The sequence below is a fragment of the Colossoma macropomum genome, unplaced genomic scaffold, assembly GCF_904425465.1.
Source record: "Colossoma macropomum unplaced genomic scaffold, Colossoma_macropomum, whole genome shotgun sequence".
NCBI lineage: Eukaryota > Metazoa > Chordata > Actinopteri > Characiformes > Serrasalmidae > Colossoma > Colossoma macropomum.
In genome coordinates this window covers 48,946-119,391 of record NW_023496024.1, presented here as the reverse complement: position 1 = coordinate 119,391, position 70,446 = coordinate 48,946, and the positions used below count along the sequence as shown (strand labels likewise).

General features: G+C 42.9%; 5 protein-coding genes across 6 annotated transcripts in view; all 5 read left to right on the top strand.

The window, feature by feature from the left end:
- Positions 1–661, top strand: part of LOC118804039 (ly6/PLAUR domain-containing protein 1-like) — a 53,349-nt gene extending 52,688 nt beyond the window's left edge. Inside the window, exon 4 of the mRNA XM_036564647.1 lies at positions 413–661. Coding sequence (XP_036420540.1) covers positions 413–661 — 249 coding nt within the window. The remainder of the gene's footprint in view (positions 1–412) is intronic.
- LOC118804054 (oocyte zinc finger protein XlCOF6-like) lies at positions 493–13,006 on the top strand. The gene is made up of 3 exons (XM_036564661.1): positions 493–779; positions 8,094–8,741; positions 10,154–13,006. The coding sequence occupies exons 1-3, from the start codon at positions 743–745 to the stop codon at positions 11,638–11,640; spliced, it is 2,172 nt and encodes a 723-aa protein (XP_036420554.1). The 5' UTR covers positions 493–742; the 3' UTR covers positions 11,641–13,006.
- A 4,366-nt stretch (positions 13,007–17,372) lies between these two features.
- Positions 17,373–31,786, top strand: LOC118804038 (zinc finger protein 585A-like). Its single transcript, XM_036564646.1, has 5 exons — positions 17,373–17,549; positions 18,758–19,037; positions 21,174–22,495; positions 28,350–28,548; positions 30,245–31,786. Exons 1-5 carry the CDS (start codon positions 17,502–17,504, stop codon positions 31,549–31,551), a joined length of 3,156 nt encoding a protein of 1,051 aa, XP_036420539.1. The 5' UTR covers positions 17,373–17,501; the 3' UTR covers positions 31,552–31,786.
- Positions 31,787–35,716: 3,930 nt separating this feature from the next.
- On the top strand, positions 35,717–46,468 carry LOC118804053 (NACHT, LRR and PYD domains-containing protein 12-like). The gene is made up of 8 exons (XM_036564660.1): positions 35,717–35,837; positions 39,180–39,447; positions 40,224–40,289; positions 41,210–42,986; positions 43,637–43,810; positions 44,694–44,867; positions 45,070–45,116; positions 45,844–46,468. Exons 2-8 carry the CDS (start codon positions 39,180–39,182, stop codon positions 46,365–46,367), a joined length of 3,030 nt encoding a protein of 1,009 aa, XP_036420553.1. The 5' UTR covers positions 35,717–35,837; the 3' UTR covers positions 46,368–46,468.
- A 1,415-nt stretch (positions 46,469–47,883) lies between these two features.
- LOC118804055 (bifunctional apoptosis regulator-like) lies at positions 47,884–66,612 on the top strand. Of its 2 annotated transcripts, none has more exons than XM_036564663.1 (8): positions 47,884–48,023; positions 50,705–51,011; positions 51,544–51,745; positions 51,926–52,095; positions 53,997–54,141; positions 54,472–54,648; positions 65,061–65,257; positions 66,362–66,612. In XM_036564663.1, the coding sequence occupies exons 2-8, from the start codon at positions 50,725–50,727 to the stop codon at positions 66,552–66,554; spliced, it is 1,371 nt and encodes a 456-aa protein (XP_036420556.1). In that variant the 5' UTR covers positions 47,884–48,023; positions 50,705–50,724; the 3' UTR covers positions 66,555–66,612. The 2 variants fall into 2 exon arrangements, with proteins under 2 accessions (XP_036420556.1, XP_036420555.1); XM_036564662.1 differs by having other exon boundaries at positions 65,058–65,257.
- The last annotated feature ends 3,834 nt before the right edge of the window (positions 66,613–70,446 follow it).

Genomic DNA, 70,446 nt, shown 5'->3' with positions numbered 1-70,446 from the left:
ACTCAGCGCCTCATAACGAAGCCTCGAGCGCCTGTAAGCGGTCGTAACGCGTTACAGCGCGTTTAGGCGCTGCGGTTTTCCTCAGCTCCGCCTGTGGTACTCCCCCCCATGGAGAGACTCTTATTCTGTAATACAGGCTGCGACTGTGTTCACGGTCCTTTACTGAAACCGTACATTAAATAAAGCCCGGTGAAGAGCTGAGACCGCGGACTGGAGCGGTCAGTGGTGGGTGTAGGGGTGGTCTTCTGGCGGGAACAGGAGCGTCCTGTAAAAACAGGTCAGAGTTAAAAACGGAAGATTAATATTTACCCACAGAAATTAATGATTCTTTAATTGAATTATTGAATTTGCGATTCGTAAATAATTCTTTCAATAGATAAAATTAAAAGTCAGTGAAAATACACATCTTCAGCTCCACACGGTGTGTTTCCGGTTCCGCGAAATAAGCCCCGCCCCCTTTCCGGGGCGTGTATTTAAAGGCTGGACCGTAAACAGTCGCGGACGGAGCGGAGTTTCAATCACGTTTAAACCGCGTTCACCGCCTTCATCGCCGCGGAGCTGCGACTGTCGGAGTGTGGCGATCATTAACCCGCTGACCGGGCCGGTTGACCCGCTGACCGGGCCGGTTAACCCGTTTACAGCCGCCGGAGAAACGCGGTAAACCGCGCACACACACCGAGAACACTGCGCGCGCTGTCGGCAGTCGCAGCGCGCGCTCTCCGCGTGTCCTGCAGGCAGAAGGATGTCGCGCGCAGACGGTGACGGAGAGACGGTCAGAGGTAAGTATCACCTGTGGAGGGACACTCAGACACTCAGTCTGATCATCAGACACTCAGTCTGATAATCAGACTCATCTAACCAGAAACTTTTAAAGGGCGACTCCACCGCTTTTCTGAAATTCTCTGCATTATTAAACGGTTAAGGCGTAAACAGAGTCGTTCAGAGTGGTTCAATGTGGTTCTAGATAAACTTACCGAGTCAGAGTCGTTCACAGTGGCGGTGATAGGAACCAGACGTCCGCTGTTCAGAGGACCTCCTACGAGAACAACTGAGACTGAGATTTATCGCCTTTATATAACACGTTCGAAAGGACGGTTCCTCAAGGGTTCTTCAGTAAAGACATTGGTTCTGTGTAGAGCCATGAACACTCACAGAGCCATCTGCATGATTAAATGGTTCTCTGCATGGTGAAATGCTTCTAAGTAGCACCAAGAAGAGTTACTCTGTTCTTAAAGCTTGACATTGTCACAATAGAAGGACCCTTTCAAAAAGGTTCTATATAGAACCATCTACAGCACATTGGTTCTATTGCAAAAACAATAGCAAACCCTTTCTCCATCAGTCTGAAGAACGCTTTCACCATTCAGAGAACCATAATCATGTAAAGGGTTCTTTGAGTGTTCATGGTTGTATACAGAACCATTATCTTTACTAAAGAACCCTTGAAGAACCATCTTTTTAAGAGTGTAGTGCTCTTTCTCCTAATTCCCTGTATAAACATTAACCCCTGTAATTTCCAGGGTTCGCCAGTGGGCCCAAAGTGTTATTACACACATCTATAACCTAAGAATAGCTCAGCCAGTTTGCACTGAAGAGCCTGTAGTTACTGAGTAATAAGCCTCAGTGTGTAATAAGAGATTTGAAGGGGTTAAAAGAGCAGAGAGGTTCTGTTTTTAACACCAGAGATCTGGAACCCATTACTGATGAACCTCCGTCAGACTCCTGTCAGCGTTTTTAAATACAGAGAAAACAGATTTATATTTAGACCTTAGCTAGTTTTCATGGTTCCCCTGTTTTCACTGGAATATCACTTCACTTTGATGTCATTAGTTGTGTTTTCACTGGATTCTTATTTACACTTTCATCTTTTCATCTTAATGTTAATTATTACTAATATATCCTCTGTTCTGCTGTTGCTTTGATTTGTTGCATTTTTATTATTTGTTTATTTTATTTTATATTTTTCTCTGTTGTTCTTACTTTGCATTGCGAAGCACTTTGGGCTGCATTTATAACATATGAAAGGTGCTACGTAAGTAATTATCACTGTTATTATCGTATTATTACACATCAAACCACTGAATGACTCGGTTTACACCTCACAGTCTGAGTTATGGGGAATCCACTGTCTAAAGCCACCAGTGAACCTACATGCGTCCTCTGAGTGTCTGTATGTGGTGATGATGGTAAAGCAGTGGACAGTCTGGAATCAGCTGAGCTCTTGGAGTGAAAACAGGTGTGAAAAGCTCATGATGAACAGACCAATAGAAATGCTCCAAAACTGACTGAATAAAGCCTCTTCACACCGACTCCCACTGAAGGAGTGTTCACCCCTCTCCTGTAAAGCTGCCGTTTTGGAGAGGCTGGTCTTCCCTTGGTCAGTGACGAGACGTAACAGCTGTAAAGTCGTATAACCATGGTGTGGCTCAGTTTGATGCCCTGTGTTTAAAATCAAGGGGTCAGTTAAACGTAAATAAAGCATAGTTTGGCTTTTTAAGGTAAAAGGTTGAACAAAATAAAACAGAAAACAAAATAACTGATGATCATAAAAAGGGAGGAGGGGTTAATGTGTGGGTTTTCATTGGAGGAGCTCAGTCTCCATCTGATTGGTTCATATAGGCCACATGTCTCCAGTCCTGGTGGACCAGAGCTCCGCAGACGTCAGCACTCGGCCTCATTACACAGCCCTGAGTCAGCTCTTCAGCTAATTAGACCTTCCTGAGCTGAATTCAGAGCGTGAGAGGAGGGTGAACAGTGAGTGAGTTTACCTGGTCTTAATAATCTGATAACTGCAGAGAAATCAGACTGTCAGTAACTGGTTCAGTGTGTTTACAGTCAATAATCTGATAACTGCAGGAAATCAGATTGTGTCAGTAACTGGTTCAGTGCCTTTACAGTCAATAATCTGATAACTGCAGGAAATCAGATTGTGTCAGTAACTGGTTCAGTGCCTTAACAGTCAATAATCTGATAACTGCAGAAAATCAGATTGTGTCAGTAACTGGTTCAGTGCCTTTACAGTCAATAATCTGATAACTGCAGAAAATCAGATTGTGTCAGTAATCCGATCAACATGTTTACATTCACTTGAGTAATCAGATAATGGGGAAGCTACAGGTCTACATGACTCAGACAGTAATCAGATTTCTGCTTTACAACCAGCCAATAAGCTCACAGAAAAAGACCCGATGTAAACGTAATTTAAAACTCAAACGTCACGAGTTTTTTAAACATCGCTCCACTTAAGCAGAAATTATGAACAAGCATCATCTAGAAGATGAAGAATATTTAAATCCTTCATTTCGTCAAGCATGTATTTGGTCTCAGCGTCGCTCCAGAAGTGTTTTGCTGCGTCTCGCGGCGACGCTGCTCGCTTATTTCTGGTACTGCTGTCTGTTTTCGCAGACTGAGAAACCCGAAAGAAATCAGAGTGAGAGTTTACATGCACTGAGAAATCTGATTACTGAGCTAAAATCCAGCCTCTTTATCAGATTTCTTAATGGGTGTAATGGTGTGTACATGACCATTTGAATAATCGGATAACTGCAGAAATTATAATCGGATTATTGAGTGCATGTAAACACACTCACTGATCTCCACAGGCAAAGAAGGTCCCCAGTCTGACACGCCTGATATAGAGAGAACACACTGCTGCACAGTTACTGTTTATTTACTGAATTTAACACACTGTGGAGGGGATAAACCTGTTTAATGTTTCTTTAATTAATTAATTAATTAATTAATTAATGGTTTAGTACACTGACATGCCCAAAGTCATGGAGCAGGAACTAGTATGGTGTAGGACTCCCGTCCACAAGTGGATAGAGGACGTCTGGAGGGATGTTGAGCTGTGCCACCCTGATAGCCACCCACAGCACTGTGGTGTTTGTAGGTGCAGGATCTCTGGTGTGAATGGTCCTCTCCACCACATCCGTTAATGCCTGATTGGGGTGAACGTGCAGGCCACATTGTTCATCAGAACTCTCCAGAATGCTCCTCAAACCAATTCTAGACAACTTTGGCCTGATGGCACTAACTTAAATATACCATCATTGTGGTGGGGGTACCTGAAGTCCAAGATGGGCTGCAAATGGTCATGAAGCAGAGAAATGTAGCGGTCACCAGTCAATGATGTGTTAAGTCGGACCAGTGGACCCAGCCCATGCCATGAGAACACACCCCACACCAGTATGGAACCACCACCAGCCTGCACAGTGCCTTGTTGACGACTGGGGTCCATGGCTTCATGGGGTCTGTGCCACACATGAACCTCACCTTCAGCCTGAACCAACTGGTACCGTGACTCATTGGACTACACCACATGTTGCCAGTCCTCTAAGGTCCAGTTAACAACCTTATGAGCCCAGGTGAGGCGCTGTGTCCAGTGTCTGGTGGGTCTTCTGCTCCCGTATCCCATGGAAGCTAAAGAATGCTGCACTGATCTGCGGGGTAGGTGTGTGGGGCCTCCTGCACTGAATGAGGATGGATTTCTGCCAAAGTTGCTTGTCTGTTCACATGGACAGATCTAGCCAGGCGCTGCCGGTCACGACCATTAAGCTCCCATGGGTGACCATTGTGCTGTCCACTGCGGGTGGCCACTGTGCTGTCCACTGTGGGTGGTGATGCCTTCTGTGACATATTCTCGGTAGACATTCTTTATAGCACCAGAAAGGATCTGCTGTTGTTGCAAGATCAAATTTATATCAATAGAAGAACCTTTTTTGGTGCTATAAAGAACCCTTTTCAAAAAAGTTCTATACAACACATTGTCCATCAGTCTGAAGAACCATTTCACCGTGCAAAGAACCATTTAAGTATGCAGTTGTTAATGGTTCTATATAGCCTTAGTTGTCGTCACTAAAGAACTCTTTAGGAACCATCTTTAAGAGTGTAGTTGTTACCAGTTGTTCTTCAAGGGTTTTTCAAAGGTTCTTTAGTAAATTCAATGATTCTATTTAGAACCAGGAGTTTTATATAGAACCATTTACATGCTTAAATGGTTCTTTGCATGGTGAAGTCATTTTTCAGATTGATGGAAAATGTGTTGCACATGCTTCTATATAGAACCTTTTTGTAAAGGGTTTTATATAGCACCAGAAAGGGTTCTGCTATTGTTGTGAAGTCAAGCTTGTAATAATAGAAGAACCTTTTACCTAAGCGTGCGTCTGCAGGGTTCTGCTCCACCACGACTGAGTCTGACACGTGAGCTGAAACTCAGACGGCGTCTGGATCGTAAATGAACCGAAGCGGCTCTGTTGGCGGTTCTGCTCTGGTTCCTCTCGCTGATGTTTCTCCCCGAATGCAGGTCGGTCAGTGAAACTGGGTCAGTTCGGTGAGCGGTCAGATTAGGTTCATGAGTGTTTGTAAACCTACTGAGTTCAGTTCAGCCTGTTCCCCGTGGGCTCCTGGCAGTGCCGGTCTCCTCCTGGCCCTCCGTCCACTGTGAAGATCTAATGTAAAACCTGCTCTAATTAGTAGAACCATGTTGAGTCGAATGCTGGAGTAATTAATAAAGATGATGAGTCCAGTTGATCAGAACCCACTTGTGTGGTCTTAAAAGCTACCCAACACAACTGCGTGGAACCGCTTTACACAGCGTTTTCAAACCTTTCGTTTTGGATGATACATAAAAGTAATCAGTCCAGTTAATTAATTAATTAATTAATTAATCAATCAGACTCTGATCACTCCAGTGTGATGTACTCAAAGTACTGTTTACTCAGCCCAGCATGTCAGAAGCCGCTCAACTCAGCAAATCCAGCATTTCATTTTTCTGAGACGTTGTTTTACTGAGTGCATTAAAAAGACAGTTTGGTTCTCTAGATGGTGAAATGGTTCTTCAAATTGATGAGAATGTGTTGTACATGGTTCTTTACAGAACCTGTTTGTAAAGGGTTTTACATAGCACCAGAAAGGGTTCTGCTATTGTTATGATTCCAAGCTTGTATACATGGATCATGGTTCGTGGTTCTATTGCCATTTCCTAAATCACCCTTTAAGAACCAGTTTTTTTTAAAAGTGTAGTTGTTACTGGCTGTGCTTCAAGGGTTTTCAAGGCAATGGTAAAGGCAATGGTTCTATATAGAACCATGAGTTCTATGTAGGACCATTTGCATACTTAAAGGGTTCTTTGCATGGTGAAATCGTTCTTCAGATTGATGGCGAATGTGTTGTACGTGGTTCTCTATAGAGCCTTTTTGTAAAGGGTTATATATTGTTATGATGTCAAGCTTGTTTATGATAGAAGAACCCTTAACCTTTAAGCATGCAGATGGTTCTTTAAGTTTTCATGGTTCTATAAAGAAACATCGCCTTTACTAAGCACCGTCCTTTTTAAGACTAGTTGTTAGTGGTTGTTCTTCAAGGGTTCTTCAAGACAATGGTAAAGGCAATGGTTCTAAATAGAACGTTTTCATGCTTTGCATGCTTAAATGGTTCTACATAGAACGTTTTCTTCTACAACAGAAGAACCCTTAACCTTTAAGTATCCAGATGGTTCTTTAAGTGTTCATGGATCTATATAGAAGCATCAGCTTCACTAAAGAACCCTTTCAGAACTGGTTGTTGTTCAAGGGTTCTTCAAGGCAACAGTAAAGGCAATGGTTCTATTTAGAAACATGAGTTCTATATAGAACCATTTCGATGATTAAATGGTTCTCTGCATGGTAAAAAGTTTCTTCAGACTGATGCAGAATGTTTTGTTGGTGCTGTGGAGATCAGCGTGTTCCGTTGATGAAGGTCTAATTAGCTGAAGAGCTGAATCAGGTGTGTGTAATGAGGCAGAGTGCTGAGGTCTGCAGGGTTCTGCTCCACCAGGACTGGAGACAGACACATGTGTTCTGTAGATAATGTGAATTTAAGGTCCATTTGAGTGGGATTAGTTTAATCTGGGGACCTGCTGTAATCTGAGTGAGCACTGACAGAACCCTGGTTTTAATCTAGTATGAATCTGCACTGTAGTGTTTACAGTCTGATCAGTAATCATTCCAGAGTGAATTTCCTCCTACACTCTTAAAAAGATGGTTCTTTAAGGTTTCTTCATCAAAGATAATGGTTCTACATTGAACTATAAACACTTGAAGAACCACTTGCATGACTAAATGGTTCTCTGCATGGTGAAATCGCTCTTCAGATTGATGGAGAATGTGTTGTAAATGGTTCTCTAAGAAGGGTTCTTCTATTGTATACAAGCTTGACATCAAAACAACAGCAGAACCAAAAAAGGTTACAACACATTCTCCATCAATCTGAAGAACCATTTCATGCTCATGGTTTTATATAGAACTCATGGTTTTAAATAGAACCATTGCCTTGAAGTATGAAGAACAACCAGTAACAACTACACTCTTAAAGACGGTTCTCAGAGGGTGCTTTAGTAAAGGTGATGGTTCTGTGTAGTACCATGAACACTCTGCATGCTTAAATGGTTAAGGGTTCTTCTGTTGTATATAAGCTTAACATTGTAATAATGGTAGAACCCTTTTTGGTGCTATATAGAACCCTTTTCAGAAAGGTTCTATATGGAGTCATTTACAACACATTCTCAGTCAATCTGAGGACCCATTTCATGCAAATGGTTCTATATAGAATTCATGGTTCTAAATAGAACCATTTGCCTTTACCATTGCCTTGAGGAACAACCAGTACTGACTACATTTAAAAAAAAAAGATGGTTCTTAAAGGGTGCTTTAGTAAAGATGATGGTTCTGTGTAGTACCATGAACACTTCAAGAACAATCTGCATGCTTAAACGATAAAGGATTGGTCTATTATATACAAGCCTGATATCGTAATAAGAGTAGAACCCTTTTTGGTGCTAGATAGAACCCTTTTCCAAGTGGTTCATTGAGATGTTTCTATATAGAACCACTGTATAGCTTCTAAAACAGCTCTTCAGTTGTTATGATGTCAAGCTTGTATACAGTAGAAGAACCTTTTTGGTGCTATAAAGAACCAAACGATTGAAGATACAAGCCTAAAATTTGGTGTCTTGTCTATCGAACACATTCTCAATTTCCAGACAATATGAAGCGAGTCTGCTATGGTCAGTCAGTAGATTGTCATGTTTCTAATTCTTTTGGCGCTGCTTTCAGGAGAAGAACCGATCGAGGAGAACGGAGAAGATCTCCCGCAGAGCTCTCAGCAGTCCTACCAGTGCTGCGAATGTGGGAAAACCTTCAGGTTCGCCTCCTTCCTGAAAGTTCACCTGAGAACTCACACCGGAGAGAAGCCCTTCCCCTGCTCGCAGTGCGGGAAGAGGTTCTCCTCGACCACCGGCCTGAGGAACCACACGTACATTCACAGTGGAGAGAAACCTCACACGTGCTCAGTGTGCCAGATGACCTTCAGATCCGTGCCGAACTTAATCGCCCACCAGAGGACGCACAGTAAGGAGAAGCCTTTCAGCTGCCCGTACTGCGGCCGGGGGTTTTCCAGGCCGGACAACCTTAAACTCCACGTCAAGATTCATACCGGAGATCGGCCTTTCCCCTGCGCCCAGTGCGGCTTGCGTTTCACCTGCACCCGCGTTTTAAAGCAGCACATGTACGTGCACACTGGACCTCACCGGTGCCCTCACTGCGAGGAGATCTTCAACACCTTCTCCAGGTTAAAAGCCCACAGGAAGATTCACAGTGCGTCGTCCAGTCGCGTTAAGAAGTGGCTGGTTAAGGAGGAGCGTGAAGGCGTCCTGACGTGTGGACTGAAGATGGGGGATGTGAAGGTGGTGAAGGTGGAGGCAGGTATGTATGTTGGGTTCGAACGTTGGCCAGCTGACTGTAGAGGACCACCTCTGATAATTCTGACCAGTAACTGGTTCAGTGTGTCCTACAGACCACAAACTAATCCACCAGCATTCCCAGTCTGTCCCACATACCACAAACTGATCCACCAGCATTCCCAGTCTATCCAACATACCACAAACTGATCCACCAGCATTCCCAGTCTGTCCTAAATACCACAACCCAATCTCCAGCGTTTTGTTTTATTTGTGATAAATCATGTCATGATACAATGCTTCTCTGAACCAACGGTATGATTCATTACAAAGAGAGCAAAATTAGCTGGTGGATCAGTTTGTGAAATATAGGACGGACTGGGATTGCTGGTGGATTGGTTTGTGGTATGTTGGATGGACTGGGAATGCTGGTGGATTGGTTTGTGGTATGTTGGATGGACTGGGAATGCTGGTGGATTGGTTTGTGGTATGTTGGATGGACTGGGATTGCTGGTGGATTGGTTTGTGGTATGTTGGATGGACTGGGAATGCTGGTGGATTGGTTTGTGGTATGTTGGATGGACTGGGATTGCTGGTGGATTGGTTTGTGGTATGTTGGATGGACTGTGAATGCTGGTGGATTGGTTTGTGGTATGTTGGATAAACTGGGAATGCTGGTGGATCATATAAACAAATGTAGAGTAGTATCTGTAGTTTCTGTTGCTGATCTCCCGTTCTAGATCTTGTTGGCGGTGAAATATTGTTTATGATGATCTTATTAGCATGTACAGAAAAGTGTGCTTAGTCTCTGTTGCCACCAGCATTCCCAGTCTATCCTACACACCACAAACCAATCCACCAGGATTCCCAGTCTGTCCTACATACCACAAACTGATCCACCAGCATTCCCAGTCTATCCAACATACCACAAACCAATCCACCAGCAATCCATCCTGTATTTCACAAACCAATCCACCAGCTAATTTTGCTCTCTTTGTAATGAAACATACCATTGGTTTAGAGAAGCATTGTATCATGACATGATTTATCACAGTTAATGATATATATTTTCATATTATCCAGCTCTTTGCTCACATATTGAAACTTTATTTTTCTCCATTGGTTTTCAGCATGTAGCTGTGTCAGTTTACACCCCCCCCCCAATCGCCCCCCAAATATTTCCACCACAACAGCCATAAGTTCAGCACTCCTTCACATGTGTCCTACATCCCTGTAGCACCCTTGTAAAAAAAAAAATAAAATAAAAAATCTGTTCCTGTAAACTGTAATATTTTTAGTAGTTTGTAATGTGGTGGTAATGTATAGTGTATAATGTGGTCTATAATGTATAGATTCGCTCTGTTAATATTGTTATTAATTCAATTACACTTTTGAATATTTTTTTTAAATGATTGATTTTCATTTTTGTCTTAATAGAAGGAGAAGATGCTGAAGATGAGATCAAGGAGGATGTACAGCAGGTCCTGCTGTTAGGGGAAAATCTTGAAGATGAATGTGGAGAAGATGTGAAGCAGGTCCTGGTCCTGGAAGAAGATGCAGACGATGGTACTGGAGAGGACGTGAAGCAGGTCCTGGTATGTGGAGAGGATGCTGAAGTGAATGAAGAGGTTCTACAGGAACTGAGAGCACAGAAATCTCACCAGTGTCCTGAGTGTGGGAAAACCTTCAGATACGCTTCCATCCTGAAAGTCCACCTAAGAACTCACACCGGAGAAAAGCCTTTCGTCTGCTTGCAGTGCGGGAAAGGATTTACCTCCATCACGAGCCTGAAGAACCACGCGTTCATACACAGTGGAGAGAAACCTCACACGTGTCCAGTGTGCAAGAAGGGCTTCAGAACTGCCTCAATCCTGAAAGGGCACCAGTTGACCCACAGTACGGAGAAGCTTTTTACGTGCTCCGACTGCGGTCGAGGTTTTTCCAGGTTGGACAGCTTGAAACTTCACACAATGATTCACAAGGGCGAAAGGCCTTTCGTTTGCAGCCAGTGTGGTATGGCTTTCACTTCTGCTCGTATTTTAAAAAAGCACACTGTCATTCATGCAAGACCCCACCGGTGCCCTCAATGCGAGAAGCTCTTCGCTACTTTGGCGGAATTAGAAGCACACCAAAAAATTCATGCTGATGAAAATCCACCGACTTGTACTCACTGCGGGAAACGTTTTTGGAAAATGAGATACTTGAAAGCCCACATGAGAATTCACACCGGAGAAAAGCCGTCCTGCACTCAGTGTGGGAGAACTTTCACCACCGATGGTGCCCTGGTTCACCACATGAAGCTTCACGCAGGAGACAAACCCCATCAGTGCTCCCAGTGCGGGAAGACCTTCGTAAGTGTCAAGGAGTTAAGATTACATCACCGGATTCATACCGGAGAGAAGCCTTTCAGCTGCTCCCATTGCGACAAGAGTTTCATCAGTGCAAGCTATCTGAAGAGCCACATGGACACGCATACAGACAGCAAACCTCACCAGTGCTCCGAGTGCGGGAGGAGTTTCAAACGTCCCTCAGAGTTAAAAATGCACGAAAGGATTCATACTGGAGAGAAGCCGCACGCCTGCTCTGAGTGTGGCAAGAGTTTCCGGAAATTGTGCAACGTTAAAATTCACATGAGGACCCACACGGGAGAAAAGCCCTTCATCTGCAGTGAGTGTGGGAAAAGATCTACGACGTTAGGCCACCTAAAACTCCACATGAGGATGCATTCAGGCGAGAAGCCGTACGTCTGCTCCGTGTGCGGGAAATCTTTTACACGATCGGCGCATCTGAAAGCTCACCGGTACGTCCACACAGGGGAAAAACCGTACCAGTGCTCAGAGTGTGGAATGAGCTTCGCTAAGCCATGTAACTTAAAAACACACCAAAAAACCACACACAAAAGTCCGGAGGACATCAAGTCCTAGAATTATAAAGCTAAGCCTCAACAGGACAAATCAAATCAGACCCATGCTTGTCCATCTGAGACATAATGGGCTGCGAGTTATGGAAGTTAACATCTGACATAACAGGAGGTGATTGACTTTTGCCAGTTGAAAGGATCCACCATAGTCATTGTAGTGGAGACTACATTGCATCTGTTGCAATCTGGAGCTTGTGATGTTCAAAATAATAAAGAAGAAGATGCAAAAGTCAATAATGACTTGTAGTCAGTCATCTAGGCATAACTGAACTTTGCGAAACCTCACACAACGATGGAATTTGGGCCACAAACTTGACAGAATTTTGTTCACAAACTTGACAGAATTTTGTTCACAAACTTGACAGAATTTTGTGCACAGTCTTGACGAAATTTGATCCACCGTCTTGATGGAATTTGATGCACCATCTTGACGGAATTTGGTGCACAATCTGACTTGCTGACTTTAATGTGCATCATGAAGTCTAACTGAGAAGTCAAACTACAGGTGCGGCTGGTCATCAGGTCTTTCAGCTCACATGCTGTTAAGGCCTGGAACAGACTGTGGTTCCTCCCAACCACAGGAGAGCAAAACGTCGATCTTCAGATCATAGCTCGGTGCTAGTAAAGCTTGGTCTGCCCACATATGGGGTAAGACAACCCTTGACAAGAGAAACATGTAGCAATATAATAAAGCTAGCTTCTGTAGAATGCATGAACTTATCATGTGTACAGACTGGCAAAAAATCTTCTCAGAGACACAGTGAATATTCGCCACCAGTTAACTGTCATCAGCCAGGATGCTCATCACCAGAAAGATTGGAGAAGAAGTTTTGATTAGTGAAAAGTATAAAGGAACTGCATAGAAGAAGCAGCACCTTTTGCAACAGCTTGAAAAACACAACCCTTAGCAAGCCGAAGCCCAGCTAGATGTGTGCTCAGGCAGAGAAGGTCCTACATTAGTACATTAGAAACATTAGTCTCATTAGAAAACTAATCCCATCCTAACACCCTAATCCACAAACTCAGTTGTTAGCAGGAACCTGAAACACTACAAATCTTGACAAAGCCTTGGGCCCAGATCAAGTTATTAAGAAATGCATTGCTGAGCTTGCAAGCCCGTAGTCTCTTGGGGCCAGACATGATCACATAACGAGTTCATGAATTTTCCCAAACCAGTCTGCTGTGTGTTTTGACCTTACCTTTCAGGCACAACATTCAGAGAGTATTAAGTAACACTTACTTGATCCATGCACTTCTGCAGTTCTCATAGATCCTGTACCTAATGCATGAACGTTACTACACTCTGTAAAAAGATGTTTTTTCAAGGGTTCTTTAGTAAAGACAGTGGTTCTGTATAGAAACATGAACACTCAAACCATTTGCATGCTTAAAAGGTTCTTTGCCTGGTGAAATGAGTCTTCAGATTGATGGAGAATGTGTTGTAGAATCTATTCTCCATCAATCTGAAGACCCGTTTCATCATGCAAAGAACATATGCAAATGGTTCTTTGAGTGTTCCTGGTTCCAAATAGAACCATTATCTATACAGATACAGGATGGCACTTACTAAGGATGGCACTTTATTAGCTGTGACTGAGCTGGACGAGTGAATCACCTACTTGCATCACACGTCCAAAAGTAGACTCCAGAGTTTCTTCTGAAATGAAGGTGTTAATAGTGAGTCTGTGCTGCAGAAACAGCCTTTACTCTTTTGGGAAGGCTTTACACTAGATGTTGAACATTGCTGTGAAGATTTGATTGAGCATTAGTGAGGTCAGGTACTGATGTTGGATGGTCAGTTCTGGACACTCCAACTCATCCCAAAGGTACTGGATGGAGCTCCATCACTCCAGAGAACACAGTTCCACTGCTCCACAGCCCAATGCTGGGGGGGCTTTATACCCCTCTAGCCCACACTGGGCATTGGGCATGGAGACCTTAGGGTCATGTGCAGCTGCTCTAGAGCGTCCTATTCTGTTGGTCAGTGCTTTTCTGTGGAGGTTATACAAGCTGTTTAGGTGCAACTGGATGCTGTGTCAGTAGTGGGTGACTTTAAAGTTTACTCTGGGTGTCTGAATACTTTTGGACGTATGGTGTACCTCGCCCTGCTCAATAACAACCAGAAGGTGCCCTGACAGTAACTGAAGTGGACCAGGTCAGTGCCTACTCTGAATTCGCCATCACCAGCCTTAAGCTGCTGTCACGCTGGACTGACGCCTCACAATGTTCAACATTTGGTTTTGTTTTTTGGAGCTGTGGGCGACATGTGACTATATGTTGACCAAATAATGAGTCTTCCAGTTATTTATTTATTTATTTTTTATTTATCTATTTATTTTTTCTAAGAAAAAGATATTACAGTTTGCCCTCAGATGTTCTCAAATGTATGGCGTTTAAGTTCTCCACAGTGAACACAGCTCAAATGAACCCACTTCTGGGGGTGAGTTCTGTTTTCACCTTGTCCTTTTCCGCTGGCGAGGCAGGCTTCAAATTTTGGACAAGGTGTACACCCACTGCTGCCTCACAGACCTCAGGACGGTACTCCTGCCGCCGCAACACTAGCCTAGCTAGACCATTCACCTTCCCAGAGTCAATGCTCCTCGGACAGAAGTGTTTTCCACACCGCTGTCCACATGTGGAACGTCTTCCTGGAGGACTGCGCTGGACAGAGACCAGACACTGGCCTTTAAGGCCGAGCCTATAAACCTTTAAAGAGAACCCTGATTGTTAAGACGTGCAGGCCCCGATATGGTGTACATGACCATTCAAATGTATCACATAAACCAGGAAAATACTTTATTTACTATTAAAAAATAGACAAAATCCTTTTACTAGTAGGCTGCCATCAAATGGTTGCTCTCATTTGTCCACTGAGCGAGGAACAGTGAGCAAAATATCTTGTTTAATAAATCCTTCAGCGTCTACAGCTTTAGCTAGAACGTGACACTCGAGAGAAACTTTGATTGTCTTGTTTTCCCCTGGCAACCATGTGATGTCATCACAGTGCGACAGTGGTAGCCAGCTAGTAGAGCAGTGGTATAAATGGGAATTTTGAATGAAACATTCCCATTTGGTTTGTATGTCTGTGGCATGCGCCCGTCGCCTGGGCCCTGATGACAACTGCCGGGGACGAATGTGAGGCAAATTGAAGTGGCCTCGCAGTGGGATTGGAGGCGGTGCTCAGAAGGTGGGGCTTGGGCCTTGCTCCGTCCCCCTCTCCCTCATGGATTCCATCCTCTCCCCACTGTCTTCACGAGGTTTCGTCCGCCTTCCTGCCGGCTCTCGCGGTTGTCATCAGGGCCCAGGGGACGGGTGCCTGCCATACTGTCGTATTTTAATAGTATTGGATGTGTTCACTGTTTTAAGGCCTACAAGTCCTAACGGTCAGGGGGAGCAGCGTAACGGTGATAGTCTTTCCTCTAACGACGTAGTAAAACACATTATAGTTAAAGTTCTCGTTCAGTTACTGACTTAATAAGAATGGGGTTCTGTGCATTACTCAGTTCAGTAGCACAGATCTGCAATTAGTGCGTAATGATACAGTAATATTACGGTAACAAATTGTACTTGGCTAGAAACTGCATGTTCATTTTCAGGTTGTTACTAGATAATAAGTTCAGGTACATTAATAAAAACATGTATAAAGATGTGTGTGGTGTGGTGAGGTTTTTCCATAACTGATCTGTGTTTTATAACACAGTAATAGTCCTGTAATAACAGCTAACAGTAAAGGAATGTGTGACTCTGTATCTCCAGAACACTTTCACAATGCAAAGGACACTTTCATCATGCAAAGGGTTCTTTGAGTGTTCATGGTTCTATATAGAACCGTTTTCTTAACTAAAGAATCTTTGAAGAACCTTCATTTTTAAGTGTGTTCTTTAGTAAAAAAACGGTCCTATATAGAACCATGAACACTCAAAGAACCCTTTGCATGATGAAGTGTTCTTTGCATCAGATTGAGGTAGAATGTGCTGGTTAGAGTCCTATACAGCACCAAAAAGTGTTCTGTTGTTGTGACAATGTCAGGCTTGTAACAATAGAAGAACCCTTTTTGGTGCTATATGGAACCATTTTCTTAACACATGTCCATGTATTTTTCTCCATGTGGGTAATTTTATATTGGCGTGAATGTTTGACTCCCCATTTGGCGACGTTCACGTATGTTACTCGCAGAATTTATAGGGAACGAGTGGTGCTGTTGTTCTAGTCCTAGGGTGATGTTTCTCGGTGTCCTGTAACAGCGTTCTGTTCTCCCGTACTGCAGATTTTTAGGTACCGCTGTACATAAAACTGTAGGTAGGATGTTAGATGGCCTAAATGACCCTGTCCTGAAAATGCTACTGGGCACTTCTGTTGCTCTTCTGCTATGGCAATGCTTTCCCGGCCCTGTGGTTTCCATGGTAACCATATATACAAAAAGTAATAAGTTCCATAGCTCACTAAAGAAGCTTTCTCCACTCAATGTCCACTTTATCAGCTCCACTGACCGTATAGTTTCACTCTGTAGTTCTACAGTTACAGACTGTAGTCCATCTGTTTCTCTGTTACCCTGTTCTTCAGTGGTCAGGACCCCCATGGACCCTCACAGAGCAGGTACTATTTGGGTGGTGGATCATTCTTAGCACTGCAGTAACACTGACATGTTGGTGTTGTGTTAGTGTGTGTTGCGCTGGTCTGAGTGGATCAGACACAGCAGTGCTGCTGGAGTTTTTAAACACCTCAGTGTCGCTGCTGGACTGAGAATAGTCCAGCAACCAAAAACATCCAGCCAACAGCGTCCTGTGGGCAGCGTCCTGTGACCACTGATGAAGGACTAGAGGATGACCAACACAAACTGTGCAGCAGCAGATGAGCTATCGTCTCTGACTTTACATCCACAAGGTGGACTGACAAGGTAGGAGTGTCTAATAGAGTGGACAGTGAGTGGACACAGTGTTTAAAAACTCCAGCAGCACTGCTGTGTCTGATCCACTCAGACCAGCAGATGATGAAGGAGCATGTTTGTCATTAATGAAACAGTCGTTCTTGTTCAGGAAAACGTTTTAAAGGAAGTGCGATTCTGAAAGTGGATCCTCCAATAAATGAACATCATTAACATCAAACTATTTAAAGCGGAGTAAAAGTGCATTTACACCTTGTTCATATTTCAGCTCAGTCATTTGGTCATCAGGTAAACATACTTTAACCTCTTATTCTCCAGGGTATGTTTTGGTTTGTCCATCTGAATTTTCATGACCAAATCGTAATGAAAGCTTATGAAATATGAAAGTTATGAAGAATATGACGAAGTGCGTTTTGGAACCACCGGTGGTCTCAAGGAGCTGAAACGTTTCTGCAAAGCTGTATCAAAACAGATGGTTTAAGTAGTTATTTTAATTAATTAAAAATAAATAAATAAATAAGAGAAAATCTAAAATGGAGTTTGAAGTATGTGTAGTCACATAATTAAATACTTGATTTTTATGGCTGCAATATAATACAATGCAAAAATATTATTTGTCAGTATTTGTATTTGTGGGATGTTATTTGTCAGTAAATGTGACTTTTATGGCCTCATTTTTCTCTATGAGGTTTACTGATGTGTGTGTTTCAGTGTCTGTTCACAAGCGCTAACATGGGACTTTTATTATATAATGTAAACATAATATTAAGACAAGGCTTTAGTTTTTAACTGTAAAGTGTTCAAATTTTGTTTTTGTTTTCGTTACGACTCTAACTCTGAGCGGAGGTGACGCAGCTCCGTGCTGCGCTCTGATTGGCTGGCTGCAGTGCTGTGTGGTCGTGCTGCAGTGTTTCGGTCTGTTTTTAAATCGCCTTTTCCCGAATTAAACTCCGTCCGGCGGCTGGACTTCAGCCCCCAGCATGGCGGACCGAGCCGAGGACGGGGGGCAGATCCAGAGCCTTAAACAGGTCCGTAACCTCTAATTACCGATTAACGCGGAGATGAACGGACTGCCGCGTCTGTTTAACCGCGTCTGTTCTCGGACCGATACTGGTCAATAATCAGGGAGGTCTGGGGTTCATCCTCGTCGACTCAGCGGGCTTTAAACAGTCTTAATCATTCTCTTACTAACAAACACAGCACTGTACACCGATCAGCCAGGACACCATGACCACCTCTGTCCACCCACTGTCCACTCACTGTCCACTCTATTAGACACTCCTACCTTGTCAGTCCACCTTGTGGATGTAAAGTCAGAGACGATAGCTCATCTGCTGCTGCACAGTTTGTGTTGGTCATCCTCTAGTCCTTCATCAGTGGTCACAGGACGCTGCCCACAGGACGCTGTTGGCTGGATATTTTTGGTTGGTGGACGATTCTCAGTCCAGCAGCGACACTGAGGTGTTTAAAAACTCCAGCAGCACTGCTGTGTCTGATCCACTCAGACCAGCGCAACACACACTGACACACCACCACCACGTCAGTGTTGCTGCAGTGCTGAGAATGATCCACCACCCAAATAGTACCTGCTCTGTGAGGGTCCATGGGGGTCCTGACCACTGAAGAACAGGGTAAAAGGGGGCTAACAAAGTATCAGAGAAACAGATGGACTACAGTCTGTAACTGTAGAACTACAAAGTGCACCTATACAGTAAGTGGAGCTGATAAAATGGACAACCTTAAATGGTGCAGCAGTTACATTCTGGCCCCTCAGGCACCATTTAAGGTGGAACTGGAATATTCGAACAAGAAGTTGGCGAATAAGAAGCGACTTCAGCCTCATAAAAATCAAATGTTTAGAGACATTTTACAAGATCCTCTACTTTCGCAGAAAAGTTTCCTGCTGGAGATGCGAGAAAAGCAGATAGCTTAGCTAGAGCTGAGCTAAAGATTAAAGCAGAGCAAACTGAGTCTGTTTTCGTTTATTTTATGTTTTTTATCCCATTCTAGGACATCAGCACACACTGAGACATATTTACAGCCAAGACGGTAAACAGACATAAATGTTGTGGCTCCCAAAGTGGCTTGATTTTTGTTGAAAAGACAGAATGGCTCTTCTTAACATTTGGGTCGTGACCCCTGGTTTAGAGTAAGAGTGCAAAACTGGGGCATCCGTCACTTCATGCTGTTATGATGTCTGATCTCTAACGCCGTGTGTTGCTGTTCTCGACTGCAGGAGGTGGAAGATGGTCCGTCTGAGCAGCTCTCCTGTAAGACGGAGCTGAACCCTGTGGAGATCCTGGAGTTTGTGTTTAACGGTGAGGAGGAGCTCATGAAGCAGGAGGAGGAGGATGAACTGAACACCAAACCAGCACTGGAGCCTGACTGGAGCAGCGGAGACCAGCCCGCACTGGAACCACCAGTACAGCTGAATGGAGACGACGTCGTCGTTAAGGAGGAGGACGTTCTGGACGGCGGTGAAGACGGTCCAGAGAACCATGAAGATGTTCCTACAGGTAAACCATTGTTATGTTTTCAGTGATGATGATTCCGTGAATGACCGTGAGGTGGGCTACGATCCAGTCATGAGTTATTTCGTCAAATGGTATGAAGATGTATGATTTAAAAATAGACAAGCTAAAATGTATTATTATTTATTTATGTGTTTATTTATTATTATTATAGAAAATAATAGAATAAACTAAAAAGAGAAAGTTTGTGAACGAACTTGAAGTTGGCTTAAAAGCCAGCTAATTACTTCAGAATGTTAAACGGGTGGAAGACTGTGAAAGGTTGCCAAAGTGTTGCTTGGTGGTTATTATGGTATCCAAGGTGGGTGGTAAGGTGTTTCTAGGTGGTTGCTATGGTATCCAAGGTGGGTGGTAAGGTGTTTCTAGGTGGTTGCTGTGGTGTCCCAGGTTGTTGCTAAGGTGTTGCTAGGTGGTTGCTATGCTATTAAACACTAACAATGTTTTACTATCCGGTGTCGACCAGAGGAGGATGGGTTCCCCTTCTGAGTCTTGGTTCCTCTCAGTGTTTCTTCCTGTTTCTCTTAGGGAGTTTTTCCTTGCCACTGTTGCCACTGGCGACGCTCATGGGGGCTCGGACCCGGATTTTTCTGTAAAGCTGCTTTGTGACAACACCTGTTGTAAAAAGCGCTATATAAAAAAACTTTGCTTGCTGGCTTAAATATGCTGGTACCTTAAATCCACTGATACTTTAAATCTATTGCTAATTCAAATCCAATGGTATCTTAAATGCACTGCTACCTCAAATCTATCAAATTTCATGATGTTCCCTCTGCAAAATGGGCTTCAATTGAGTGAGTAATAGTGGGTCTTGATGGAATTTCGATATGGTCATATAGTGAGTGTCGCTGATAGTTTCACTCACTAATACATCACAGTACAGGAGAAGAATCAGTTATGATTTATAATTCCACAATAACTTTAAGGGTGTTTTCACACTAGAGCCTTTTTCAGCAGGACCACTTGCTCTGTGAGTTCAGTACAGTTGTTTGAGTGTAAAAGCTGTTTTTGAACCCAGGACCAGAACAGAGATCCGATCTCTGAATCTTCTACCAGAGGAAGAGCTGATGTCCAGGATGAGAGGGGTCAGCTGTAGTTTTGCTGGTGCTCTGCTGTTGTAGATGTCCTGAAGTGTTGGTAGAAACATCCCATGATCCTCTCCGGTGTCCTGATTATGCTCAGGAGTTCTCGTTCTTGTGAGGTGGAGGAACCAAACCAGATGGTTATGATGATGTGAGGTCGGACTCGCCGCGCGTGTAGAAGCTCTCTGCTCCCGGTTCTGCATGTGGGGCTGCGTGGTTGGTTCATTCTGTAATGTGATGCTTTGACTTATCGCATCACTTCCCTTTTCGAGGGTGGTGATGGGGAGAGATGGCTGTGGACAGAAAGAGCTGCTCTTCACCGCTTCAGTGTTTGTATCTAAGGAAAACGATGAAAAGCAGCAAATGGATGAAGCTGCTGACCGTCCTGGAAACCGGCACGCAGGTTCACGATTCAGATGGAGTTCTTTTGTGTGAAAGCAAACCAGTGATAATGAGCTCCTCCCCCAGACAAGCCCAGAATCAGTCCTGGGTGTGGACTCAAGTATCTGGGACAAGAGTGAAAACAGCCTAAAACAACTGTGTAGACGTATCTGTGGAGCAGTGTTTTAAACTGGGGATCTTCTGGGCTGAATGGAGATCAGCGTCACCCTCCTTTCACGCTCTGAATTCAGTTAATGAAGGTCTAATTAGCTGAAGAGCTGAATCAGGCGTGTGTAATGAGGCAGAGTGCTGAAGTCTGCAGTGTTCTGCTCCACCAGGAGTCTGACACGTGACCCACACAGTGCCTGAGACCTGCACTGATGGAATAAAACTAGACGTATTCCAAAATTCTAGAAAAGCTGATGATATACAGTAATGTAAAAAGGGCGTCACCACAGGACAGGGCTCATTTTAAACTTTTAATCTCTGACCACCTTCAGACAGACTGGAGCTGTTTTAGCTGAGTTTAACTTTTCTTTTCTCCTTTTATTTAATTTCATTATCTTTTATTTTATCTCACTGTTTTATTGCAACTTTATCTGACATTAAATCTATCATTTTTGTAACTGGTTCTTTTGTTATATTCTTGTTTTGGTCTTAGGAAGAGATGATGATGATGATGATGATGATGAGGACGAGAGCGGAGAGGAGCAGGAACAGAGCTCGCTGAAATCTCATCAGTGCCCTGAATGTGGGAAAACCTTCCGGTTTGCCTCGGTCCTGAAAGTTCACCTGAGAACTCATACCGGAGAGAAGCCCTTCCCCTGCTCGCAGTGCGGGAAGAGGTTCTCCTCCGTGAAGAGTCTGACGGAGCACCTGTACACTCACAGTGGAGAGAAACCTCACAGGTGCTCGGTCTGCGAGAGGGGCTTCAGAACGGCCACGAACTTAAGAGCTCACGAAATGACTCACTCTGTCCAAAAGCCGTTCAGCTGCTCCGACTGCGGCCGGGGATTTTCCAGGTTGAGCAACCTTAAACTCCACATAATGATCCACAAAGGTGAAAGACCTTTCCCTTGCACCCAGTGCGGGATGAGTTTCACTTCGGCTCACGTTCTAAAGAAGCACGCCTACATACACGCCGGACCTCACCAGTGCCCTGACTGCGGGAAGGTCTTCAGCGTTTTGCCGGAGTTCAAAGCGCACCAAAGAATTCACACAGGCGACAATCCGCTTACCTGCGCCGAGTGCGGGAGAGGCTTTTGGAGGAAGAGGGACTTCAAGGCCCACATGAGAATCCACACTGGAGAACAGCCTTCCTGCACCCAGTGCGGGAAGACCTTCACCAGCACTAGCACCCTAACCCACCACCTGAAGCTTCACGCAGGACTCAAACCCCATCAGTGCTCCCAGTGCGGGAAGAGCTTTGTGTGCCTCTCCGAGTTAAAATTACACCAAAGAATTCACACCGGAGAAAAGCCTTTCAGCTGCACTCAGTGCGACAAGAGTTTCACCAGTGCGGACTCTCTGAAGAGCCACATGGTCATTCACACGGAAGACAAACCTCACCAGTGCTCCGAGTGCGGGAAGAGTTTCAAACGTCCCTCAGAGTTGAAGGTGCACCGGAAGATTCATTCCGGAGAGAAGCCGCACACCTGCTCCCAGTGCGGCAAGAGCTTCCGCAGGTCCAGCGACCTTAAAATTCACGTGAGGTTCCATACGGGAGAAAAACCCTTCGTCTGCGGCGAGTGCGGGAAGAGATCTGCGACAGCGGGTCACCTTCAGATCCACATGAGGATGCATTCTGGAGAGAAGCCGTACGTCTGCTCGGAGTGCGGCAAAGGCTTTGTTACGTTGTCGCATCTCAAATCCCACCTGTACGTCCATACGGGGGAAAAGCCGTACCAGTGCTCCGAGTGCGGGAAGGGCTTTTCCCAGCTGAGCAACTTGAAAACACACCGCAAAACCCACCGACCAAAGTCCTGAGGTCGCATTGTTACCCCTTCAAAGCCAGTGGCTGCAAAGCATGCTGTAATTAGGATTATGGCTGAAACAGCGGCGATCCTGGGATATATGGCGATATGGCAAAAATATAATATCGCAATACATAGAGAAATTTTCACGATGCACGATATTTCACAATATTTTTTTTTTTTCTGACAATGACGATGACGATATATATTGTCATATTGCCTAGCCCTAGGGCCTTACTCCTTGTTTTGGGACCTTCAAGTTCAAAGAACTGAGTGATGATCTCTAATATCTAAATAAAGAGAACATGTTGGTGAGCATCAACCACTACTGCGTATTTCATTCAGTACGTTTTAAATTCAGTTGGTGAAACGTCTGATCAGGAAGATTATTGTTTCATACAAACGTTCATGAGCACCACAGCACAAGAAGTTGTCTGAAATGTAAAGAATAAACAAATGTAGATTTCAGTATTTGAGTACTGTAATCTCAGTGGTTAACAGAGTGGTAGAGCACCCATACACATCCCTAATGTCCACTTCCTGTCGCACTAGGAGTAGATTAGCATTGGACCAGCATCACTCTAGACAGGCATGTCAAACTGGAGACCTTCCAGGCCGAAGTGCTGCAGGAATCAGTGTTCACCCTCATCTAACTCTCTGAATTCAGTTGACAAAGGCCTAATTAGCTGAAGAGCTGAATCAGGTGTGTTTAATGAGGCCGAGTGCTGACGTCTGCAGTGTTTTGGTCCATGAGGACTGGAGCCTGACGTGCTCTGGGGGTTGTAAATGGACAGAAAGTGAAAGCCAGCTGGAGCCGCATCACAGTTTCTGCCTAGAGCTGGAGTTCTCAACCTTCTGCATCTCAAGGTCCACCTGTTTATAACAGGAAAACAGAGAGAAATCCCACAAGAATTCAAACCTTTCGAATAACGTTATTTCTCTTTTATTAAGTGCTGACGATAAAGATCTGAGAATGAGGTCCTGAAAAAGATCAGATGGTCCATTTTAATCACAGAAACTGTAATATGTAAGTCAACCGTTTTATTGTTGTCCACAGAGAAGGTAGCAAACAAAAAACTGGAACAAAAGAAAAGCAAACCGAGGAAGGTACTGAAGAAATGAAAAGAAAAAAGGGAAGAACAGAGGACAAAAATAACACTGTGTCCACTCAATGTCCACTCTATTAGACACTCCTACCTTGTCGGTCCACCTTGTAGATGTAAAGTCAGAGACGATAGCTCATCTGCTGCTGCACAGTTTGTGTTGGTCATCCTCTAGTCCTTCATCAGTGGTCACAGGACGCTGCCCACAGGACGCTGTTGGCTGGTTGTTTTGGTTGGTGGACTATTCTCAGTCCAGCAGCGACACTGAGGTGTTTAAAAACTCCAGCAGCACTGCTGTGTCTGATCCACTCAGACCAGCACAACACACACTAACACACCACCACCACGTCAGTGTTACTGCAGTGCTGAGAATGACCCACCACCCAAATAGTACCTGCTCTGTGAGGGTCCATGGGGGTCCTGGCCACTGAAGAACAGGCTAACAGAGAAACAGATGGACTACAGTCTGTAACTGTAGAACTACAAAGTGCACCTATATAGTAAGTGGAGCTGATAAAATGAACAATGAGCGTAGAAACAAGGAGGTGGTCAGAATGTTATGCTTGACCGGTGTACACAGGAATAACAAGTCGAACTAGGAATCAGTAAAACACTCTATAAACGACGCCAATTTATCAGTTCAAATGCACCTGTTGCTGGGCAGAAATACGCTGTTATTTTACTGCTCTGCTGTTATTAACAGCAGCTCTGCTGCAGGAACGATATGAGCGTCTATCAAGAGTCGGCCGTTAAAACGGGCAGATTCTAAGGACTGTCCAGCTCAGACGCACTGCTGCAAGACCAGAAAAGCGTACGCTGATGTTAAATTCCCTCGTTTGGAGCGGATCATCATAAAAATGCGTTCCCACTGACAGTGAGCTGAACCAGGGGTCTCCTGGAAGCAAACCGGGACCCTCGGTTTTCGCCTTAGAATAGTTCAGCGTGTGGCTGTGTTTACTGTGTAGCCTACAGTCCTACTGAACACAGTTCAGATGGAAAATGATGATCAGGGTTAGACCTGAGATTGTGACTAGAGTTACAGGGTAGAAGAGGTTCCTCGATAATCCAGTGTGTTTCCGTCAACACATTGAAAGTTAGGAGGAGAATTTCATAGTTCTAAACAGAACCACAGAACCCGGTTCCTTTTGCACCATAAACACTCTTAACACGCATTCAACTTGTGTTTACAGATCTCTGGGGACTTTTTCTATGGTAAGTATCTGAGTTTATACATTTAATGCTTTTCATTGATTTATAATGACACAAAAATTAACAATTAACCTTTAAATAATCAGTTAATAAACAGATCTGAGCAAATGTCGTTTCATCTGATTAATTTTGTGTTGGAATAACTTTATGAATGAAATCATGGCCAGAAATATTGGCAAAAACAGTTGAAATGGTGAAAAGAATCTTCCCACGGTTCTGTACTTCACTGATAATGTCACAGTACTGAAGGGGTTCAGTTGTGCTTAGTTGTGTTTTCAGTGGGTTCACTGTAGAATTTCAGTACTCAGCCTTAATGAGAGCATTTTAAATATTAGTATTAATTATATATATAAAAATGCAAATTATATTATTTAGGTTTTTCATTTTCACCCACAAACATCCCTCCTGTTAGTAATTAAGGAGGAACATTTTTACTACATATTCTTAATATAGTTTCATGTAGAACTGTACATAAAGCCACTAGCAACACCTTAGCAATCACCTGGGATACCACAGCAACCAGTTAGCAACACCTTAGCAATCACCTGGGATACCATAGCAACTACATGGGATACCCTAACAACCACCTAGTAACATCCTATCAACACCTTAGCAACCACCTGGGACACTAAAGCAACCATCTTGCAACACTAGCAACCATCAGGAATATCATAGCAACCACTTAGCAATCACCTAGCAACACCCTAGCAACCACTTAGCAACACCTTAGCAATCACCTGGGATACTATTAGCAACGCTTTAGCAATCACCTGGGATACTATTAGCAACGCCTTAGCGATCACCTGGGACACGCAATAGCAACCAATTAGCACCCTTGGCAACCACATGAGATACCCTAGCAACCACCTAGTAACATCCTATCAACACCCTAGCAACCACCTAGGATACCATAGCAACCATCTATAATATCATAGCAACCATTTAGCATCCACCTAGCAACACCCTAGCAATACCTAAGCAATCACCTGGGATACCATAGCAACCACACAGCAGCTCTGTAGACCATCTGGAGCTCAATCTGCTCAGTCACTGTTCCTTCATGTTTGTTCTGCTGTCTGTTCTGACCGCTCTGCACTCTGATCATCTGGACTGGTCACTCTGTTCTGACCGCTCTGCACTCTGATCATCTGGACTGGTCACTCTGTTCTGACCGCTCTGCACTCTGATCATCACTGGTCGCTTGTATCTCAGTGCTGCGCTGCTGGTGAACCATATCAAGCGTGGCTTATTCACATTTGAACTGGTTTAAATCATGAGAAAGGAGACTCCATGTGGCCTAATGTAGACTTCCAGCTCTGCTGCTTACACTCTACTAGTTTTAATCGTTCTATTAACCATCCAAAAGATCACACAATGGGGTGTGAAGACTTTTATTTTGAAAAAGGCTCCCGGAATTATTTCCCACAGTTTTGGCTGGATTCACTGCGCTGCTCTCGGTGTTTACACACGTGTGTTTTTCTCCCTCCGTAGATTTAACTGAAATGAATCTGATCTAAATCTGATACGAATGATTGGTTTCCTGATTTAATCTCTGCTGTGATCAATGTTTTAAACTGTCAGTGTCTCCAGCTCATCTCAGCAGATCAGGGCAAGAGCAGAAGATGGTCAAAGAGGTTTGTTATCATTATTATTATTATTATTATTATTATTCAGAGCTGAGATTATATATATATATATATATATACATATATATATATATATATATATATATATATATATATATATGCATGTATATCTCAGTTATTGCAGTGGAAAAGGAGGAAAAATGCTCCACAGTGAGCTGCAGGATATGAGCCATAATAAAATCAAACCCTCCATGAAACTGTTTGCACTCAGCTTCACCTCTGTACTGATAAACAGTGCAGGTGGATTTGCAGTTAACCCTGTTGTTCTCTTTGTGGTCAGTGTGACCCCTTTAATGTTGACCCCCTCACAATCTCAGTCTTATTACACACTAAGCCTTATTATTTAGTCTCTACAGTGCAAACTGGCTGAGCTGTTCTTAGCTTATAGAGGTGTGTAATAACACTTTGGGCCCACCGGCGGACCCTGGCCATGTAAGGGGTTAACTGGATGTAGTGCAGCTCAGTGTGTGAAATGTTGAATACAAATATTTGGACCCATAGTTTTAGATGTTATTTTTCAAATCTGGCATTATTTTTTCTGCTCCAACTCCTAAGATGCCGGAAAAAATAAATTTTGTGACAAACTGTGTATCGTAAAAAACTTCCTGAAGTATCGTGATATTACATTTTCCACATCGCCCACTTCTATTAACCCTTAAGTGTCCAGGACTGGGCCCAAAGTGTTATTACACACTTCTATAATCTAAGCATAGCTCAGCCAGTATGCATTGAAGTCCCTGTCGTTACTGAATAATAAGCCTTAGTGCGGCCTTAGACTGGGATTTTAAGGGGTTGAACATCTAATGGGGTCAAATGGAGCCCAATGACGGGTCACATGCAGATCCTCACATATTTAGTTTTTCAGTAAAGAGGTGAACTGGAGTGAAAACGGTGTAATAGAGGGTTTGTTTTAATTTTGGCTTGTATTCTGCGTCTCACTGTGGAGCAGTGACATCACTGCATTTCACATTTGTCCACTGTATTGACTGATTTTTAGTCTGGCAGGAATTCCTCTCCATAAAATTCAACTCAGATTTAGAGGGTTTTAAACAGGCAGTGCCGCTGTGTGGCCTGTAGATGGTGCTGTTGTGTTTAAAATGACCTGCAGTCTCGGTTATTTTAACAGTCCAGTTTTGTTTCCACATGTGATGTAACATACTGTACTGTACAGGCAAAAAATGTGATCAAACATCTGCTTATTTCTAAAATAAACTTACTGTAAAAACTTTTATAAAAGTATTACGTTCTCAGCATAACCCAGCAGACTACTTTGTTGCACTTCTGACATATTATATGATTAAACATTAATGTGGAATCCACAAATGTTCAAAATGTCCATATAATTAAGTGGTTAAGATGTAAACAGAGCGGTTCAGAGTGGTTCAGAGTGGTTTGGTGTGAAACGCTCCATTCTAGATAAACTTACCGAGTCAGAACTGTTCACAGTGGTGGTGATAGGAACCAGACGTCCACCTCTAAAAGCTCCCTCACAGAAAGTTCCTACATGAAATGGTTATGAATTCACTGCCTGATGACTGAGACACTGTTTTATGATAGTTTAGAGAACTTAAACTCCATTCATGGTGGAGGGATACATGCAGGGCACTGTGAGGCAAAATAGTCCCCAAAGAAAACGTATTATTTCAGATTTTCCACTATTTTCATCATCAACATTCCATATAAACTCAGAAAACCCGTGTAGGTTCACTGGTGGTTCTGGATAGTAAATAAAATGTCTATATTTGTGTTGTAGTCATGGCGACCCCTGGTTCCTATCACCACCACTGTAAAGACATCTGAACCATTTCACACCAAACCACTCTGAATCAGTCTGATTACATCTCACACATTCAGTTATGGGGGAATTTTGGAAAATCTGTTTGTGTGTTGCTGTTCTTGACTGCAGGAGGTGGAAGATGGTCCGTCTGAGCAGCTCTCCTGTAAGACGGAGCTGAACCCTGTGGAGATCCTGGAGTTTGTGTTTAAGGGTGAGGAGGAGCTCATGAAGCAGGAGACACCACAGCTGAATGAAGACTCTACAGTGAAGGAGGAAGACTATGATGAAGATGTTAAAGCTGAGCAGGATTCTGAACCTGTTCACACAGGTGAGCTCATATCACAGTAATGAGGGTCCTCACTTTTTAATAAGAGGGTCTGAGGCAGTATTTTAACATAGAACTTCAGAACAGTCCATATGCAGCCTACAGCAGTTTAGCTCCACCATTCAGTCTACAGCAGTTTAGCTCCACCATTCAGTCTACAGCAGTTTAGCTCCACCATTCAGCTACAGCAGTTTAGCTCCACCATTCAGCTACAGCAGTTTAGCTCCACCATTCAGCTACAGCAGTTTAGCTCCACCATTCAGCTACAGCAGTTTAGCTCCACCATTCAGTCTACAGCAGTTTAGCTCCACCATTCAGCTACAGCAGTTTAGCTCCACCATTCAGCTACAGCAGTTTAGCTCCACCATTCAGCTACAGCAGTTTAGCTCCACCCATTCAGTCTACAGCAGTTTAGCTCCCACCATTCAGTCTACAGCAGTTTAGCTCCACCATTCAGCTACAGCAGTTTAGCTCCACCATTCAGCTACAGCAGTTTAGCTCCACCATTCAGTCTACAGCAGTTTAGCTCCACCATTCAGCTACAGCAGTTTAGCTCCACCCATTCAGTCTACAGCAGTTTAGCTCCACCATTCAGCCTACAGCAGTTTAGCTCCACCATTCAGTCTACAGCAGTTTAGCTCCACCCATTCAGCTACAGCAGTTTAGCTCCACCATTCAGCTACAGCAGTTTAGCTCCACCCATTCAGTCTACAGCAGTTTAGCTCCACCATTCAGCTACAGCAGTTTAGCTCCACCATTCAGCTACAGCAGTTTAGCTCCACCCATTCAGCTACAGCAGTTTAGCTCCACCATTCAGCTACAGCAGTTTAGCCCCACCATTCAGTCTACAGCAGTTTAGCTCCACCATTCAGTCTACAGCAGTTTAGCCCCACCATTCAGCTACAGCAGTTTAGCCCCACCATTCAGTCTACAGCAGTTTAGCCCCGCCCATTCAGTCTACAGCAGTTTAGCTCCACCATTCAGCTACAACAGTTTAGCTCCACCATTCAGCCTACAGCAGTTTAGCCCCGCCTGTTTCAGCAGGAATACTTTTTGAACAAGGCACAATACAGGCCAGCCAATGAGAACAGAGCGTGTTTACATATATCAGTAAATCCTAAAAGTCATACATATCTTAAATGTCACAGTAATAGTTTTAAATCAAAATAAATATCAAAAATTAAATTTTTGCTTGTAAAAACTGAATTCTTGAAATTCAGTCTTTACTAGTAAAATTTAATTTTTGACATCAAGATGTGAATTTTTACTATTCCATTTTTCCCAAATTCCATTTTTACTAGTAGAAATTAAGTTTCTCATGTGTAAATTGAATTCGTACCATCAAGAAAAGTAATAAAAGTTAAAACGGTTTGCATGACGTTTGCCCATTTTGTGAGGAGCTCATTGACACTTGCAGATATTACACCTGCTTGTTTATGTCACAGCAAAAGGAGCCCAGCAATTTTTAAAATTTAAGCATGTAAATTTTTTTAATTGAAGAATAAATAATGTAGTTTGCACTGTATATAGTTTTGCTGCAAAAGAAATCGCATCGTTTATTCGCGTCACGTTCGGTGTGTAACAGCCTTTGGACTTCGAAGTGATAATGCTGAGGCAACCCTAATGTCGTAGTGAAACATCCATACAGTGTTTCCAAACGAATTCCTGAATGCTGTTGTACTTTGTGTTTTCTCCTCAGGCGCTGCTGAAGTGGTGAAAGATGAGATTAAAAAGGAAAACGAAGTTTCGGAAGATTCTCACCTGAAAAGTCCGACAGCTGAGGCGGTGATGGACGACGGTGGAGGAGAGCGGATTTCCTGTTCACAGTGTGCGAAGAGTTTTAGAACCGTTTTTTCTCTGAAGCTACACCTGAAAACTCACAACAGCAAACCCTTTACTTGCTCTCAGTGTGGGCGGGGTTTCAAGTTCAAAGGTCACCTGAAAAAGCACCTGCTCACACACACTGGAGGAGACGAGGAACCCCTGGCGTGTTCCCGGTGTGGGGAGAGTTTCGAAAGCGTTTCGGATCTCAAAAGTCATGAAGAAACTCATACCGATGAAAACACACACAGTTGCTCCGAATGCGGAAAGCGTTTCACCTCCAAAGGGTCCCTGGTTTACCACAGGAGGATACATACCGGGGAAAAGCCCTACCAGTGCGGCGAGTGCGGGAAGGCCTTCAGAAGTTCCTCGGTGCTCAAAGAACATAAGCGGATTCACACCGGAGAGAAGCCGTTCGAATGCCCGCAGTGCGGGAAGAGCTTTAATAAGAAAAGGCACCTGTCCAGTCACGCCGTAATTCATACCGGAGAAAAACCCTACCAGTGTTTTCAGTGCGGCAAGAGCTTCTCGCGGACCACTTCCCTCAAGATCCATCAGACGACGCACAGCGGAGAAAAGCTGTTCGTTTGCGCTCAGTGTGGGATGAGGTTCACCACCAGAGGGTCTCTAGCGTATCACGTGCGAATTCATACCGGAGATAAACCTTACCGCTGCCGCCAGTGCGGGAAAAGTTACTCCAAACCAGGACACCTGAGGATCCATATGATGAGCCACACTGGAGAAAAGCCCTTCGCCTGTCCGCAGTGCGGGAAGAGTTTCTCGCTTCCGTGCAACCTCAGGACTCACATGAGAGTTCATACCGGAGAAAAGCCCTTCACCTGCGCTCAGTGCGGGAAGCAGTCTTCAACGATACAGCTGCACAAATCCCACATGATCGTCCACGACACGGAAAAGCCGTACGCTTGCGCTGAGTGCGGGAAGACTTTTTCACACTCCAGTAGCTTTAAAGCCCACCTGAGGGTCCACAGTGGAGAGAAGCCTTTCGTGTGCGATCGCTGTGGGAAGAGTTTCAAGCACTCGAGCAGCCTTAGCGTCCACAGGAGGATTCATACCGGAGAGAAGCCGTTCGCCTGCCATCGGTGCGGGAAGTGCTTTACGCAGTCGGGCTCACTCAAGCTCCACCAGAGAGAACGGTGCGGGTCAAAACCAGCTTCTCTCAGCTGAGCTCCGAGGCTGATGTAGCTAGCACACATTGGAAATGTGTTAGCATGATGCTAACTGCATGTCTAAATCGTCACTCGCTTCCCTCTGACTGTATGATGGTGATCAGTGTCTCTAACAGTCTTGATACGTGGTTTCTGACACTGTAAGACTCACTGTTACCTATAAACATGAGCTAAAGTGTGTTAGCGTTGTTTACTATCCGGTGTGGTCCAGAGGAGGATGGGTTCCCCTTTTGAGTCTTGGTTCCTCTCAGTGTTTCTTCCTGTTTCTCTTAGGGAGTTTTTCCTTGCCACTGTCGTCATTGGCGACACTCATGGGGGCTCGGACCCGGATTTTTCTGTAAAGCTGCTTTGTGACAACACCTGTTGTAAAAAGCGCTACATACATAAACTTTGACTTGACTCGCTAAACACAGTAGAGTAACAGTGAGTCAAACAGTGTCAGAAACCACAGTCAAGACTATTAGAGATACTGAACACCTCCACACAGTCAGAGGTGAGTGAGTGATGAGTTAGACATACAGTTAGCGCCATGCTAACTGGTAGAATATGAGCTTCCATTACTTGTTAGCTACATTAGCCTCTTAGCTCCAGTGCTGAAACTAAATAAGCAGACTCAGGACTCTAAACATTAGCTGATGGACTATTTGTGCCACCTGTCTGTATTCACGTACAGTTTTTCTTTGATTGTGTACTTTTGACTGTAATTTTGTACCAACTTTTTGTTAATTAGCGATTGCGCATTGCACTTTTGTTATCCAATTTATATTCTTCTTCTTATTATTATTATTATTTTTCTGCCAGATTTTTGTTTGCTAACCCGATCCTTGTTTTCTCAAAATATCGACTCCATTTCAACTCCGGAATGTTCGGTCTGATCGGGAATGGTGTGCTTTTGATACAGCTTTTTGATTGGATGTTTTTTCCCATAAGAACGAATGAGGGGCAAATGTTTGTGCACCCAGCTTATATAACAACGGTACCAGTCCATTAGCAACACCCCAGTAATCATGTGAGGTATTAAAGCAACCCCCAGCCACCACCTGTGACACCATAGCAAACGCCTAGCAACCCCCTAGCAACCACATGGGATACCACAGCAACCAACCTGAGTTACCATAGCAACCTCATAGCAATCTCATAGCAACACCATAGCAACAACCTGGAATAACATAGCAACTACCTAGCAACCACCTGAGATACCATAGCAACCTTGTAGCAACACCATCATAGCAACCATTCTCAAATTGCTTAAGCTGTGCAATCTCTCTGCATTGTCTTCAGGAAATATACTTTTACAGTTACAGATTGAAGTGCATGATAAGATCAAAAATTCAAAAAGTTTACAAATCCCAAATATTTAAAATATTACAGTATGTATTGATATTGATTTTTCAGTTGTTTCTGGAAGATTTTAGGTTTGGAGAATCATGAAAAACTCCTGTAAACAGAACCAGCGAAAGGTTTTAGGTCACCTTTGTGTATAAACTGTACTACAATCACTTAATGTATCATTTTGTGTCGTATTATTAATTTTATGCCTTTTATTAATAATTCTTTGGAACAAGTTTGTTGCTCTGTTTTTTGAAGGAAATCCAAAAACTCCTAGAAGAGAACTTTTCTGTTTGTCCTTCCGAGGTGGAGCCCAACATTTCAATCAGTGTTTGTGCAACGTCAGATTTTTAAGGTGGTCAGTTTTGTGATGAAAGTCGAGTTGATGTCGACTAATCGCTGATGACATCATGTACAAAACCAGGAGAAGGGAACGATCTGAAAAAAGCCACTTTAAAAATCTGACTGTGAAAATCTGTGATGAAGCCAAACCCCACAGGTCAGGGCGTGATGCACCATTTCCAGCTGGGGACGAGCTCTGTGATGTTGATCCAGTATGAATCTGCCTTGTCTGTAGTTTTTACAGTCTGCTCAGTAATAATTCCAGAGTGAATGACCTCCTGTAATTCTCCAAACTCAGAGCTCCTCAGTATCAGCAGTCCTGCTTGAATCCACATCTCAGCAACGTAATAAAACCTGAAGGTAGAAAACTGACGAGTCGCATCCTATTCGTCAGACTCTTGTCCAAATTCTCCCATCCACCTTAAGTGGTGCAGCACTTACATTCTGGCGTCTCGGTTACTGCTGGTGGAACGCGAGAATTCGGACAAGAAGCTGGTGAATAAAAAGCCAACTATAACTTCGTAGAAAACAGTGCCTCCCTTTATTTGCGAGGCTAACAGCTAAAACAGAGCTCGATTTGACCAAATTCCTTAATTCTCATGGCAAGATAAGGTGGAGGAATTACAACTACATTCAGATGTTCACTCATACATACTCATCTCTGTTCCAGCGTCTCACTGGAAGTAACCGCTGTAAAGTCGTCTTTCTGAAGGGGAAAACTGGAAGGTGATGGCCGAGACTTCTTAGAAAAATTTTTCTTCACTAGCCTAATGCTAGTCTGTTTGACATTTAGCCTCACAGTGTGTTGTCATTGTTGGGAAGTGTGGCTCCTGTCGCATAATACTGAGCTAAACATCTGTGTGTCTTGACTTCATTATTTTTAGTACCCCAAACACAACGCAATGTAAAGTTCTGAAGGCTTGGCAGAACCTGTTTAGGCCTAGTTACTTCTTCTAAGCTGCGGTTGGACAGTCAGTGTTTAACTGTGTGAATCAGTTCTCTGCAGCGCCACCCAGAGGCAGATCAGTGCTACAGAAGCTTGCCATTTCAAAGGTAAGTAGGCTAAAGTACAACACCATAACAGTGACATTCTTCTTGATCTCTCAGCAGCTTTTGACATGGTCAGCCATACAATCTTTCTGGACGTCCTCACCAACCTCAGAACCACTGGCTCTGCCTGGAAGTGGTTCAAGTCCTTTCTGGAGGGTCGGTGTTAGCAGGTAACATGGAGAGGGTCCTCTCCATGCAGCCTCTCCACTGGTGTCCCACAAGGCTTGGTGCTACTCATCCCTGCAACTACAGGTCCTCATCATGATCTCACCATCTCATTCGAGAATTCTCTGATTGTTCCGTCTGAAGATTCTGGATGGCCAGTTATCTTTCTCAGCTCAAATCACAAACCTGACTCACTATGCAGGTTTCTCCTGTACAACATCCAGAGGATTTTGGAAGTGGCCAGGGAGTGGAAGCATAAGGTGGGTGTTTCCAATAAAGTGGCCAGTTAGTGGAAGCATAAGGTGGGTGTTTCTAATAAAGTGGCCAGGGAGTGGAAGCACAAGGGGGGTGTTTCTAATAAAGTGGCCAGGGAATGGAAGCACAAGATAAGTGTTTCTAATAAACTGGCCAGTTAGTGGAAGCACATGGGGGGTGTTTCTAATAAAGTGACCAGGGAGCGGAAGCATAAGGTGGGTGTTTCTAATAAAGTGGCCAGGGAGTGGAAGCACAAGGGGGGGTGTTTCTAATAAAGTGGCCAGGGAATGGAAGCACAAGATAAGTGCTTCTAATAAACTGGCCAGTTAGTGGAAGCACATGGGGGGTGTTTCTAATAAAGTGGCCAGGGAGTGGAAGCATAAGGTGGGTGTTTCTAATAAAGTGGCCAGTTAGTGGAAGCATAAGGTGGGTGTTTCTAATAAAGTGGCCAGGGAGTGGAAGCACAAGGGGGGTGTTTCTAATAAAGTGGCCAGGGAATGGAAGCACAAGATAAGTGTTTCTAATAAACTGGCCAGTTAGTGGAAGCACATGGGGGTTGTTTCTAATAAAGTGGCCAGGGAGTGGAAGCACAAGGGGGGTGTTTCTAATAAAGTGGCCAGGGAATGGAAGCACAAGATAAGTGTTTCTAATAAACTGGCCAGTTAGTGGAAGCACATGGGGGTTGTTTCTAATAAAGTGACCAGGGAGTGGAAGCACATGGGGGTTGTTTCTAATAAAGTGGCCAGTGAGTGGAAGCACAAGGGGGGTGTTTCTAATAAAGTGGCCAGGAAACACAAGGCAGGTGGTGCTGTTTACTCCAGCTGAGACTGAACGGTCCCTCTGTGAGCTCTCATATTGCAGCACTACAGCAGAGCTTCCTCTGCTGAATCAAACTGAAACTGGTATGATTGAGGAGCCGCCCATGAACAGCCCACCGCTGTGTCAGCTCAGAGTTAATGTTCAGTGACGTGTGCGTGTGTGTGTGTGTGTGCGTGCGTGTGTGTGCGTGTGTGTGCGTGTGTGTGTGTGTGTGTTTTTTTACTGAAGGTCTGACGGAGGAGTTTCAGGAAGTGGACTGACTCTTCATGAAAGCTGTTGGGTTAAAACTTTCTGAACCTCCTCACAGACTCCTGAGACGGCGAGGTGAGTCAGATCTAATGCTTAATTCACCAGAACTGAGCATTAACTCTGAAATAGAAGAGTGCTGCGGTCAGTCAGAGAGAAAAGCTCTGGTGTACGAGGAGAACATGCACCTCAAAATGGTGAATGACCACATTCTCTCTCCGACTGGTAACAGCAGTGGAACCATTTTTGGCTCTAGAGTGGGACCCAGGAACTATTTGTGCCTTCCTTTCAAATACGTTCATTCTATTAGGAAACTAAAGATCAATCCACATGACGTTTATTCTAAACAGACTGCTCAAAAATTATGGTTCTTTAGTGGTTCTTTAGTAAAGATAATGGCTCTTAATAGGACCATGAACACTCTGCATGGTGAAATGGTTCTTCAGTTTGATAGAGAATGTGTTGTATATGGTTCTGTATAGCACAAAAAACGGTTTTGTTATTGTTACAAATTTGACATTGTAACAGTCAAAGAACCCTTTTTGGTGCTTTATAGAACCCTATACAGCACATTTAATCATGTAAATGGTTCTTTGGGTGTTTATGGTTCTATATAGAACCATTTTCTGTACTAAAGGTTCCTTGAAGAACCATCTTTTTTAAGTGAGAGAGAGAGAGAGACATTGGTCCACTGAAGAACAAAGGTTCTACTGTTTGAACATCAGACAGAAAATGATTTCTGAAAGAATTAAACCAAACCCGATAACAGAGAATGAAGAAACCTCAGCAGATGTTCTAGCTAACCAAGTCAGATACAGGAGAACCACAACAGATGACTGAAAGATGAAGTGACATAAAATCTGTAGGAAGTTGCGAAAGTTTAAGGAGTGAAAATCGAAGCGTCCTTTCGTTTCCTGGTAGGTGAAACTTGACTGTGTGACTCTTAAATCGAGCAGCTGAACTTGAGTTTGTGTCTCTGAATCTTGAAACGGGTTGTTTTGGTAAAAGACAGACGGTACACACTGGTCCTGTATCTAAAGTAGCTTGTTTTACCAGTAAATTACTCAGTTTTAGGATTTTCTGACTAACTGAGGTTTAAAAGACAAATTCATGATCAGTTTAGGAGTAAACCAAAGATAGAAACTAGTACATACCTTTTAGAGCAAGATCATTAATCTCATATTTCTGATCAGATCTAAGATTTTAAGAACAGTCTGCAGTAGAATGTTGTTTTCTTTTGGGTAAGTTATTCTTCTTTTCAGATCGTCATCGTTTGCGCAGTTCCTTCGTACGTGCCTGAGTTCATGACCCCATCAGTTAACACAAGCTCAGCCGTAGCCCTGTGAGAAGAACAGCTCCAGACTTTAAGGTTCCCACCGCTGAGCGTTATAGAACCCTCAGCGCAGTGTGGATGGATGTTCTTCCCCTGGATTTCTCTCAAACCAACATTATTTAATCAAAGTAATAAGTCATGAGAGGCCGTGCGTTACAGTGGTTTTATCATGGTTCTAAGGCCTGACAGGAAGCGGAGTAAAACCCCCTTCCCTGAGATAAAATCACTGTAATGTGCAGCCTCAAGTGGCTTACTGCTCCTATAAAATAGTGGCCAACATAAAATCTAATAATATACACAGATTATTAGTAAATAATTTAAGTTATTATTAACAATATTTGACATAGACAAGTATTCCACCAAAAAAAAATTTAGTTCCTTTAGAGGTTGGTATCGTCGCCAAGCAACCATGGACCACTGAATGAGGAGAACATTTGGTCGCCCATTGCTGTGCCCTGCGGTCATTTCATGAACTTTTTGACTTTTTGTCGTATAACAATGAACATATGACAACACAGCACTGTTTTGCCCTCTTCTCACGCTGAGGCTGAATCTCAGACGGCTCCCTGCTCCCTACATAGTGCACTACGTAGGAGTTTAAATACTGGATCCTGCAGCCCAACAGAGCAAAATACAGCTAAGAAACAGTCTTTTGGGATTCAGACTCATCCACACTTGATACATGATGCGCTGTTTGGCTGTAGAGGCTAGAACGTCTAAGCTTTCATAGCTCATAGCTTTCATATTTAGGGAGTATGGAGATGTTTGGGATTCAGTCTGGGTTTGATGCACTTCTGACTGAAACACAAACATTTGAAGCGTGTGAAACTTTTATACTGCAGCTTTACAGTTAATTATACCGTAAGTACTTTAATTCAAGCCTGTGATATTAATGATGGAGTTGTTTAGCATTAGCAACAGAACCGAGCAGCATTAAAGTCAAAGATTATTCATTAACAGCACAGGGATTTCTCATGGCGCAGTGACACAGAGTTCAGCTGTTGTGAGGCGGTCAGTGTACATATATCGAACACTTCACAATGGCTTTGAACGCTGCTCAGCCAATCAGAATTCAGGACTGGAACTATCTATTATACAATAAACATATTATAGAAATTAAAGAACTTCTTTGAAGTTGACCAATGGATAAAAGGTTCAAATACTTTTTGGGGCCACTTTATTTAGAGCCAATTTTTCGTTCAATATATATTATAGTTCATTTAATATATATCGATGTTCACTTAATATATGTTAAAGTTCATTGTATGAATATCGGTGTTCATTCTCTATAATAAAGACAGTCAAGTCACATTATTATGACCACCAGCTAATATCCCGAGTAACCGCTGTGTCCAGCATGGACAGCAGCTAGACGGGCTGGGAGTAACTCAATAAGGTCCTGGTAGGTTGTCACAGGTATGTGGAGCCAGGCTGACTGCAGTGCATCCCACAGCTGCTGGAGGGGGCGTGAGGGAGAATCCATGCAGTGAACACACCGGTCGAGGTGGTCCCACAGGGACAATCAGCATGTATGGGTGTTCGTGATCTGCAAGAATGGATTCATACCCAAATCGGTTGATAGTGCCTTCCACATAGATGAGTGGGCCCAGAGAATGCCACGAAAACCTTCCCCAGACCGAAAGTAGGAAGTGGTCATAATGATGTGACTCGACTATGTATGTTGAATGATTGATATATCGCTGTTGTTGGAACAAAATCTTGTATCTCCATTTTTGTTGTTTTTCAGTTTTTGACATAATTTGAAAATATCTCTTGTTCTTTAAGTTGTTTGTGAATTTCATGATGAATGGACCAAAAGAAACAGCCCAGACATACTCTGAAAAAAAGTCTGGTTCCATTGACTTACATTAACAGTAAAGTATGTTTTTTCCTTCTCCTGTAAAGTTGTCATTTTGGAGATATGAGGTTTTGTTCTGACAGCAGTGATATATCAATTATCAGTATTTATTGATTATCTTCAATAATTTCAAAGCATTTCAAAGCTTGAATACATGTAATTCTAACTCTGTATGAACAATTACAGTGGTGGTTTATCAATGATCTATAATAGAAAATGTTTGTTTCAGATGAGTCTTGTCAGTGAGCACCTTCTGGCCACACTACAGGATCTGGGAGAAAAAGACCTGAAGTCGTTTAAATGGAACCTGAACAAAGGTGTAGGATGTGTCCAGCGCATCCTATGGAGCCAGCTGGAAAAAGCAGACAGTTTAGACATTGTGACTGCAATGGTGCAGACATATGGCCAGGATGGAGCTGTGGAGACCACACTGACCATCCTAAAGAAGATAAACCAGAACGAACTGGCTAAGGAACTGAGGAGCAAGGTCTCAGAAGGTAAAGTGACAGAAATAGCTTTCTTTAGACTTCTGAAAGTAGCACATCATGGGTATATTTTCTCGGTGTATGTTAACACCACAGAGGTCTTATAGGACACAGAGCAAGTCACTGGCATTGGCATTAGCTCAATTCCTTTCAGTGGGATTACTCAGTAGTCTTGGTGTCTCAGACCCTGCAAGCTTTGCTTCATGGGCATGCTTTATTTTCAAGCACCAAAATTTGAGCTAAAGACATGACTTTTGCATTTGATGCGACTGACCACATTAGAATTGCAGAGGAATTATGTAAGTTGATGATTAAGTAATGTGAAACTATATAAGTTGATTAGCTGATGGCACCATCTTCAGCCTAGTCAAGGCAACAACCAAGCTTCATGCTTATGCATGACTAATAACAAAGAAGCCAAGAGACATTGAAAAATCAAACTGTTAGATGTTTTAAGTTCTCCAAAAACAAACTATTACCATATAGACATTGGTAAAGAGCATGGTTTGTCAGAAAAGATGGACATGTTGATTGGAAGTGTATGGAGAATCATAGTTACCAGGCAGGATTCCATTTGGCCACTAGACCTACCTGGGCACCGACAACAAGCTGAACCCTGCTCACCAACAGTTGCCGAAGAAGCACTGTTGACCACAAAATTGCCATTTCTAACACTGTATTAACTGTATATGGAGAGACATTTATAGTGAGATCAGCTCACAAATTACAGCATTTCATCTGGCACTGATATCCATTTTAACCCCTGATTTCACTCTTCTCTTTTTCAGCAATTTGTTCCAGTACCAGCCCAGCTCAACCCGGGGGCTCTGCTAATCCTCCTGCTTCTATCAAAGGTAAACATGTACATTGGCATCCCAGTGCCCAGTGTTCTGAGACTCGTGGACCTGGTTTCCTGGTCAGGGATTAAGTCTACATTTTCCACTACATTGAGAATCTCCTTTCAGAATGTTGTACAGTCCAGGACCAGGCCTAATTTCTTTTTGAGAAACCTGCCTATGATGTTCTACATTTGCTCTAATGAACACTACATCGCTATACAGCTAAGTTTCCAAATCCCACTCATAAGGGAGCTTACTCTGTCCTGATCATTTTAGAGTTTTCCTGCTGTAACTACTCTGTTGTAGGCAGGTCAAAGGCTTTATTGAGCTGATGAGCAGATTCAGGTGTGTCGGAAGTTGGAAAAGCACAAGGTCTGGTTTCCTGGACAGTAATTAAGCATAGGCAATTGTAACGATTTTAGAAGGGTGGGAGATGTGAGGACACCGGGAGCAGGGTGAGGAGACACAGACTTTCCTTTTATTCTGAGTACAAGGAAAACATCGATCAGCTTTTCAGCTTGCATACAAATTGCTCAGCGCATTGCTAGCCAGCACAGACATCTGTTAGCTGACGTAACAGAACTGGCGGTCAGTGTTCACGTCCAAGCATATTGTGCTGTCCAATGATGTTGTCTTAGGGGCAATTTGAAAAAAATGCAGTGGCTGGCTTTACATGGCTCAGAGAAAGCTTGTGCTATCCTTCACCCTGCTAGCACTGGTAGCATGTGATTGGATGAGACCTAGCTAGTGGGTGGAATAGTTAAATTTGGGGAGCCAAAAAATGTTTATTATTCTAGGTTTATGGGCAACGCCATGAAAGACTTCTGTATGTGAATCAGTGTCATAGGCTGACAGACAGATGAAAAAAGTCACACTTGTCGATAACAGTTTGTTGAACATTTGTTTACAAGCATTTTTGTGTTTTTGTTCCACAGATGCACACAGACAAGCAGAAAGCCAGAACCTGAAGTCTAAGTTCAAACGTAGCTTTGAGACATTGTATGAAGGAACAACAGCAAAGGGCGGCCATGTGTGCTTGAATGAGGTTTACACAGAGCTCTACGCAGTGGAGGGCTGGACAGGAGGAGTGAGCACCGAGCATGAAGTCATAAACATTGAGGCAGAATCCTGGAGATGTTGCACTGAAGACACTCCAATCAATTTCAGTAAACTTTTCCAATCTGAGTCCAAGGTGTTGACAATAGGAATAGCTGGAGTAGGTAAAACTATCGCTGTTCAGAAGTTTGTCCTAGACTGGGCAGAAGAAAAGTGCAATCAAGATGTGGAGTTTATTTTTCTTATTCCTTTCCGGGAGCTGAACCCTATTAAAGATGAAGAGTACAGCTTCCAACAGCTTCTACTTTACTTCCATCCAGAACTCAAACATCTGACAGAAACCGGGGTTTTTGATGATGAATGCAGGAGTCTCTTCATCTTTGATGGACTGGATGAGTTCAGAGTTCCGCTAAACTTTAATCAGAAAAGACTGTCAGGTGTAACAGAGAAAGCTACAGTTGACATGTTGCTAACGAACCTTATCAAGGGTCACCTGCTTCCTTCTGCTCTCATCTGGATAACATCCCGACCTGCAACAGCAGATCAGATCCCCTTGGAGAACATTAACCTGGTGACAGAAGTACGAGGGTTTAGTGACTTGCAGAAAGACGAATACTTCAGGAGGACACTCAAAGATGAGCATCAGGCCAGAAGAATCATCTTACATGTTAAAGGTTCCAAAAGTCTCCACATTATGTGCCACATACCAGTCTTCTGCTGGATGATGGCCACTGTTTTTCAGCGACTTCTAGACAGAAAACAGAGGAAAGAATTCCCTAAAACACTAACTGAGATGTACACAAACTTCCTCCTCATCCAGGCCAACATGAAAAGCCAGAAATATGACAAATCACATGAGAAAGACACAAGGAAACTTCTGAAATCCAACAGAGAAGTGATTATACAACTTGCTGAGCTGGCCTTCAAGCAGCTTGTGGAGGGCAATGTAATATTTTATGAAGAAGACCTGAAAGAGTGTGGGATCGAAATCAACGAGCCCTCAATGTACTATGGGATTTGCTCAGAATTCTTTTTGGAGGAATCTATCCTTTACCAAAGGAAGGTCTACTGCTTTGTGCATTTGAGTTTCCAGGAGTTTCTGGCTGCCTTCTATGTGTTTTACTGCTATGTCAGCAAGAACATGAAGCCACTTCAAATTTTGAAAAAAAAGAAGTGGCCTGAAGAAGTTCCTCTCCATGAGTTACTATGCAGAATAGTGGAAATAAACCTGTGGAGCAAAACTGGACGTCTAGATCTTTTCCTCCGTTTCCTGGTGGGTCTTTCTTTGGAGTCCAATCAGAGACTCTTACAAGGCCTCCTGACACATGTAGAGCCCAGTGCAGAAAGCATCAAGAGAACAGCCCAGTTCTTCAAAGACAAAATCCAAACAGAGGACCTCCCTGCTGACAGATCCATCAACTTGATTCTCTGTCTACTAGAGATGAACGATCATTCTCTTTACAGTGAGATCCAAGAGTTTCTCAGTTCAGCCAAGCACTCTGAGAAGAAGCTTAATACTGCACACTGCTCAGCTATTGCCTACGTACTGCAGATGTCTGAGGATGTGCTGGATGAACTTGACCTAAAGAAATACAGTGCATCACTGGAGGGTTGTATGAGGCTGATCCCAGCTGTGGGGAACTGCAGGAAAGCCCTGTAAGTGTGACCCAATGACTGTTAACGCTGTAAGACCAGAATTGATGGCACCAGTGGCAAATCTAGAAAATTTTACCAGGGGTGGCAACGGGGTGGTAGGCAGTTTTGGCAGGGTGGCAGTGTGAATGTGCAAGCAGGGCGGTTGTCGGGAGGTTGGACAGCTGGTCCATAGATCGCCGATAGCGAAACGCCCCACAGCAAGGTGGAAGCCAGTGACGTGGCAGAAATTTTGGGGTGGCATCTAGGGAGGCCAGTCAGATTTCAGGGAGGGACCCCTTTAAAACCACACATGAATGGCAGAAGACACATTCACAACATTTTGTCTGCATATCAGGGGAAGCTTCCATTCCTTGTCAGCTACATTAGTGTTGTAGCTCCAGTGCAGAATTAAAGAAGACATCAGACATCAAACTTGTTGATCGACTACATTTTATAGAACAGTTCCTTTAAACACAAGTTTTCTGATGATATATGTTATTGTATGACACTTCACATCTGGTGAACCTACATTGCTCACCACTGCTAACAGTCAGGTTTTCCTCGTTGAGATTATTTTGAAGCAAACATCCTGTTATGCCTGTGTTTATATATTATTCCATGTGCTCTGAATTTACTATTGACCCCGTACTGTGTTGTCTATCTCCTTACAGCCTTGCTTGCTGCAGTCTCACAGAGTGGTCCTGTGATGGCTTGACATCTGCATTACAAAAAGTGAACTCACCACTGAGAGAGCTGGACCTGACCAACAATGACCTGCAGGATTCAGGAGTGAAACTGCTCTCTGCGGCGCTGGAGAGTACACATTGCAAACTGGAGATACTCAGGTGATGCAATAGTCAAAGTTATGATGTCTGTAATGAAGAAGAGTGTGAAAGAAATGGATGTATGCAATGATTCTTTTGTGTAAATTACAGCAGGCATGAGAAAAAATAAGAAGGCCAGATCAGGGAAAGAGATTGATGCAAGATCAGGGACAGAGATTTGATGCTCCTGCGTAGCTTGATGTTTCTGTTTTGTAGTGTTTGGTGTTTTGGTATTGAAGGGTTTGATGTTTCTGTCTTGCCGAGTTTGGTGTTTTTGTTCTGCATGGTTTGATATTTGTGTTCTGCAGGATTTGATGTTTTTGTCCTACAGGGTTTGATGTTTCTATCCTGCAGGCTTTGATGTTTCTGTCCTGCAGGGTTTGATGTTTCTATCCTGCAGGCTTTGATGTTTCTGTCCTGCAGGGTTTGATGTTTCTATCCTGCAGGCTTTGATGTTTCTGTCCTGCAGGGTTTGATGTTTCTATCCTGCAGGCTTTAATGTTTCTGTCCTGCAGGGTTTGATGTTTCCATCCTGCAGGCTTTAATGTTTTTATCCTGCAGGGTTTGATGTTTCCATCCTGCAGGCTTTAATGTTTTTGTTCTGCAGGGTTTGGTGTTTTTGTTCTGCATGGTTTGATATTTTTGTCCTGCAGGCTTTGATGTTTCTGTCCTGCAGGGTTTGATATTTTTGTCCTGCAGGCTTTGATGTTTCTGTCCTGCAGGGCTTGATGTTTTTGTTCTGCAGGGTTTGATGTTTTTGTCCTGCAGGGTTTGATGTTTCTGTCCTGCAGGGTTTGATGTTTCTATCCTGAAGGCTTTAATGTTTTTGTCTTGCAGGGTTTGATGTTTTTGTCCTGCAGGGTTTGATGTTTCTTTCTCCCTCTTTGTCTTTCTCTTTCTGCAGATTGTCTGGCTGTATGATCACAGACAAAGGCTTTTCTTCTCTGGCTTCAGCTCTGAACACAAACCCCTCTTACCTGAGAGAGCTGGACATGAGCTACAACAATCCAGGAGAATCAGGACTTAGGCTGCTCACTGATCTTCTGAAAGATCCACAATGCAAACTGGAGAAACTCAAGTACACAAATCATAGTGCTAAAAAAGAGTGCAGTAAACTTCCATAACGATATACCTTTTAGTAAATTAAATATAAAATGTTAAAATGTATATAAAATATAAAATGTTTATACATAAAAAGTAGACATCTCCTCAGTGTGGCAGTTCAGAGTTTCCTGTTGACTTTGTTCTTTTTCTGTTCGTGTTTTCATTTCTGTTTTTAGTGTGGATCATGGAGGAGAGTTCAGGATTAAACCAGGACTCAGAAAGTGTAAGTACACACACACACACACAAACATTTGTCACATACTCACCTACTGTCCACTTCATTACAAACATCTACCTTGTAGCTCCACTTTGTTGTTGTGTACATCTCTTGATGTACAGTTTGTGTTAGTCATCCTCCAGCCCTTTATCAGGGGTCAGTTTGCTGGATGTTTTTGTGTTTTGGCTGTCCACTCTCAGCCTAGCAGACACATCTTGTCAGTGTAACTGCAGTGCTGAGAAGGATCCACCACCTAAGAAATATTTGGACAGCATTGAGCCTGTGGTCAGAAACTGACCAATGATGAATGGAGTAGAAGATGACTGACACAAACTGTACCTCAACAGATGTGCACAACAACAAAGTGGAGCTACAAGGTAGATGTTTCTAATAAAGTGGCCAGTTAGTGGAAGTACAAGGTAGGTGTTTCTAATAAAGCAGCCAGTTAGTGGAAGTACAAGGTAGGTGTTTCTAATAAAGCGGCCAGTTAGTGGAAGTACAAGGTAGGTGTTTCTAATAAAGTGGTCAGTGAGTGGAAGCACAAGATGGGTGTTTCTAATAAAGTGTCCAGTTAGCGGAAGCACAAGGTGGGTGTTTCTAATGAAGTGGCCAGTGAATAAAAGCACAAGGTGGGTGTTTCTAATAAAGTGTCCAGTTAGTGGAGGCACAAGGTGGGTGTTTCTAATGAAGTGGCCATTGAGTGATCTTCTCTGATGTGTCCTGTTTTGTCCAGATGCCTGTTATCTCACCCTGGACCTGAACTCTGTGAACCCTCACCTGTCTCTGTCTGAGGGGAACAGAAAGGCATTGTGGGTCAGAGAGCAGCAGGGGTATCCCCATCACCCAGAGAGATTTGACCAGTTCTACCAGGTGGTCAGTGTGGAGGGTCTGAGTGGACGCTGTTACTGGGAGGTGGAGTGGAGCGAGAGGGCGACTGTAGCCGTGACGTATAGAGGAATCGACAGGAAAGCAGGAGGTTCGTGGTTTGGACACAATGAAAAGTCCTGGAGCCTCTACTGCACCGGTCACTCTTACACAGCCCGGCACGGCGGAACTGAGGTTCCAGCCTCGTCTCCGCTCTCCAGCAGGGTGGGCGTCTATCTGGACTGGCCGAACGGGACTCTGTCCTTCTACAGCGTCTCCTCAAACCTTAAGCTGAACCACATACATACGTTCCACTGTCGGTTCTCCGAGCCCATCTACGCAGGGTTTGGGGTTGATCCTGGATCCTCTGTCACTCTGGCTAACGTAGAGTAACGTACAGTACAAACTTGCCTACTAATAAAAGCACACATGCATTAACGTAATTATAGTGCATTGCAGATGTTTCTATATTTGTAATAAAACTTTTTCATGTTGTTTTTGGTATGAATTAAGTTTGTTATTGAGTATATATAATAATAATACACTGTACACTATAAGTTGCACTACTTGTAATTTTTCTCACAGATCTGACATGTTTTCCAAATGAGGGTTTAACTGAAACTAGATGGTTTGAACAAAGACCATATATTGCATTGCCCTCTGTTTATTACTATAATAATATATTAAAATATATAGTTTAATTTATTTGATTTCAGGGGGTCCAAAGATCATAAATGATGACATGGTGATCACATGATATGGGGCCTTTAATATGCCCTGATACGTCATAAACTATTTTATATTGTTTATTTTTCTATTATAACTGACACTCATTATAAACACTGTTATTATTTAACTCTCATATATTAACACTGTTAATATATACATCACAATTTAACATCCTTAGTTTAAAATATTCATTGTTAATGCTCTGTTTATTAACATTATTATTTCCTGAAATTTTGATTATTTATTCATATGTTTATCTCTCAGATTATGAGGAGTTTTCCTAATAAACAGCTTCCTTTAAATGTTTTAATCAGCTGCCGGCAGAGTAACAACTGACACGAGAGGGAACCAATCAGAGATTAGGTCCAAATAGCTGGCACAGCGAACCACCAATCAGGAGCGAGCTTTGGCCCCGCCCACCCTGAGCTTCCCTCAACCTGCCACAGTGCTGCCTTCAACCGTCCTATACGTGCATGTTCAAACAGTTTCTGACCAGGAAAAAACAGCTCAGCTGGAAAATGATCGAGTGGGAATAGATGTTCAAGTGCGAAACTAAAAGAAGATCTTTTATGTTAATAAATCTCGAGGAACGTCTCGTCTTCTCGTCTTTCTGCTCTCTTGATCTCAATATTATAGCATTAAAGCAACATTGTAGACTAACAAACGTCAGTTTAAGCCTGATTTTATACGATTAAAATGTTGAGCATCAGAAAATATAGACTGGTATAGACTGATTAAAGCAGAAAAAGGAAAATATAAACTAAAATTAAAACTATACATTTAAATATATAGAAATAAACACATAACATAAAGAAATATTTGTGTCTAAATACTCACTTTTTTTATTAATTACTGTCATAACGTTATCAATAACAATAAAACTATACTGAAATGCCAATATAGAACATATTAAATAAAACAGTAAAAAACGGTCGCAAACATAGTGAAACGCGTGGACGTTAAATAAAAATAAAAGAGAAAACAGAACTGTAATGGTTCAGGACTGCCCTGGGGCTTTTTTACTGGGTGAGCTATTCCAGAAGGACGCGTAAGGCATTAGTAAATCCAAAATAAATCACCTTTAATCGTGTAAATCAGTGTAAATCAGTGAGGCTGTGGCTTGGTGAAGCGCGGTTTGCTGGTGAACACAGTGAAACAGTAAAGGGCGGCGCGGCTGAAGGCAGCGCTGTGTCCGTAGCTGCTGAGCGGAAGCTAACAGCTTAAAACAGAACCAAAACAGAACCAGAACAGCGGACAAACCCGGCGATGTGACCAGCGCACCTGCTTCAGACCTCCACCCACCACACCTGCACTCTTCAGGTAACAGACCCGGGGGGTTCGGGCCGGGATTTTAACCGGAAGAGCCGAAAAGGGCCAGCTCTGGCCGGGGTTAGCAGCGAGGCTAACGGCTCACCTGTAGATCAGCGGCGGCTACGGAGACAGGTGTGGAGCCCAAACGCAGAACAGAGACGGAGACGGCGGACTAAGTGGACTAAAACCCAGAACCGGACTGAGCTCAGTGTGATATCAGCGCAGCTGCGGGTTAATCTGTGTTAAAGTGCTCACACTAACCGAACCTAGCGGCGCTCCGATTCACACCGTTCATCACTCGGTTCGGTTCGGTACAGCGGCGTGTCGATTCGCTGCGAGCTGTACGATACCTCAGTTTGGATCGCTCCTCAGTTCTGTTTGATCTTTTTCACAGCAGTAGCGGCAGCTTAACTCACATTTAACACTCTTCTGATGTTCTGTGTGTTTACGTTTCCGCTGTGTGTGTTTATGATCGGTTGCTAGGCAACAGACATGACAGCTGATCGTCGACGCTGATCGGGTAGGTTAAGATTTCCTATTCGGAGATTAGATGCTTAAAGATTCCTACATTAAGATCAGATCTGATTCTGTGATATGAATCAGGGTAAAGTCTGATTTTGACCGTCAGATCTGATCTCAGAACTACAGAGAGGACGTTTCTTTAGTACGGCTGCTGCTTCACGTTTCACATAACCAGTACGACTCTTACTGGTTCCAGTGTGATACGTTCGAGTATATCACGTTATGGTACAATGCAGTACGTTACTTTATGATGTAGTACATTATGATATGTTAAATTTTGATCAAATTTATTTGTTATGATACAGTGTGTTACGTTATGATACTGCATCGTAACATGTTGAATCATAACATAACATACTGTATCATAATGTATAGTTTTTATCATAATTTAACATTTAATATTGTATTTTACATTATGGTAAAATGTATACTTTACGATACAGTGGTACATTATGATACAGTATGATACAACACTATGTTACATTATAATACAGTATGATCCGTTTGATACAGTGTGTTATGTTATGATATGATACAGTGTAAACTACGTTACAGTACAGCTAAATTAAATTATTTGTATACATGTATTACGATACAATGTTGAATTATGATAACGATTCGTTACAGTACGGTACGTTACATTATGATGCAGTACATTACGATATATTATGTTAAATTATGGTAAAACCTTTGATACAGTATGTTACGTTATGATACTGAATTGTAACATACTGTATCATAACGTTTAGTTTTTATCATAATTTACCATACTATATCATAACATCTTGTATGTTACATTCTAATAAAATGTATACATTACAGTACAGTATGGTACATTATGATACAGTACGATACGCTATAACACTGTTACGTTGATACAATATGATATAATACAGTATAAACAATACGTTACAATATAGTTAAATTATTGTTAAATTATGATAAAAATTATTAATTACGAAATAGATTATGATGCAGTACGACACATTATGATACAGCATGTTGCGTTATGATACAGTACAATATCTTAGTGCTAATGATGTTATGATAGTGTGTTGTTATAATACAGTATGATGCGTTATGATACAGTGTTACATTATGATACAGTACGATATGTTACAACACAGTATGTTACGTTATGATACTGAATCGTAACATTGTATCATAATATAGTTTTTATCATAATTGAACATACTATATCGTAACATCTTGTTTGGTACATTATGATAAAAACGAAATGTTACAATACAGTATGTTACATTATGGTACAGTACGATACACTATAACACAGTGTTACGTTATGCTACAGTACGCGTTCGATACAGTGTGTTATGTTGTGATACAATATGATGTTTTGATACAGTATAAACAATACGTTACGATAGTTAAATTATTGTTAAATTATAATAAAAATGATTACGAAATATGTAAAATAGGTTATGATGCAGTACGATACATTACAATACAGTATGGTACATTATGATGCAGTACGATATGTTACAACACAGTATGTTACGTTATGATAGAGTATGATGCGTTTGATACAGTGTGTTATGTTGTGATACAATATGTTATGATACAGTATAAACGATACGTTACAATACAGCAAAATTATTATTAAGTTATCATATATTACGATACAGTATGTTGAATTATGATACAGCATGTTACGTAATGTTACAATACCACATGTTATAATACAATACGTTAACAGCGCTAACGATGGTATAATACTGTGTGTTACGTTATGATTCATTATAACGTTAAAGCTGCAGTACTTTACAGTGTATTTGTACGTAATATGTTACCGTACGCTAAGATACAGTATGATATGGTACAGTGTGACGTTACGACACTGTTTCTCAGTACATTACGATACAGTGTGTTACGTCATGATGTAATACGATGTGATAGTGTGTTATGATATAGTACGTTACTGTATAATGTGTGTTAGAGTACAGTGGTGTTAATACGATATGTTACAGTCTGTCATGATACATTATGATACGATACACAGACATACAGTGACACAGTGTGTTCCAGCACATCAGGATACAAAGCGATACGTTACAGTGTCTCCAAACGTGGATCAATAAGTGGTAATTAATGAGGAGTAATTAAGAGATGGATCCCTTTATGGTCTGTAAGAGTCTCTGTCTGCGCTGTAGATGCTGAAAGTGAAGGCCCGATGTCGGACCCTCAGCTCACAGAAGCGGGTGACGTTGATGTTGATGATGTCGACGTCTCTGCGGGCGACTCTCCTGCTGACCGGGACCCCCAGGCCGGCGGTCTCTCAGAGAGGGAGTTCTCCTGCCACTGCTGCTACGACATCCTGATAAACCCCACCACGCTAAACTGCGGACACAGCTTCTGCAGACACTGCCTGGCCCTGTGGTGGGAATCTGCGGGGAAGAACGAGTGTCCGGAGTGCAGGGAGAGATGGGAGGGCTTTCCCAAGGTCAACATCCTGCTCCGGTGAGGAGGAAGGAGAACGGGAGCAGCGCAGTCACAGCGGAACACTCAGTACACTCCACCATTCAGCCTACAGCAGATTAGCCCCGCCCATTCAGACTACAGCAGTTTAGCCCCAGCCATTCAGCCTACAGCAGATTAGCCCCGCCCACTCATCCTACAGCAGATTAGCCCCGCTCACTCAGCCTACAGCAGATTAGCCCCACCCATTCAGCCTACAGCAGTTTAGCCCTGCCCACTCATCCTACAGCTGTTTAGCCCCGCCCACTCAGCCTACAGCAGATTAGCCCCGCCCATTCCCATACAAATTTAGCCCCACTCAGGATTGTTACAGCCCTGTCTATTTAAATTAGCCAGCCAATCAGAGCAGAGCTCATTTACATATCAGTTTTAATGGAGCAGTATCAGAAACAAAAAGGAAGCAAACATCCATTAAACTAGGAGATTAAGAGAAGTTTAAAAATGTTCATGCAGAAATGAATTCAGACCTTTTTTGGATAAAACTCTGAAGTAGCCTGTGTGTATTTGAACACAGGGACGCTGTGGAGAAGCTGTTCCAGGCTGATGTGCAGAGGAGACGGCAGGAGATCCAGAATAACCCCCGAATCGCCCACTCCCTGCTGGCCTTCCAGCGCCACGGCGACGAGCAGGCCAGTCGCGGAGCTCCCCCGGGGGGCCCACGCAGAGGAGCCGGCAGCTTCTTCACCGGAGTGCTGACCGCACTGACCGCCGTCGCTGTGAGTTTGTGTCTGTACACTCACTGTCCACTTCATAGAGCACTTTTTAAATGAAACAGTAGAAGCCATATCGCCCCCTACACTTCCTGTAGTGTATTACAGTCTGTCAGAGTGACTGTGTGGGTCATATGAACATTATAGAGCTCTTATTTTAAGTGAATGCCCTGTTTATGTGTGTAGGTGATGTTGCTGGTGTATCACTGGTCCAGTGGTGAAGCCCATCATGAAGTTCTGGTCAGTAAGCCGGTCAGCAAGTGGACGACTGATGATGTCACACTGTGGATGGAGCACCTGGGGGCGTGGGCCAATCAGTACAGAGAGATTTTCATAGAAGAGAAGGTTAACGGCAGGTCAGAAACAAGACAGGAACACATTTAGTCCCTGTGTGTTTGACTGACACTGCATTATCTAACAATACAGACTGTAATGAGGTTTAATAAAGTTCAGGAAACAGATAATGTCAGCATTAATCTCTGATAGTATGACCTAATATAACCTGGGATTATTTGTACGCTTCATTTTATAACACTGAATTAATATAATCTGAGATTATTTCTGCAGTTCATTTAATAACACAGGAGTAATATAACCTGGGATTATTTCTACAGTTCATTTAATAACACAGGATTAATATAACCTGGGATTATTTCTACAGTTCATTTAATAACACAGGATTAATATAACCTGGGATTATTTCTACAGTTCATTTAATAACACAGGATTAATATAACCTGGGATTATTTCTACAGTTCATTTAATAACACTGGATTAATATAACCTGGGATTATTTCTACATTTTGTTTTATAACACTGGATTAATATAACCTGGGATTATTTCTACAGTTCATTTAATAACACAGGATTAATATAACCTGGGACTATTTCTACATTTTGTTTTATAACACTGGATTAATATAACCTGGGATTATTTCTACAGTTCATTAATAACACAGGATTAATATAACCTGGGATTATTTCTGCAGTTTGTTTTATAACACTGGATTAATATAACCTGGGATTATTTCTACAGTTCATTTAATAACACAGGATTAATATAACCTGGGATTATTTCTACATTTTGTTTTATAACACTGGATTAATATAACCTGGGATTATTTCTACAGTTCATTTAATAACGCAGGATTAATATAACCTGGGATTATTTCTGCAGTTTGTTTTATAACACTGGATTAATATAACCTGGGATTATTTCTACAGTTCATTTAATAACACTGGATTAATAAAACCTGGAATTATTCTGCAGTTTGTTTTATAACACGAGATTAATATAACCTGTGATTATTTCTACGGTTTAATTTTATAGTAAGGGATTAAAGGAACCTGTGTTTGTTTCTACAATTCGTTTTATAACACAGGATTAACATAACCTGAGTTATTTCTGCAGTTTGTTTTGTAACACAAGGATAATATAACCTGGGATTATTTCCACAATGTGTTTCATAGCATGGGATTAATGTAACCTGGGGCTACTTCTACTTCTTTATAGTGTAAGATTAATGTATACTGGGTTTATTTCTATTGTTTGTTTTATATAACGAACAGGTATTAGGGCATTGCACCGTGGGGGTGGGGGGGTGGGGGGGGCTCTTATTTAGGTCTTATTTTTCCCCTCATCTGATAACCTACTGAAGATAGGTGTGCATTTTACACATGTTCATCTTTGAGCACTGGGGATGGTGTGCTGTGGTGTATATCAGCAGGATCTTAACCGTATTAAAGACATTTCAGAAGAAAAATCAAATCAAAGTCTTCTCGTTTACTGTACAACCCACAAAGCTTTAGCCTGGCTAAATCGTCAGTAGCCTGTCTTCTGCGGCCTGTAGGTGGAGCTCTATGTCATGAGGACTGCGGTTCGGTCTCAGTAGATCACGCCAGCCCTGATTATATTCACTGTAACACGCCACCCGCGCTGTTCTGCTGCCTTTATACAGCATTTTAACCGAGTAAAGACCAAAGTGAGGTACGACGCCCTGAGTGTGGTTCAGAGTGTGAGCTTTTAATATTGATCATTTCCTCCACCTGAGAAAATAGTCCCGCCAGCCTCGAGTAAAGCGACCGTTGTCGTTGCTTAGCAACCGGTGGTGAGTGGAACGATACAAAACGTTGTTTCCATCAAATAGTAGAACAAATTCCTGCCAGTCAGATTGTGTGGGCGGAGCTAACCCTGATTCTTTGGTTTTGATCAGTTTCTATACGATCTTAACCAGATGCCGGTCTCTGTGTGTGTCAGGTTACTGACCCTGCTGAGTGATGAGGAGTTATCTAGACCGCCGTACGGCATCGAGAACCCTTCCCACAGACGGGCCGTGCTGGAGGAGCTGCACAAAGTCCGAGAGCTCGGCGTCAAACCGCCACAGAACCTCTGGGAGTACAAGGTGATCTGGCAGAACTTCCTGGAACAATCTCAGATTTGCTTTATACATGCAGGAAGTGATGTCAGCGTGTCCAGTGGACAATGTGCAGAATTTTAGAGATATAGAGGCTTTAAAAAGTGGGCGTGGCCTTAATTTTTGTCCTTAAATTTGTGCTATGCAAATTAAGCTGTAGTTCTCTCTCTGTCTCTCTCTCTGTCTCTCCCTCTCTCTCTCTCTCTCTCTCTCTCTCTGTCTCTGTCTCTCTGTCTCTCTCTCCCTCTCTCTCTCTGTCTCTCTCTCTCTGTCTCTCTCTTTCTCTCTCTCTCTGTCTCTCCCTCTCTCTCTCTGTAGGCGGTGAATGGAGGGAAGTCTCTCTTCCTCCTTTACGCTCTGAAAGACTCTCCTCGTCTGTCCATCCTCTACCTGTACCTGTTCGACTATGAGGACACCTTCCTCCCCTTCATTCACACCTGCTGCCCCACACGCCCGCCACACCCTCACCTGGACGACTCACCCAGCAGGACTCCGGTGGGTTTGGTCCTCTTTTATCAGTCAACCTTTACCAGAAACGGTTATCAATCAGCATTAGAAACAAACAAATCAGAGCTGAAACTCATTCAGGACTTTTAGCTGATCTTGGACTTCAAACTAAAACCCTTTTGTTCTGAGTGACTCTAAACCTTAACTATATTAATTTTATTAAAACCTATGATTAAAAATCCATTTATCTCTACTATAACAATAATATCACCGTCCAAACTGTACCAAATGTTTCAGTAGTGTCTGTTTCGGTAATGACAGTTTCAGTAGTGACTTTCTATACTTTCTGTTTCGGTAGTGACTGTGTCAGTAGTGACTGTGTCAGTAGTGTCTGTTTCAGTAGTGACAGTTTCGGTAGTGTCTGTTTCGGTAGTGTCTGTTTCAGTAGTGACTGTTTCGGTAGTGTCTGTGTCGGTAGTGTTTCTTTCGGTAGTGTCTGTTTCAGTAATGTCTGTTTCAGTAATGTCTGTTTCAGTGGTGTCTGTTTCGGTAGTGTCTGTTTCGGTAGTGTCTGTTTCGGTAGTGACAGTTTCAGTAGTGTCTGTTTCAGTAGTGACTGTTTCGGTAATGACTGTTTCGGTAGTGTCTGTTTCGGTAGTGACTCTTTCGGTAGTGTCTGTTTCGGTAGTGACTGTTTCGGTAGTGTCTGTTTCGGTAGTGTCTGTTTCAGTAGTGTCTGTTTCAGTAGTGTTTCTTTCAGTAGTGTCTGTTTCAGTAGTGTCTGTTTCGGTAGTGACTTTCAGTAATGACTTTCGGTAGTGACTGTTTCGGTAGTGTCTGTTTCAGTAGTGACTTTCAGTAATGACTGTTTCGGTAGTGTCTGTTTCAGTAGTGACTGTTTAAGTAGTGTCTGTTTCAGTAGTGTCTGTCTCGGTAGTGACAGTTTCAGTAGTGACTGTTTCAGTAATGACTGTTTCGGTAGTGTATGTTTCGGTAGTGACTCTTTCGGTAGTGTCTGTTTCGGTAGTGAATCTTTCGGTAGTGACTGTTTCAGTAATGACTGTTTCGGTAGTGTCTGTTTCGGTAGTGTCTGTTTCAGTAGTGACTGTTTCGGTAGTGTCTGTTTCGGTAGTGACAGTTTCAGTAGTGTCTGTTTCAGTAGTGACTGTTTCGGTAATGACTGTTTCGGTAGTGTATGTTTCGGTAGTGACTCTTTCGGTACTGTCTGTTTCGGTAGTGAATCTTTCGGTAGTGACTGTTTCAGTAATGACTGTTTCGGTAGTGTCTGTTTCAGTAGTGACTTTCAGTAATGACTGTTTCGGTAGTGTCTGTTTCAGTAGTGTCTGTTTCGGTAGTGTCTGTTTCGGTAGTGTCTGTTTCAGTAGTGACTGTTTCGGTAGTGTCTGTTTCGGTAGTGACTCTTTCGGTAGTGTCTGTTTCGGTAGTGAATCTTTCGGTAGTGTCTGTTTCGGTAGTGACTGTTTCGGTAGTGTCTGTTTCGGTAGTGTCTGTTTCGGTAGTGTCTGTTTCAGTAGTGACTGTGTCAGTAGTGTCTGTTTCAGTAGTGACAGTTTCGGTAGTGTCTGTTTCAGTAGTGTCTGTTTCGGTAGTGACAGTTTCAGTAGTGACTGTTTCAGTAATGACTGTTTCAGTAGTGTCTGTTTAAGTAGTGTCTGTTTCGGTAGTGTCTGTTTCGGTAGAGACAGTTTCAGTAGTGACTGTTTCGGTAGTGACTGTGTCAGTAGTGACAGTTTCAGTAGTGTCTGTTTCAGTAGTGACAGTTTCGGTAGTGTCTGTTTCGGTAGTGTCTGTTTCGGTAGTGACAGTTTCAGTAGTGACTGTTTCAGTAATGACTGTTTCAGTAGTGTCTGTTTAAGTAGTGTCTGTTTCGGTAGTGTCTGTTTCGGTAGAGACAGTTTCAGTAGTGACTGTTTCAGTAATGACTGTTTCAGTAGTGTCTCTTTCGGTAGTGTCTGTTTCAGTAGTGACTGTTTCGGTAGTGTCTGTGTCAGTATTGACTGTTTCAGTAGTGTCTGTTTCAGTAGTGTCTGTTTCGGGAGTGACAGTTTCAGTAGTGACTGTTTCAGTAATGACTGTTTCAGTAGTGTCTGTTTCGGTAGTGACTCTTTCGGTAGTGACTCTTTCGATAGTGTCTGTTTCGGTAGTGAATCTTTCGGTAGTGTCTGTTTCAGTAGTGACTGTTTCAGTAGTGACTGTTTCAGTAGTGACTGTTTCGATAGTGTCTGTTTCAGTAGTGACTGTTTCAGTAATGACTGTTTCGGTAGTGTCTGTTTCGGTAGTGTCTGTTTCAGTAGTGTTTCTTTCGGTAGTGTCTGTTTCAGTAGTGACTGTTTCAGTGGTGTCTGTTTCAGTAGTGTCTGTTTCGGTAGTGTCTGTTTCGGTAGTGACTGTTGCAGTAGTGTCTATTTCGGTAGTGTCTGTTTCGGTAGTGACGGTTTCAGTAGTGACTTGCAGTAGTGACTGTTTCGGTAGTGTCTGTTTCGGTAGTGTTTCTTTCGGTAGTGTCTGTTTCAGTAGTGACTGTTTCAGTGGTGTCTGTTTCAGTGGTGTCTGTTTCAGTAGTGTCTGTTTCGGTAGTGTCTGTTTCGGTAGTGACTGTTGCAGTAGTGTCTATTTCGGTAGTGTCTGTTTCGGTAGTGACTGTTTCGGTAGTGTCTGTTTCAGTAGTGACTGTTTCAGTAGTGACTGTTTCAGTAGTGTCTGTTTCGGTAGTGACTTTCAGTAATGACTGTTTCGGTAGTGTCTGTTTCGGTAGTGTCTGTTTCGGTAGTGTCTGTTTCGGTAGTGACTGTTTCAGTAGTGACTGTTTCAGTAGTGTCTGTTTCGGTAGTGTCTGTTTCGGTAGTGACTTTCAGTAATGACTGTTTCGGTAGTGTCTGTTTCGGTAGTGTCTGTTTCAGTAGTGACTTTCAGTAATGACTGTTTCAGTAGTGTCTGTTTCAGTAGTGACTGTTTCGGTAGTGTCTGTTTCAGTAGTGTCTGTTTTGGTAGTGACAGTTTCGGTAGTGTCTGTTTCGGTAGTGACTGTTTCAGTAATGACTGTTTCGGTAGTGTCTGTTTCGGTAGTGAATCTTTCGGTAGTGACTGTTTCAGTAATGACTGTTTCAGTAATGTCTGTTTCAGTAGTGACTTTCAGTAATGACTGTTTCGGTAGTGTCTGTTTCGGTAGTGACTGTTTTGGTAGTGTCTGTTTCGGTAGTGACTGTTTCGGTAGTGTCTGTTTCGGTAGTGACTCTTTCGGTAGTGAATCTTTCGGTAGTGTCTGTTTTGGTAGTGACTGTTTCGGTAGTGTCTTTTTCGGTAGTGACTGTTTCAGTAGTGTCTGTTTCAGTAGTGACTGTTTCAGTAGTGTCTGTTTCAGTAGTGTCTGTTTCAGTGGTGTCTGTTTCACTAGTGTTTCTTTCAGTAGTGTCTGTTTCGGTAGTGACTGTTTCAGTAGTGACTGTTTCGGTAGTGTCTTTTTCGGTAGTGACTGTTTCGGTAGTGTCTTTTTCGGTAGTGACTGTTTCAGTAGTGTCTGTTTCAGTAGTGTCTGTTTCACTAGTGTTTCTTTCAGTAGTGTCTGTTTCAGTAGTGACTGTTTCGGTAGTGTCTGTTTCGGTAGTGACAGTTTCAGTAGTGTCTGTTTCAGTAGTGACTGTTTCGGTAATGACTGTTTCGGTAGTGTATGTTTCGGTAGTGACTCTTTCGGTACTGTCTGTTTCGGTAGTGAATCTTTCGGTAGTGACTGTTTCAGTAATGACTGTTTCGGTAGTGTCTGTTTCAGTAGTGACTTTCAGTAATGACTGTTTCGGTAGTGTCTGTTTCGGTAGTGACTGTTTCGGTAGTGTCTGTTTCGGTAGTGTCTGTTTCAGTAGTGTCTGTTTCAGTAGTGACTGTTTCGGTAGTGTCTGTTTCGGTAGTGACTCTTTCGGTAGTGTCTGTTTCGGTAGTGTCTGTTTCGGTAGTGAATCTTTCGGTAGTGTCTGTTTCGGTAGTGTCTGTTTCGGTAGTGACTGTTTCGGTAGTGTCTGTTTCGGTAGTGACTGTTTCGGTAGTGACTGTGTCGGTAGTGACTGTGTCAGTAGTGTCTGTTTCAGTAGTGACTGTTTCGGTAGTGTCTGTTTCGGTAGTGTCTGTTTCGGTAGTGACAGTTTCAGTAGTGACTGTTTCAGTAATGACTGTTTCGGTAGTGTCTGTTTCGGTAGTGTCTGTTTCAGTAGTGACTGTTTCGGTAGTGTCTGTGTCGGTAGTGTCTGTTTCAGTATTGACTGTTTCAGTAGTGTCTGTTTCAGTAATGTCTGTTTCGGGAGTGACAGTTTCAGTAGTGACTGTTTCAGTAGTGTCTGTTTCGGTAGTGACTCTTTCGGTAGTGACTCTTTCGATAGTGTCTGTTTCGGTAGTGAATCTTTCGGTAGTGTCTGTTTCAGTAGTGTCTGTTTCAGTAGTGTCTGTTTCAGTAGTGACTGTTTCGGTAGTGTCTGTTTCAGTAGTGACTGTTTCAGTAATGACTGTTTCGGTAGTGTCTGTTTCGGTAGTGTCTGTTTCAGTAGTGTCTGTTTCAGTAGTGACTGTTTCGGTAGTGTCTGTTTCGGTAGTGACTCTTTCGGTAGTGTCTCTTTCGGTAGTGAATCTTTCGGTAGTGTCTGTTTCGGTAGTGACTGTTTCGGTAGTGTCTGTTTCGGTAGTGTCTGTTTCGGTAGTGACTGTTTCGGTAGTGACTGTGTCGGTAGTGACTGTGTCAGTAGTGTCTGTTTCAGTAGTGACTGTTTCGGTAGTGTCTGTTTCGGTAGTGTCTGTTTCGGTAGTGACAGTTTCAGTAGTGACTGTTTCAGTAATGACTGTTTCGGTAGTGTCTGTTTCGGTAGTGACTGTGTCAGTAGTGACTGTGTCAGTAGTGTCTGTTTCGGTAGTGACTGTTTCGGTAGTGTCTGTTTCGGTAGTGTCTGTTTCGGTAGTGACAGTTTCAGTAGTGACTGTTTCAGTAATGACTGTTTCGGTAGTGTCTGTTTCGGTAGTGTCTGTTTCAGTAGTGACTGTTTCGGTAGTGTCTGTGTCGGTAGTGTCTGTTTCAGTATTGACTGTTTCAGTAGTGTCTGTTTCAGTAGTGTCTGTTTCGGGAGTGACAGTTTCAGTAGTGACTGTTTCAGTAGTGTCTGTTTCGGTAGTGACTCTTTCGGTAGTGACTCTTTCGATAGTGTCTGTTTCGGTAGTGAATCTTTCGGTAGTGTCTGTTTCAGTAGTGTCTGTTTCAGTAGTGTCTGTTTCAGTAGTGACTGTTTCGGTAGTGTCTGTTTCAGTAGTTACTGTTTCAGTAATGACTGTTTCGGTAGTGTCTGTTTCGGTAGTGTCTGTTTCAGTAGTGTTTCTTTCGGTAGTGTCTGTTTCAGTAGTGACTGTTTCAGTGGTGTCTGTTTCAGTAGTGTCTGTTTCGGTAGTGACTGTTGCAGTAGTGTCTATTTCAGTAGTGTCTGTTTCGGTAGTGACTGTTTCGGTAGTGTCTGTTTCAGTAGTGACTGTTTCAGTAGTGTCTGTTTCAGTAGTGTCTGTTTCGGTAGTGTCTTTCAGTAATGACTGTTTCGGTAGTGACTGTTGCAGTAGTGTCTGTTTCGGTAGTGTCTGTTTCAGTAGTGACTTTCAGTAATGACTGTTTCGGTAGTGTCTGTTTCGGTAGAGACAGTTTCAGTAGTGACTGTTTCGGTAGTGACTGTGTCAGTAGTGACAGTTTCAGTAGTGTCTGTTTCAGTAGTGACAGTTTCGGTAGTGTCTGTTTCGGTAGTGTCTGTTTCGGTAGTGACAGTTTCAGTAGTGACTGTTTCAGTAATGACTGTTTCAGTAGTGTCTGTTTAAGTAGTGTCTGTTTCGGTAGTGTCTGTTTCGGTAGAGACACTTTCAGTAGTGACTGTTTCAGTAATGACTGTTTCAGTAGTGTCTCTTTCGGTAGTGTCTGTTTCAGTAGTGACTGTTTCGGTAGTGTCTGTGTCAGTATTGACTGTTTCAGTAGTGTCTGTTTCAGTAGTGTCTGTTTCGGGAGTGACAGTTTCACTAGTGACTGTTTCAGTAATGACTGTTTCAGTAGTGTCTGTTTCGGTAGTGACTCTTTCGGTAGTGACTCTTTCGATAGTGTCTGTTTCGGTAGTGAATCTTTCGGTAGTGTCTGTTTCAGTAGTGTCTGTTTCAGTAGTGACTGTTTCAGTAGTGACTGTTTCAGTAGTGACTGTTTCGATAGTGTCTGTTTCAGTAGTGACTGTTTCGGTAATGACTGTTTCGGTAGTGTCTGTTTCGGTAGTGTCTGTTTCAGTAGTGTTTCTTTCGGTAGTGTCTGTTTCAGTAGTGACTGTTTCAGTGGTGTCTGTTTCAGTAGTGTCTGTTTCGGTAGTGTCTGTTTCGGTAGTGACTGTTGCAGTAGTGTCTATTTCGGTAGTGTCTGTTTCGGTAGTGACGGTTTCAGTAGTGACTTGCAGTAGTGACTGTTTCGGTAGTGTCTGTTTCGGTAGTGTCTGTTTCGGTAGTGTCTGTTTCAGTAGTGTTTCTTTCGGTAGTGTCTGTTTCAGTAGTGACTGTTTCAGTGGTGTCTGTTTCAGTGGTGTCTGTTTCGGTAGTGTCTGTTTCGGTAGTGTCTGTTTCGGTAGTGACTGTTGCAGTAGTGTCTATTTCGGTAGTGTCTGTTTCGGTAGTGACTGTTTCGGTAGTGTCTGTTTCAGTAGTGACTGTTTCAGTAGTGACTGTTTCAGTAGTGTCTGTTTCAGTAGTGTCTGTTTCGGTAGTGACTTTCAGTAATGACTGTTTCGGTAGTGTCTGTTTCGGTAGTGTCTGTTTCGGTAGTGACTGTTTCAGTAGTGACTGTTTCAGTAGTGTCTGTTTCGGTAGTGTCTGTTTCGGTAGTGACTTTCAGTAATGACTGTTTCGGTAGTGTCTGTTTCGGTAGTGTCTGTTTCAGTAGTGACTTTCAGTAATGACTGTTTCAGTAGTGACTGTTTCGGTAGTGTCTGTTTCAGTAGTGTCTGTTTTGGTAGTGACAGTTTCGGTAGTGTCTGTTTCAGTAGTGACTGTTTCAGTAATGACTGTTTCGGTAGTGTCTGTTTCGGTAGTGAATCTTTCGGTAGTGACTGTTTCAGTAATGACTGTTTCAGTAATGTCTGTTTCAGTAGTGACTTTCAGTAATGACTGTTTCGGTAGTGTCTGTTTCGGTAGTGACTGTTTTGGTAGTGTCTGTTTCGGTAGTGACTGTTTCGGTAGTGTCTGTTTCGGTAGTGACTCTTTCGGTAGTGAATCTTTCGGTAGTGTCTGTTTTGGTAGTGACTGTTTCGGTAGTGTCTTTTTCGGTAGTGACTGTTTCAGTAGTGTCTGTTTCAGTAGTGACTGTTTCAGTAGTGTCTGTTTCAGTAGTGTCTGTTTCAGTGGTGTCTGTTTCAGTAGTGTTTCTTTCAGTAGTGTCTGTTTCAGTAGTGACTGTTTCAGTAGTGACTGTTTCGGTAGTGTCTTTTTCGGTAGTGACTGTTTCGGTAGTGACTGTTTCGGTAGTGTCTTTTTCGGTAGTGACTGTTTCAGTAGTGTCTGTTTCAGTAGTGTCTGTTTCACTAGTGTTTCTTTCAGTAGTGTCTGTTTCAGTAGTGACTGTTTCGGTAGTGTCTGTTTCGGTAGTGACAGTTTCAGTAGTGTCTGTTTCAGTAGTGACTGTTTCGGTAATGACTGTTTCGGTAGTGTATGTTTCGGTAGTGACTCTTTCGGTACTGTCTGTTTCGGTAGTGAATCTTTCGGTAGTGACTGTTTCAGTAATGACTGTTTCGGTAGTGTCTGTTTCAGTAGTGACTTTCAGTAATGACTGTTTCGGTAGTGTCTGTTTCGGTAGTGTCTGTTTCGGTAGTGTCTGTTTCAGTAGTGTCTGTTTCAGTAGTGACTGTTTCGGTAGTGTCTGTTTCGGTAGTGACTCTTTCGGTAGTGTCTGTTTCGGTAGTGAATCTTTCGGTAGTGTCTGTTTCGGTAGTGACTGTTTCGGTAGTGTCTGTTTCGGTAGTGACTGTTTCGGTAGTGTCTGTTTCGGTAGTGACTGTTTCGGTAGTGACTGTGTCAGTAGTGACTGTTACGGTAGTGTCTGTTTCAGTAGTGACTGTTTCGGTAGTGTCTGTTTCGGTAGTGACAGTTTCAGTAGTGACTGTTTCAGTAATGACTGTTTCGGTAGTGTCTGTTTCGGTAGTGTCTGTTTCAGTAGTGACTGTTTCGGTAGTGTCTGTGTCGGTAGTGTCTGTTTCAGTATTGACTGTTTCAGTAGTGTCTGTTTCAGTAGTGTCTGTTTCGGGAGTGACAGTTTCAGTAGTGACTGTTTCAGTAGTGTCTGTTTCGGTAGTGACTCTTTCGGTAGTGACTCTTTCGATAGTGTCTGTTTCGGTAGTGAATCTTTCGGTAGTGTCTGTTTCAGTAGTGACTGTTTCAGTAATGACTGTTTCGGTAGTGTCTGTTTCGGTAGTGTCTGTTTCGGTAGTGTCTGTTTCAGTAGTGTTTCTTTCGGTAGTGTCTGTTTCAGTAGTGACTGTTTCAGTGGTGTCTGTTTCAGTAGTGTCTGTTTCGGTAGTGTCTGTTTCGGTAGTGACTGTTGCAGTAGTGTCTATTTCGGTAGTGTCTGTTTCGGTAGTGACTGTTTCGGTAGTGTTTGTTTCAGTAGTGACTGTTTCAGTAGTGTCTGTTTCAGTAGTGTCTGTTTCGGTAGTGTCTTTCAGTAATGACTGTTTCGGTAGTGACTGTTGCAGTAGTGTCTGTTTCGGTAGTGTCTGTTTCAGTAGTGACTTTCAGTAATGACTGTTTCGGTAGTGTCTGTTTCAGTAGTGTCTGTTTCAGTAGTGACTGTTTCGGTAGTGTCTGTTTCGGTAGTGTCTGTTTTGGTAGTGACAGTTTCAGTAGTGTCTGTTTCAGTAGTGACTGTTTCAGTAATGACTGTTTCGGTAGTGTCTGTTTCGGTAGTGAATCTTTCGGTAGTGACTGTTTCAGTAATGACTGTTTCGGTAGTGTCTGTTTCAGTAGTGACTTTCAGTAATGACTGTTTCGGTAGTGTCTGTTTCAGTAGTGACTGTTTTGGTAGTGTCTGTTTCGGTAGTGACTGTTTCGGTAGTGTCTGTTTCGGTAGTGACTCTTTCGGTAGTGAATCTTTCGGTAGTGTCTGTTTTGGTAGTGACTGTTTCGGTAGTGTCTTTTTCGGTAGTGACTGTTTCAGTAGTGTCTGTTTCAGTAGTGACTGTTTCAGTAGTGTCTGTTTCAGTAGTGACTGTTTCAGTAGTGACTGTTTCGGTAGTGTCTGTTTCAGTAGTGTCTGTTTCAGTAGTGGCTGTTTCAGTGGTGACTGTTTCAGTATTGACTGTTTCAGTAGTGGCTGTTTCAGTGGTGACTGTTTCAGTAGTGTCTGTTTCAGTAGTGACTGTTTCAGTGATAATTTTAGCTCATTCTGAGCTCAGAAACTCAGCAGTTCATGACCAGCAAACACAGCTCTGAACAGCTGTTCACACAGAAAATCATCATATTTTACATTAAAACACTAAAAAGTGCTGAACTGCAGAAAATATGACGATTCTTAATGTTCCACACTGATTTTCAGACTTTGGGACTCATTTACTTCAAAATTATGGGATCTAAGGCCACATTCAGTTTACCAGCCTGAAGTGACACACATTTTTTGCCCTAATGTGACTCAGATCTGATGTTTTCAGGGCTGTGTGGACTCTGATCTTTTCAAATCCGACCTGAGCCACTTTCATATGTGGTTCTAGATCGGATACATGTCCGATTCGTGGTCATGTGACCTTAATGTGACGCTCAGATCGGAATTCATGTGCTTTTTTTCCACTGCGCCATCATTCAGCGTTACCATGGCAACAGCGCCGAACAGAAGTTAAAGCCTGTAAACGGTGGAAAAGCAGCTCATCTCACCTTTTTCTCCTTCGTCTCGCTCTAATAATGAAGCTGAGAGCTGATCAGAGTTAATGATCTTCTCAGCGAAGCTCGTTCTGCTCGTTAGTTTGTGCTGATGATGAACGTGATTCATTCACGTGACGTTACTGAGTAGGATGAGCTCATGAGGGTCATTTCAGGACGCCGGTTCATCACATTAATGACAGATTTGAGTCACTTACTAAACGAGTGTGAACCGTCATGTCAGAGAGATCGGATTTGAGCAAAAAATCGGATTTGAGCAACGAGGCATGTAATGTGAACGTGGCCTAACTGCTCACCATGTGGCCATAAAAGACAGGGACGCAGCCTCGCTTCCTTTCTCGCTGTGTGTGGTGAGACTGGTGATAGTAATGTGTTTATTTTTCACTAACTCAGTCCGAGTGCATCGTAGACCGGACACTAGATATTATGTCTTTCCCAGTAAAGAAGAAAATGCATTATGTTATTCTGTATGATTGAACCGTCTCGTAAGTGTTTATCTATTTATTTATCAGTTGGTATTAATAACTCTCCAGCAGGTGGAGCCCACGTGGCGTCAGTGGGTGGAGTTCCTGGTGAAGTTCTCTCTGCTGCCCTATCAGCTGCTGGCGGAGTTCGCGTGGGATTGGCTGAGCGTTCACTACTGGACGTCCCGCTTCGTTATCGTTAACGCCATGCTGCTGTCCGTGCTGGAGGGCTGCAGCTTCTGGAGGGTCTGGAGCCGAGGGGAGATCAGGTGACCACACCTACTCACTCGTGTTCGCATGTAAAGCAAGATTGAACCTCCAACAAAGCAAAATATTCCAGTTTTTGAAGGTGCAGGAGTCAGAATTGAGGTTATTTGAGCCTCTAGTGGTTAAACAAGTGAACTACAACAACATTGGAGCATTTTTTTGTTACCCTTTGGCTCCGCCTCCCTTTCCCACCCATCAGCACAAAGCACGTGGTAGAATGGACTGTGGAGTTGTTTTAAAGTTCCCCTTTAAATGCTGTGTTATTACAGTGTGTGACACTAGCTGTGTTTTGTATTGTTTATTTTGTGGGCGGAGTCAGTAGAATAAAACAAAAGCACAGCATAATGTGTCTTTAAAGGGGAATTCCACCTATTTTTCAAAATTCCTGTATAATTAAATGATTAAAATGTAAACAGAGTGGTTCAGAGTGGTTTGGTGTGAAACGCTCTGTTCTAGATAAACTTACCGAGTCAGAACTGTTCACAGTGGTGGTGATAGGAACCAGACGTCCACCTCTAAAAGCTCCCTCACAGAAAGTTCCTACAGTAAATGGTTATGAATTCACTGCCTGATGACTGAGACACTGTTTTATGATAGTTTAGAGAACTTAAACTCCATTCATGGTGGAGGGATACATGCAGGGTGCTGTGAGGCAAAATAGTCCCCAAAGAAAACTTATTATTTCAGATTTTCCACTATTTTCCATCATCAACATTCCATATAGACTCAGAAGACTCGTGTAGGTTCACTGGTGGTTCTGGATAGTAAATAAAATGTCTATATTTGTGTTGTAGTCATGGCGACCCCTGGTTCCTGTCACCACCACTGTAAAGACATCTGAACCATTTCACACCAAACCACTCTGAATCACACTGTTTACAGCTCACACATTGAAAATGTGAAAAATTGGTGGAGTTCCCCTTTAAATGGAGCGTGGAATGGCTGAAGCGTTTGTTTATATCAGTGTGCATGTGAAATTAGTACTGTCACTTATTATTGTTGGTGTTATGGATGATATTGATGGTAATTTAACAGTAATGCATGTGTTCCCATCTCTGTGTTTAGAGGAACGTCCAATAACGTAACTCTCCCTCTGCGTGTTTTAGGACGCTCCCTAAGCGGATGTTTGGTCACCTGTGGAAGATGCTGACCCACAGTTTGGCCTTCATGCTCTTCTGGCCGCTCGTCCCTCAGTTCGTGTGTAACTGCCTGTTCTACTGGGCTCTGTACTTCAACCCCATCATTAACATAGACATGGTGGTACAGCAGCTGATGCACACACACACACACCACGCGTAACACACACACACACACACACACACACACCACGCGTAACACACACACACACACACACACACACACACCACGCGTAACACACACACACACACACACACCACACACACACCACGCGTAACACACACACACACACACACACACACACACACACCACGCGTAACACACACACACACACACACACACACCACGCGTAACACACACACACACACACACACACACACACACACACCACGCGTAACACACACACACACACACACACACCACGCGTAACACACACACACACACACACCACGCGTAACACACACACACCCACGCGTAACACACACACACACACACACACACCACCACGTGTAACACACACACACACACACCACGCGTAACACACACACACCATGTGTAACACACACACACACACACACACACACACCACGCGTAACACACACACACACACACACACCAACACACACACACACACACACACCACGCAACACACACCACGCGTAACACACACACACACACACACACACACCACGCGTAACACACACACACACACACACCACGCATAACACACACACACACACACACACACACACACCACGCGTAACACACACACACCACGCGTAACACACACAGACACACACACACACACACCACGCGTAACACACACACACCACGCGTAACACACACAGACACACACACCACGCGTAACACACACACACACACACACACCACACACACACACACACACACACACACACACACACACACACACACCACGCGTAACACACACACACCACGCGTAACACACACACACCACGTGTAACACACACACACCACGCGTAACACACACACACACACCACGCGTAACACACACACACCACGTGTAACACACACACCACGCGTAACACACACACACACACACACACCACGCGTAACACACACACACACACACACACACCACGCGTAACACACACACACCATGTGTAACACACACACACACACACACACCACGCGTAACACACACACACCATGTGTAACACACACACACACACACACCACGCGTAACACACACACACACACACCACCACGCGTAACACACACACACCACGGGTAACACACACACACACACACACACCATGTAACACACACACACACACCCCACACGTAACACACACACACCACACGTAACACACACAAACACACACACACCCCACACGTAACACACACACACCACACGTAACACACACAAACACACACACACACCACGCGTAACACACACACACACACACCACGCGTAACACACACACACACACACCACGCGTAACACACACACACACACACACCCACGCGTAACACACACACACACACCACGCGTAACACACACACACACACACACCACACATAACACACACACACTTAGCTGTAAATGTGAAGGGGAACCCCACCCAGATTTCTACACATAACTCAGTGTGTGAGATGTAAACAGAGTGATTCAGAGTGGTTTGGTGTGAAATGGTTCAGATGTCTTTACAGTGGTGGTGATGGGAACCAGGGGTCGCCATGACTACAACACAGATACAGACATTTTATTTACTATCCAGAACCACCAGTGAACCTACACGAGTCTTCTGAGTTTATATGGAATGTTGATGATGAAAATAGTGGAAAATCTGAAATAATAAGTTTTCTTTGGGGACTATTTTGCCTCACAGCGCCCTGCATGTATCCCTCCACCATGAATGGAGTTTAAGATCTCTAAACTATCATAAAACAGTGTCTCAGTCATCAGGCAGTGAATTCATAACCATTTCATGTAGGAACTTTCTGTGAGGAGCTTTTAGAGGTGGACGTCTGGTTCCTATCACCACCACTGTGAACAGTTCTGACTCGGTAAGTTTCTCCACATCAGATCACTCTGAACCACTCTGTTTACATCTTAACTGTTGATTGTGCAGGAATTTTGGTGGAGTTCCCCTTCCAAACCCAGTTTTAGGCTCTGTCCTGCACAGCCGGCTCTCCTCCCCACCGTCTCCACTGTAATAACACGTTGGTCCTCACCTGGGATGATGAGTATGTGCTGTGCAGGTGATGGAAAGGTGTGTAGACGTGAAACAGGTGAAGGGCGGCTATTATTCCTGCTTAAACACACAGCGGGCAGTTCGGTTAATCCTCACTGTATAATCAGCACAGCTTGATCTTCACACACAGTCTGACTCCCACAGCGTCCTCTCTTTCCCCAGATTTAGCCCACCAGCCGGGACGTGTTCGGGGTCTCAAGTTCACTGCTTTAAGTTTAGCACTGGAGCCACGAGGCTAATGTAGCTAAAAAGTAATGGACACATATTAGCAGAGTGCTAACTGTGCGTCTTACTCATCTCAGACCTCGTTGAGGTTCTCTAACAGACTGGATTTTGTGGTTTATGACACTGTATAACACACTGTTGTCTATAGACATGAGCTAAAGTGTGTATGTGTGTGTATATATATATATATATATATTTCACATATAAATGATACTGCTTAGCCAGATCGTGTTTTTCTAATGCAGTTGTTTTAGGTATGCAGTTAGCACAGTGCTAATTGCTAAGCTAATAAGTTTCCATTACTTGTTAGCTACATTAGCCTCATAGCTCCACTGCTGACTGACTGTATTTGGGGGAAACTGGGAATATTTGATTTATCATTAAGAGATGAGTTGATTCAGTTCTGCTGCAGCAAAGCAGCACTAAATACTCTGAAATACTGTAATATTGTGCGTTTGGGCGTTGTTCCCAATTATGCTTGTAATTTTAGACAAAGTTTTGTTCATTTTTAAATTGCAGATTAGTTAACACATCCTCTACAGCGCACAGACTTAAATATAGCATTTTTCTGTAAATTTACCGATTTTTACATTTTTTGCTTAATTTGACCAACTGGGAAAAATTAAAGCATAAAATGTGACACTTTTTCACATTTGTTTTGTTTTTCAAAATCTAATGTTCAGAAAATAAACAGGTTATTCTCACAAACATGAGAAATTATGCCCAACTTGAAAAAATTAGACTAAAACCTTTTATTTTTGAAAAACAAAAAACAGTAATGCCTAGTTGAATAATTAAAAACACCCCGGAATTGTGTAATTGATTTGTAGTAATAATTTTTAGTAGTAAATGTTCCAGAATGATCAGAATCTTATCACTGTAGCACAGTTTTATTTAAAAATGAATGTCAGTAATTTCCCGTGATGTTTCTTTGTATAAAAACATTTACTGTATGATTTACAGAACATATTGCAGTTTTATCTCATCATAACATGCTGAGGTTTTTCTTTACACTCGTGCCCCAAAACATGTTTTGGTTCACATTCTTACAGTTTACAAGGAAAACATCAGAGATTCAACAGTTAAAAGGGATACAAACTCTTTATTTTCTGATAAATATCTGTAATAACAAACATTTTGGCAGTAATGAGAATTCTGTTTTTTTTTGTCTATTTTTGTTTATTAAGACAGAAAAAATTAAAAAGGAAAATAAACAATTGAACTGTAATCAATATCGAGCTCCATCCAATCTACTAAATGATGTTTGTCATTTATCTGTGTGAGAATGACCCAAACATTGACTGTGTATTAAACTGGGCATTAAGTGTGTCTCTATAGAGGATGTGTTAACTTATTCACACTCAGAAAATCAGCAGCATCATTGAATTCGACCAGACTTTTGCACAGGAGTGTAAATTCTAAAGACGTCTTAATATCAAGTGCTTCTCTTGAGGTTATTTTGCACTTAAACCTCAGTAATAATACAGTAATATATTCCAGTTTCCTGTTCTGTTTGTTTTGCGTTGTTATGCTGAGTTTATCTTAGAAACGTAATGCAGGTTGTTTCCGTTCGGCGAGATTCCGCCCATCTG

What these genes read in the sequence shown, in the direction of transcription:
- LOC118804054 (XM_036564661.1), top strand. Translation starts at nt 743, where the DNA reads ATGTCGCGCGCAGACGGTGACGGAGAGACGGTCAGAG. An exon ending in TGACGGAGAGACGGTCAGAG is followed by an intron (nt 780 to 8,093) that starts GTAAGTATCACC and finishes CGCTGCTTTCAG; the next exon opens with GAGAAGAACCGATCGAGGAG. An exon ending in GGTGGTGAAGGTGGAGGCAG is followed by an intron (nt 8,742 to 10,153) that starts GTATGTATGTTG and finishes TTGTCTTAATAG; the next exon opens with AAGGAGAAGATGCTGAAGAT.
- LOC118804038 (XM_036564646.1), top strand. Translation starts at nt 17,502, where the DNA reads ATGGCGGACCGAGCCGAGGACGGGGGGCAGATCCAGAGCCTTAAACAG. An exon ending in CCATGAAGATGTTCCTACAG is followed by an intron (nt 19,038 to 21,173) that starts GTAAACCATTGT and finishes TTTTGGTCTTAG; the next exon opens with GAAGAGATGATGATGATGAT. An exon ending in TTCTGAACCTGTTCACACAG is followed by an intron (nt 28,549 to 30,244) that starts GTGAGCTCATAT and finishes TTTTCTCCTCAG; the next exon opens with GCGCTGCTGAAGTGGTGAAA.
- LOC118804053 (XM_036564660.1), top strand. Translation starts at nt 39,180, where the DNA reads ATGAGTCTTGTCAGTGAGCACCTTCTGGCCACACTACAGGATCTGGGA. An exon ending in GGGAACTGCAGGAAAGCCCT is followed by an intron (nt 42,987 to 43,636) that starts GTAAGTGTGACC and finishes ATCTCCTTACAG; the next exon opens with CCTTGCTTGCTGCAGTCTCA. An exon ending in TAAACCAGGACTCAGAAAGT is followed by an intron (nt 45,117 to 45,843) that starts GTAAGTACACAC and finishes TGTTTTGTCCAG; the next exon opens with ATGCCTGTTATCTCACCCTG.
- LOC118804055 (XM_036564662.1), top strand. Translation starts at nt 50,725, where the DNA reads ATGTCGGACCCTCAGCTCACAGAAGCGGGTGACGTTGATGTTGATGAT. An exon ending in GAAGAGAAGGTTAACGGCAG is followed by an intron (nt 52,096 to 53,996) that starts GTCAGAAACAAG and finishes TGTGTGTGTCAG; the next exon opens with GTTACTGACCCTGCTGAGTG. An exon ending in AGAACCTCTGGGAGTACAAG is followed by an intron (nt 54,142 to 54,471) that starts GTGATCTGGCAG and finishes CTCTCTCTGTAG; the next exon opens with GCGGTGAATGGAGGGAAGTC.